This window comes from Lolium perenne, chromosome 6, assembly GCF_019359855.2.
Source record: "Lolium perenne isolate Kyuss_39 chromosome 6, Kyuss_2.0, whole genome shotgun sequence".
In the NCBI taxonomy this organism is placed as follows: Eukaryota; Viridiplantae; Streptophyta; class Magnoliopsida; order Poales; family Poaceae; genus Lolium; species Lolium perenne.
The window spans coordinates 239,753,166-239,814,113 of record NC_067249.2 but is presented as its reverse complement, the minus strand read 5'-3'; the positions used below and the strand labels follow the sequence as shown (position 1 = coordinate 239,814,113).

General features: G+C 44.1%; 1 protein-coding gene and 1 pseudogene across 1 annotated transcript; both read left to right on the top strand.

The window, feature by feature from the left end:
* The first annotated feature begins 530 nt into the window (after positions 1-530).
* On the top strand, positions 531-31,204 carry LOC139832664 (subtilisin-like protease SBT1.4; annotated as a pseudogene).
* A 5,404-nt stretch (positions 31,205-36,608) lies between these two features.
* LOC139832663 (uncharacterized) lies at positions 36,609-38,994 on the top strand. The gene is made up of 3 exons (XM_071822475.1): positions 36,609-36,951; positions 37,029-37,338; positions 38,939-38,994. The coding sequence occupies exons 1-3, from the start codon at positions 36,700-36,702 to the stop codon at positions 38,992-38,994; spliced, it is 618 nt and encodes a 205-aa protein (XP_071678576.1). The 5' UTR covers positions 36,609-36,699.
* Positions 38,995-60,948: the final 21,954 nt, after the last annotated feature.

Genomic DNA, 60,948 nt, shown 5'->3' with positions numbered 1-60,948 from the left:
AGATTCAGTACTCTACTATTGGTACAATTAGGCAATCTGGATTTCATGAATTTAAGGTGAAATAGAGGGGATGAGAGAACAAGTTTATACCAGCAACAAACCAGAATAGCACATTTCATGTACAATGGTGAACCATGAGGATGAATGGGGGACAGGCACGTCCAAAATTCTTTTCATCTTAAACCAAACTAAATTCAGTTGATGCCAGTAGCAGAAGTATAATCATCTTCATTGCTAGAGTTAAAATCAGGTGTCAAAGTTAAATGTGTACGATGCGATGGAGTACATATAAAACAGTTGTTATTCGACAAGTATGCTGATTTCCATCATTTATCGGCAATACCTATCTCCTGAACAAGGTATAAAAAGGGGGACAAGTATAGTTCAGTCTCCTTTTCGTTGGAATATATCAATATACTATTCTTTGGAGGGGTGAAAAGAGGGTAAAATATGGATGTTTGATGGATGAGGAGGCATCCCTGGAGCTGTATGAGAACCATTGCTCATTCTTCGCATAATACTAACCTGAAATGAGGAGGTCTGGCGGCGACGGCGAGGCTTGGCGGCGGCGGTTCTCGGCGGAGGTGTGGGCTGGCGCAGCATATGGCGGCGGTTCTCGGCGGAGGTGTGGGAGGGCAGCAACAGAGGAGGCTGCTGGCGGCGCGGCCCGGGTTAGGGCCAGGCGGGCCCTGATCTGGGCTAGGCGGGACGCGTCCAGGGCTAGGCGGGCCGTGGAGGTGGCCAGCACCGGCGGGGCTCCTCCCAGGCTGCACCGCCGCTGGTGCCAGACCTGGGCCAGGTGGGCCTAGATCCGGCGGTCCTCGGCAGTACGGTTGTGCGGTTCATCTTCTGTGTGGAAGGGCCGAGGTGAGGCTCTTGCCCGAGTTCGGTGGTGAGTTCTTCGATGCCGACAAAGTGTCCGGCTTGACCGGTGGCGGGGCGGTGTCGGCAACGGCGCGGCTTTGTCCCCGGGCGTCGTGGCGGGGGTGCTTCTTGGCAGCGGTGCGCGGTCTCGGCCAAGGCCGTTTTGCGAGGAGTGAGGTTGCGGCGACGCTGCTCATGGTGTATGACTAGCACGTGGCGGTTCGATGGTGGCAAGGTTTGGTCTGGCACGGTGCTGCAGGTGGATGGCGACGGTGACCTAGGCGTAGCAGTGTGGCGGCACGGCTAATGGGGCGTGATCGAGGCCTGGCAGGCGGCCGGGCCTGATTTAGGCCACATTGACCATGCTACTGCGTCCGGACGGCGGGCACCTCGGGTGTCGAAGGTCGGATCCCCTCCCTTGGGCTGTCGTGTGCTTTGATGGCTGTTGTCAATGGTGCCTTCCTACCCTGTCCAATTCGAGTTGCGGTGTGCTAGTTAATCCATGGGCTCGAGTTCGTGGGGATGCCGAGGCGGCGGCCCTGGAAGGTGGACTGCGCGGTTGGCTCTTCGGCGAGCAACGCGGCGGTGGTAGTGGTCTCTCTCTTCGGTCATGAGGATGGTGTAGAGGAGACGGTGGGGGATCCTAGTGTTGGCGGCGCTTCGGCCTCGGCAACCCCCAGATCGTGTTTGGGATGCTCAACTTGGGGACAGCGGGCGGCTGAGTTGTCGGGTGTGGTGTGTGGATGCTTCCAGGCGAAAGCTCAGCGCCTCGGCGCAGCGCCTGCGGGTGTCGTAACCCTCTTGGGGGCGTCGTTGTGGGTATCCGCCCCGCGGTACGGCTCCGGGTGAAATCCCTAGACCTCGTGGTCTCGACGGTGGCAGCGCAATGCGTCGTTTTCCCTCTTGGGGGCGTCGTTGTGGAGCCCCGTTTTGACTCGGTCTCGTGTCAATGTCCTCGTGGCAACTTTGGGGTATCTGTGTTTTTTGTTTTTGTTTTTCTTTGATCTGCTTTAAAAGAGGTTCTCCTCTTCACCTTGTATCGGATCGGTGCTGCGGCTTTATTTATAAAGCGGGGCGAAAGGCTATTTCAAGAAAATCAAGCAAACCGTTCAGTATACTTGTGAATATGAAAATTTCTAGAACGAACAAGGTTTGCTTAGGTGCACCAATACCAAGTCAAATTTTTCCGCAAGCCATGTAATAAACATGGGGTCGTGCTTGATGTGCAAACTGCACACCTATCCAATCAGGCTAAATCGTGACAAGAATCATATGTCAACTGTAAGCACAAAATGAACGGCCAAATTCCAGCAGGGCGACACTCACAGTTTTCTGCAATCCATTGGGCTAACAGATCTTTTGTTCAGACCCTGTAGGATGGGAGGTGAGGACATACACATAACGGATTTGATAGGTCTCGGTCAACCGAGAATTCTTTAAGTTTCAGTATCCACAAAAATACACTTGAGCTGCACTTTTCTGTTAAAAAAGTGCTACATTGGGCTAACAGATCTTTTCTTCAGCTGTGGGATGGGAGGTGAGGACATACTCATAATGGATTTGATAGGTCTCGGTCAACTGAGAATTTCTTAAGTCTCAGTCATCCACAAAAATGCACTTGAGTTACACTTTTCTGTTAAAAAAGGTGCAATTTTAGAAATGTACAACTATCTGAGTTGCACATTTTTTTAAACTGCAGTTGCACTTTTCTGAGTTGACTAAGAGTTAAGAAAATCCCAGTCAACTGAGATATAGACACACCCTATAGATAAAATATACCTGCTGTGGAGTGCCACTCTTGGCCGTCGAGGATGTAGTCCAGAGGTTGCCCTGTCTGCTCATCTTATGCACCATCGACACGCCGGCACGTCACAACATCAACCGACTCATCCATATCCTCCTATGCACCCTTGGTTGGTTGATCGACACTACCTCCTTTGCATCGCCGCTCCATCGCTGCGGCCTGCTCCTCCTCCGCATCAGCGCGGTTGCTGCCGCCTGCTCTTCCTGCTCTTCATCCGCGCCACCCATCATCGTTGTTGACATGATCCTGGATAATCAACAAAATAACAGCAGGAATTAGAACCTATGCAATCCAAGGAAACATGGTGAGAAATAAAACAATATATCTGCAAGTAATTAAAAGGGCAAATCTAAGCAGTCGCAAAAGTAGGGGAGAGGAGAGGGCAGGACAAAACGGCATCCACTACCACTGCACGACGGGCCATTACATCGCATGATGAGGCTCTTGTTGCTGCGGTAGACGATCACTTGCCGCTTGCAAAAGCGCGTAGAAGATCTTGATCACGGTGCCACGATCGGGCAGCACCTCCGTACTCGGTCACACGTTCGGTGTTGATGAAGACGACGTCCTTCTCCCCGTTCCAGCGGGCAGCGGAAGTAGTAGCTCCTCCTTGAATCCGGCAGCACGACGGTGTGGTGGCGGTGGTGATGGAGAACTCCGGCGGAGCTTCGCTAAGCGTTGCGGGAGAGGTGGAGGAGAGGGGGCGGCTAGGGTTTGGGAGAGGGGGGCGCTGGCCACTATAGGGTGCGGCCACCTTGTGGTCTTGGGGTGGTCGGCCCCCTCCCCTTGTCCCTCATTATATAGGTGGAACACCCAAGAGTTGGTCTACAAGTCTTCGAATAAGACCCCAAACCAAAACCTTCCATATGACATGAAACCTACCCAAGGTGGGATTCCCACTTGAGGTGGGATTCCCACCTTTCCTTGGGAGGGGGTGGCCGGCCACCTTAGGTGGAGTCCACCGTGGACTCCACCCCCTAGGGTTTGGCCGGCCATGGTGGTGGAGTCCCTCCGGGACTCCGCCTTCCAAACTGATTTCTTCCGGACTTTTCTAGAACCTTCTAGAACCTTCCATAAATGCACTGGATCATTTCCAAACTTGGAATATGACTTCCTATATATGAATCTTATTATCCGGACCATTCCGGAACTCCTCGTGATGTCCGGGATCCCATCCGAGACTTCGAACAATACTTCGAACTCCATTCCATATTCAAGTTCTACTATTACAACATCAAACCTTAAGTGTGTCACCCTACGGTTCGCGAACTATGTAGACATGGTTGAGATCTCTCTCCGACCAATAACCAATAGCGGGATCTGGAGATCCATAATGGCTCCCACATATTCAACGATGACTTAGTGATCGAATGAACCATTCACATACGATACCAATTCCCTTTGTCACGCGATATTTTACTTGTCCGAGGTTTGATCATCGGTATCATTCTATACCTTGTTCAACCTCGTCTCCTGACAAGTACTCTTTACTCGTACTGTGGTATGTGGTCTCTTATGAACTTATTCATATGCTTGCAAGATATTAGACGACATTCCATCGAGAGGGCCCAGAGTATATCTATCCGTCATCGGGATGGACAAATCCCACTGTTGATCCATATGCCTCAACTCATACTTTCCGGATACTTAATCCCACCTTTATAACCACCCATTTACGCAGTGGCGTTTGATGTAATCAAAGTACCTTTCCAGCATAAGTGATTTACATGATCTCATGGTCATAAGGACTAGGTAACTATGTATCGAAAGCTTATAGCAAATAACTTAATGACGTGATCTTATGCTACGCTTAATTGGGTGTGTCCATTACATCATTCATATAATGATATAACCTTGTTATTAACAACATCCAATGTTCATGATTATGAAACTAATCATCTATTAATCAACAAGCTAGTTAAGAGGCTTACTAGGGACTCATTGTTGTTTACATAACACACATGTATCAATGTTTCGGTTAATACAATTATAGCATGGTATATAAACATTTATCATAAACATAAAGATATATAATAACTACTTTTATTATTGCCTCTTGGGCATATTTCCAACAGTCTCCCACTTGCACTAGAGTCAATAATCTAGATTACATTGTAAGGTACCTAACACCCATGGTATTCTGGTGTTGGTCATGCTTTGCCCTAGGGAGAGCTTTAGTCAATGGATCTGCTACATTCAGATCAGTGTGTACTTTGCAAATCTTTACTTATCCATCTTCGATGAACTCGCGAATCGAATGATAACGCAGCTTGATATGCTTCAGCCTCTTGTGTGACCTTGGTTCTTGTGCATTGGCGATGGCACCCATGTTGTCACAGTAGATGACTAGTGGGTCCAATGCACTAGGAACCACACCGAGCTCTACAATGAACCTCTTCATCCATACCGCTTCTGATGAAGCCTCTGAAGCCACTATGTACTCCGATTCTGTTGATGATTTCGCCACCGTGCACTGCTTCGAGCTTGCCCAGCTTACTACAGCACCATTCAATATAAACACGTACCCAGACTGTGACTTAGAGTCATCGGGATCAGTGTTCCAACTTGCATCGGTGTAACTTGTTACAACGAGCTCTTGGTCACCTTCATAACAAAGAAACATATCCTTAGTTCTTTTCAAGTACTTCAGGATATTCTTGACCGCTGTCCAGTGTTCCATTCCTGGATCACTTTGATATCTGCTAGTCAAACTAACAGCATGTGCTATATCCGGTCTAGTACATAGCATGGCATACATGATAGAGCCTACTGCCGAGGCATAGGGGATCTGACTCATCCTTTCTCTTTCTTCTGCCGTAGCCGGACCTTGAGTCTTACTCAAGACCTTGCCTGGTAACATAGGTAAGAATCCTTTCTTACTTTCGTCCATTCTAAATTTCTTTAGAATCTTGTCCAGGTATGTACTCTGTGATAGCCCTATTAGACGTCTTGATCTATCTCTATAAATCATGATGCCTAATATATACGATGCTTCACCAAGGTCTTTCATTGAAAAACTATTATTCAAATAACCCTTTACACTACTTAATAGTTCTATATCATTCCCACTCAATAATATGTCATCTACATATAATATCAGGAATGCTACAGAGCTCCCACTCACTTTCTTGTAAACACAGGCCTCTCCATGACACAGTATAAACCCGAAGTTTTTGATCACCTTATCAAAGCGTCGGTTCCAACTTCTTGATGCTTGCTTCAGTCCATAAGTTGAACGCTGAAGTTTGCATACTTTGTCAGCATTTTTAGGATCGACAAAACCTTTGTGTTGTACCATATACAACTCTTTCTCAATGTCTCCATTAAGGAACGCCGTTTTGACATCCATCTGCCAAATCTCATAATCGAAAAATGCAGCTATTGCTAACAAAATCCTCACAGATTTTAGCTTCACTACAGGTGAGAAAGTCTCATCGTAGTCAACACCTTGAATTTCTCGGAAACCCTTTGCGACAAGTCGAGCTTTATAGACAGTAATATTACCATCAGCATCTGTTTTTCTCTTGAAGATCCATTTATTCTCGACAGCCTTGCGGCTATCAGGTAAGTCTACCAAAGTCCACACTTTGTTATCATACATGGATCCCATTTCGGATTTCATGGCTTCTTGCATTTGTTGGAATCTGGGCTCATCATCTCTTCTTCATACGTCGCAGGGTCTTCATCATTGTTGTCCACAATCATGACATTTAGACAAGGATCATACCAATCAGGAGTGGCACGTTCCCTTGTCGATCTGCGAGGTTCAGTAGCTATCTCGTTTGAAGTTTCATGATCATCATCATTAGCTTCCTCTGTTGACGGTGCAGGCGGCACATGAACATCTTCCGGTACTGCGCTACTCTGATCAATGAGTGAAGATTCATCAATCTCATCGAGTTCTACTTTTCTTCCAGTCACTTCTTTAGTGAGAAATTCTTTCTCAAGAAAGGTTCCGTTCTTAGCAACAAAGATCTTGCCTTCGGATCTGTGATAGAAAGTGTACCCTATAGTTTCCTTAGGGTATCCTATGAAGACGCATTTCTCCGCTTTGGGTTCTAGCTTGTCCGGTTGTAACTTTTTTACATAGGCTTCGCAACCCCAAACTTTTAGGAACGATAGCTTAGGTTTCTTATTAAACCATAATTCATACGGTGTCGTTTTTTGATGGTGCTCTATTTAAAGTGAATGCGGCTGTCTCTAATGCATAACTCCAAAATGATAACGGCAAATCAGTAAGAGACATCATAGAACGAACCATATCTAAGAGAGTTCGATTACGACGTTCGGACACACCGTTTCGTTGAGGTGTTCCCGGCGGTGTCAATTGTGAAAGTATTCCGCATTTCTTTAAATGCATGCCAAACTCATAACTCAGATATTCACCTCCGCGATCAGATCGTAGAAATTTAATCTTCTTGTTACGTTGATTTTCTACTTCACTTTGGAATTCCTTAAACTTCTCGAAAGTTTCGGATTTATGTTTCATTAAATAGATATACCCATATCTACTCAAATCATCTGTGAAGGTTAGAACATAACGATAACCACCGCGCGAGGCTACACTCATTGGTCCGCACACATCGGTATGTATAATTTCCAATAAGTCTGTAGCTCGCTCCATAATACCAGAGAATGGAGTCTTAGTCATTTTTTCCATTAGACATGATTCGCATCTATCAAGTGACTCAAAGTCAAGTGATTCAAGTAATCCATTAGTATGGAGTTTCTTCATGCGTTTCACTCCAATATGACCAAGACGACAGTGCCACATATAAGTAGAATTATCATTCAATTTAATTCGCTTAGCATCAATGTTATGAATATGTGTATCACTACTATCGAGATCTAATAGAAATAAACCATTCTTTTCAGGTGCTCGATCATAAAAGATATTATTCATAAAAATAGAACAACTATTATTCTCAGACTTGAATGAATAACCGTCTTGCATTAAACAAGATCCAGATATAATGTTCATGCTCAACGCGGTACAAAATAACAATTATTGAGGTTTAAAACTAATCCCGAAGGTAGATGTAGAGGAAGTGTGCCGACAGCGATCACATCGACTTCGGATCCATTTCCAACGCGCATCGTCACTTCATCCTTTAGTAGTCTTCGTTTATTCTTTAGTTCCTGTTTCGAGTTACAAATATGAGCAACCGAACCAGTATCAAATACCCAGGTACTAGTACGAGAACCAGTAAGATAAACATCTATAACATGTATATCACATATACCTTCTTTCTTCTTCTTGACAAGGCCGCTCTTCAGATCCGCCAAATACTTGGAGCAATTACGCTTCCAGTGTCCCTTCTCCTTGCAGTAATAGCACTCAGCATCAGGCTTAGGGCCAGTCTTAGGTTTCACAGGAGGCGTGGCAGCTTTCTTGCCACCCTTCTTGTTTCTTCCTTTAGACTTGCCCTGTTTCTTGAAACTGGTGGTCTTGTTGACCATCAACACTTGGTGCTCTTTCTTAATCTCAATCTCAGCAGATTTTAGCATGGCGAAGAGTTCAGGTAACTCTTTGTTCATGTTCTGCATATTGTAATTCATCACAAAATTCTTGTAACTAGGTGGCAGTGATTGAAGGACACGATTAATCCCCAGTCTGTTAGGAATCACTATTCCCAAGTCACTGAGTTTCTTCGCATGCCCGGTCATGGCGAGCATGTGCTCACTAACGGAGCTGCCTTCTTCCATCATGCAACTGAAGAAGTGTTTCGATGCTTCATAGCATTCCACGGCCGCATGAGTTTTAAAGATAGTTTTCAACTCATTGACTAACTCATGTGGATCGTGGTGCTCAAAACGTTTTTGAAGATCGGCTTCCAGACTGCACAGGATGGCACACTGAACTTGAGAGTACCGAGTTTTCCGAGTCGCGTTGATGGCGTGTAACTCACACGTTCGTTGGGAACCCCAAGAGGAAGGTATGATGCGCACAGCAGCAAGTTTTCCCTCAGAAAGAAACCAAGGTTTATCGAACCAGGAGGAGCCAAGAAGCACGTTGAAGGTTGATGGCGGCGGGATGTAGTGCGGCGCAACACCAGAGATTCCGGCGCCAACGTGGAACCTGCACAACACAACCAAAGTACTTTGCCCCAACGAAACAGTGAGGTTGTCAATCTCACCGGCTTGCTGTAACAAAGGATTAACCGTATTGTGTGGAAGATGATTGTTTGCAGAAAACAGTAGAACAGTATTGCAGTAGATTGTATTTCAGTAAAGAGAATTGGACCGGGGTCCACAGTTCACTAGAGGTGTCTCTCCCATAAGACGAACAGCATGTTGGGTGAACAAATTACAGTTGGGCAATTGACAAATAAAGAGAGCATGACCATGCACATACATATCATGATGAGTATAGTGAGATTTAATTGGGCATTACGACAAAGTACATAGACCGTCATCCAACTGCATCTATGCCTAAAAAGTCCACCTTCAGGTTATCATCCGAACCCCCTCCAGTATTAAGTTGCTAACAACAGACAATTGCATTAAGTATTGCGCGTAATGTAACTAGTGACTACATCCTTGAACATAGCACTAATGTTTTATCCCTAGTGGCAACAGCACATCCATAACCTTAGTGGTTCTTGTCACTCCTCCAGATTCACAGAGGCATGAACCCACTATCGAGCATAAATACTCCCTCTTGGAGTTACTAGCATCAACTTGGCCAGAGCATCTACTAATAACGGAGAGCATGCAAGATCATAAACAACACATAAGCATAGCTTTGATAATCAACATAACAAGTATTCTCTATTCATCGGATCCCAACAAACGCAACATATAGAATTACAGATAGATGATCTTGATCATGTTAGGCAGCTCACAAGATCCGACAATTATAGCACAATGGGGAGAAGACAACCATCTAGCTACTGCTATGGACCCATAGTCCAGGGGTAGACTACTCACACATCACACCGGAGGCGACCATGGCGGCGTAGAGTCCTCCGGGAGATGATTCCCCTCTCCGGCAGGGTGCCGGAGGCGATCTCCTGGATCCCCGAGATGGGATCGGCGGCGGCGGCGTCTGGGAAGGTTTTCCGTATCGTGGTTCTCGGTACTGGGGGTTTCGTCACGGAGACTTTTTATAGGCGGAAGGGCAGGTCAAGAGGCGGCACGGGGGCCCCACACCACAGGGCCGCGCGGCCAAGGGGGGGGCCGCGCCGCCCTATAGTGTGGCCCCTCTTCGTCTCTCCTTCGGACTTCTGGAAGCTTCGTGAGAAAATAGGCCCCTGGGCTTTGATTTCGTCCAATTCCGAGAATATTTCCTTACTAGGATTTCTGAAACCAAAAACAGCAGACAACAGCACCGGGCACTTCGGCATCTTGTTAATAGGTTAGTTCCAGAAAATGCACGAATATGACATAAAGTGTGCATAAAACATGTAGATACCATCAATAATGTGGCATGGAACATAAGAAATTATCGATACGTCGGAGACGTATCAGCATCCCCAAGCTTAGTTCTGCTCGTCCCGAGCAGGTAAAACGATAACACCCATAATTTCTGGAGTGACATGCCATCATAATCTTGATCATACTATTTGTAAAGCATATGTAGTGAATGCAGCGATCAAAACAATGTATATGACATGAGTAAACAAGTGAATCATAAAGCAAAGACTTTTCATGAATAGCACTTCAAGACAAGCATCAATAAGTCTTGCATAAGAGTTAACTCATAAAGCAATAATTCAAAGTAAAGGTATTGAAGCAACACAAAAGAAGATTAAGTTTCAGCGGTTGCTTTCAACTTGTAACATGTATATCTCATGGATATTGTCAACATAGAGTAATATAATAAGTGCAATAAGCAAGTATGTAGGAATCAATGCACAGTTCACACAAGTGTTTGCTTCTTGAGGTGGAGAGAAATAGGTGAACTGACTCAACATTGAAAGTAAAAGAATGGTCCTCATAGAGGAAAAGCATCGATTGCTATATTTGTGCTAGAGCTTTGATTTTGAAAACATGAAACAATTTTGTCAACGGTAGTAATAAAGCATATGTATCATGTAAATTATATCTTACAAGTTGCAAGCCTCATGCATAGTATACTAATAGTGCCCGCACCTTGTCCTAATTAGCTTGGACTACCGGATCATCACAATGCATTGTTTTTACCAAGTGTCACAAAGGGGTACCTCTATGCCGCTTTGTACAAAGGTCTAAGGAGAAAGCTCGCATTGGATTTCTCGCTATTGATTATTCTTCAACTTAGACATCCATACCGGGACAACATAGACAACAGATAATGGACTCCTCTTTTATGCATAAGCATATAACAACAATTAATAATTTTCTCATTTGAGATTTGAGGATTGTTGTCCAAAACTGAAACTTCCACCATGGAACATGGCTTTAGTTAGCGGCCCAATGTTCTTCTCTAACATATGCATGCTTAACCATATGGTGGTAGATCTCTCTTACTTCAGACAAGACGAACATGCATAGCAACTCACATGAAATTCAACAAAGAGTAGTTGATGGCGTCCCCAGTAAACATGGTTATCGCACAACAAGCAACTTAATAAGAGATAAAGTGCATAATTACATATTCAATACCACAATAGTTTAAAGCTATTTGTCCCATGAGCTATATATTGCAAAGGTGAATGATGGAATTTTAAAGGTAGCACTCAAGCAATTTACTTTGGAATGGCGGAAAATACCATGTAGTAGGTAGGTATGGTGGACACAAATGGCATAGTGGTTGGCTCAAGTATTTTGGATGCATGAGAAGTATTCCCTCTCGATACAAGGTTTAGGCTAGCAAGGCTTATTTGAAACAAACACAAGAATGAACCGGTGCAGCAAAACTCACATAAAAGACATATTGAAAACATTATAAGACTCTACACCGTCTTCCTTGTTGTTCAAACTCAATACTAGAAATTATCTAGACCTTAGAGAAACCAAATATGCAAACCAAATTTTAGCATGCTCTATGTATTTCTTCATTAATGGGTGCAAAGCATATGATGCAAGAGCTTAATCATGAGCACAACAATTGCCAAGTATCACATTACCCAAGACATTTATAGCAATTACTACATGTATCATTTTCCAATTCCAACCATATAACAATTTAACGAAGGAGAAACTTCGCCATGAATACTATGAGTAGAAACCAAGGACATACTTGTCCATATGCTACAGCGGAGCGTGTCTCTCTCCCATAAAGTGAATGCTAGGATCCATTTTATTCAAACAAAACAAAAACAAAAACAAACCGACGCTCCAAGAAAAAGCACATAAGATGTGATGGAATAAAAATATAGTTTCAGGGGAGGAACCTGATAATGTTGTCGATGAAGAAGGGGATGCCTTGGGCATCCCCAAGCTTAGACGCTTGAGTCTTCTTGATATATGCAGGGGTGAACCACCGGGTGCATCCCCAAGCTTAGAGCTTTCACTCTCCTTGATCATGTTGCATCATACTCCTCTCTTGATCCTTGAAAACTTCCTCCACACCAAACTCGAAACAACTCATTAGAGGGTTAGTGCACATTATAAATTGACATATTCAGAGGTGACACAATCATTCTTAACACTTCTGGACATTGCATAATGCTACTGGACATTAATGGATCAAAGAAATTCATCCAACATAGCGAAAGAGGCAATGCGAAATAAAAGGCAGAATCTGTCAAAACAGAACAGTTCGTATTGACGAATTTTAAAATGGTACCAGACTTGCTCAAATGAAAATGCTCAAATTGAATGAAAGTTGCGTACATATCTGAGGATCATGCACGTAAATTGGCTTAATTTTCTGAGTTACCTACAGGGAGGTGGACCCAGATTCGTGACAGCAAAGAAATCTGGAACTGTGCAGTAATCCAAATCTAGTACTTACTTTTCTATCAACGGCTTAACTTGGCACAACAAAACACAAAACTAAGATAAGGAGAGGTTGCTACAGTAGTAAACAACTTCCAAGACACAAAATAAAAACAAAGTACTGTAGGTAAAAACATGGGTTGTCTCCCATAAGCGCTTTTCTTTAACGCCTTTCAGCTAGGCGCAGAAAGTGTGTATCAAGTATTATCAAGAGATGGTGCATTGTTATCATGAGCTCCCCCATCCATAGTGGTACTAAGGGCTTTGTCAATTTTAGGCCTATAATAATACTTCTTTGGTCTAGGCACTTTAGAGACATACATAAACTTTTGCTCCTTACCCACATAAGCTTTCTCCTTATATTTAAGAGAAGAAAATGTTGAACCCAAGGTTCCCATAGCTTTTTCAAGTTCATCAATCCTATTGATTTGATCATCATGGTCAGCATTAGTTCCTAGGACACTAATTCTTTCATCAATTCCTCCTAAGGATTTATCAAGTTCATCAGTTTTATCAAGTAATATTTCCAATTTAGCTTCAATACTTGGAAAAATTTTCTCTATGGTTTCCAATTTTTTCATAACATCTTCAAGAGAGATTTCAGTTTTAACTTTATCAACAGGGGGTATTCCAAATAAGCTCTCAATAATGCAACTAGCTTCTAATGCAGGAGTACTTAGGAAGTCACCTTTTGCGAGACTATCAAGAACATATCTATTCCAGCTAGATATACCAACATAAAAATTCCTGAGTAAAATAATGGTGGAGTGCTTCTTAGTGCATCTATTATGAGCATCGCTAATTCTATACCAAGCATCTCTCAAACATTCTCCCCCTCGTTGCTTAAACGTGCGAACTTCAACTTCAGGATTACTCATTTTAGTAGCAGTAAATAAAGCAAACTAGATAAAGTAAATGCAAGTAAACTAATTTTTTTGTGTTTTTGATATAGCAAACAAGATAGCAAGTAAAGTAAAACTAGCAACTAATTTTTTTGTATTTTGATTTAGTGCAGCAAACAAAGTAGTAAATAAAACTAAGCAAGACAAAAACAAAGTAAAGAGATTGAGAAGTGGAGACTCCCCTTGCAGCGTGTCTTGATCTCCCCGGCAACGGCGCCAAAAAATATGCTTGATGGCGTGTAACTCACACGTTCGTTGGGAACCCCAAGAGGAAGGTATGATGCGCACAGCAGCAAGTTTTCCCTCAGAAAGAAACCAAGGTTTATCGAACCAGGAGGAGCCAAGAAGCACGTTGAAGGTTGATGGCGGCGGGATGTAGTGCGGCGCAACACCAGAGATTCCGGCGCCAACGTGGAACCTGCACAACACAACCAAAGTACTTTGCCCCAACGAAACAGTGAGGTTGTCAATCTCAACGGCTTGCTGTAACAAAGGATTAACCGTATTGTGTGGAAGATGATTGTTTACAGAAAACAGTAGAACAGTATTGCAGTAGATTGTATTTCAGTAAAGAGAATTGGACCGGGGTCCACAGTTCACTAGAGGTGTCTCTCCCATAAGACGAACAGCATGTTGGGTGAACAAATTACAGTTGGGCAATTGACAAATAAAGAGAGCATGACCATGCACATACATATCATGATGAGTATAGTGAGATTTAATTGGGCATTACGACAAAGTACATAGACCGTCATCCAACTGCATCTATGCCTAAAAAGTCCACCTTCAGGTTATCATCCGAACCCCCTCCGGTATTAAGTTGCTAACAACAGACAATTGCATTAAGTATTGCGCGTAATGTAACTAGTGACTACATCCTTGAACATAGCACTAATGTTTTATCCCTAGTGGCAACAGCACATCCATAACCTTAGTGGTTCTTGTCACTCCTCCAGATTCACAGAGGCATGAACCCACTATCGAGCATAAATACTCCCTCTTGGAGTTACTAGCATCAACTTGGCCAGAGCATCTACTAATAACGGAGAGCATGCAAGATCATAAACAACACATAAGCATAGCTTTGATAATCAACATAACAAGTATTCTCTATTCATCGGATCCCAACAAACGCAACATATAGAATTACAGATAGATGATCTTGATCATGTTAGGCAGCTCACAAGATCCGACAATGATAGCACAATGGGGAGAAGACAACCATCTAGCTACTGCTATGGACCCATAGTCCAGGGGTAGACTACTCACACATCACACCGGAGGCGACCATGGCGGCGTAGAGTCCTCCGGGAGATGATTCCCCTCTCCGGCAGGGTGCCGGAGGCGATCTCCTGGATCCCCCGAGATGGGATCGGCGGCGGCGGCGTCTCTGGAAGGTTTTCCGTATCGTGGTTCTCGGTACTGGGATTTTCGTCACGGAGACTTTTTATAGGCGAAAGGGCAGGTCAAGAGGCGGCACGGGGGCCCCACACCACAGGGCCGCGCGGCCAAGGGGGGGCCGCGCCGCCCTATAGTGTGGCCCCTCCGTGGCCCCTCTTCGTCTCTCCTTCGGACTTCTGGAAGCTTCGTGAGAAAATAGGCCCCTGGGCTTTGATTTCGTCCAATTCCGAGAATATTTCCTTACTAGGATTTCTGAAACCAAAAACAGCAGAAACAAAGAATCGGCACTTCGGCATCTTGTTAATAGGTTAGTTCCAGAAAATGCACGAATATGACATAAAGTGTGCATAAAACATGTAGATACCATCAATAATGTGGCATGGAACATAAGAAATTATCGATACGTCGGAGACGTATCACGCGTAAACATTCTTTACTTCATCGGTTTCAGTTTCTGCAGGAGGGTCACCTAGCGGTGCATCAAGCACATATTGCAGGTTTCCACCATTGAGGAAAATCCTCACATGACGGAACCAGTCGGTGAAGTTGCTACCGTTGCTCTTAAGCTTTTCTTTTTCTAGGAACTGGTTAAAATTGATTGGGGACGCCATATCTACAACATATATTTGCAATAGTTTAGACTTAGTTTATGACAAATTGACTTCAAATTTTAATTCAACATAATTAAAAAACTAGGTGAACTCCCACTCAAAATAATATCCCTCGCATTGTCTGAGTGATCACACGAACGAAATCCACCACACCAAGTCCGATCATCACGAGACGAGATGTAACTTCAATGGCGAACACTCAAAGTGTTCATCATATCAATCATATGATTCATGCTCTACCTTTCGGTATCACGTGTTCCGAGACCATGTCTATACATGCTAGGCTCGTCAAGGCCACCTTAGTATCCGCATGTGCAAAACTGGCTTGCACCCGTTGTATGCACTTGTTGAGTCTATCACACCCGATCATCACGAGATGCTTCGAAACGACAAGTCTTGGCAACAGTGCTACTAAGGATGAACACTTTATTATCTTGATATTTTAGTGAGAGGGATCATCTTATAATGCTACCGTCGCGATCTAAGCAAAATAAGATGCATAAAGGATTAACATCACATGCAGTTCATATGTGATATGATATGACCCTTTTGTCTTTGCGCCTTTGATCTTCATCTCCAAAGCACGGACATGATCTATCAATGGGCATGATCTCCATCATCGTCGGCGTAGCGTCAAGGTCAATGGCGCCGTCTTCATGATTGTCCTCCATGTAGCAACTATTACAACTACTTTGAAATACTACTCAACATGAAATTTAAAGACAACCATAAGGCTCCTGCCGGTTGCCACAATACAATAATGATCATCTCATACATAGTCATCATCACATTATGGCCATATCACATCACCAAACCCTGCAAAAACAAGTTAGACGTTCTCTAATTTGGTTTGCATATTTTACGTGGTTTAGGGTTTTCGAGTGAGATCCAATCTACCTACGAACATGAACCACAACGGTGATACTAGTGTTGTCAATAGAAGAGTAAATTGAATCTTCACTATAGTAGGAGAGACAGACACCCGCAAAGCCACTTATGCAATACAAGTTGCATGTCGAGCGTGGAGCAAATCTCATAAACGCGGTCATGTAAAGTTAGCCCGAGCCGCTTCATCCCACTATGCCACAAAGATGCAAAGTACTCAAACTAAAGACAACATAAGCATCAACGCCCACAAAACCATTGTGTTCTACTCGTGCAACCATCTATGCATAGACACGGCTCTGATACCACTGTAGGGATTCGTTGCATAGAAAACAAAAAATTTCCTACCGCGAGAACGCAATCCAAGCCAAGATGCAATCTAGAAGACGGGAGCAACGAGGAGATGATCGAGACTCACCCTTGAAGATTTCCAAAGCCTACAAGATGAGGCTCTTGTTGCTGCGGTAGACGATAACTTGCCGCTTGCAAAAGCGCGTAGAAGATCTTGATCACGGTGCCACGATCGGGCAGCACCTCCGTACTCGGTCACACGTTCGGTGTTGATGAAGACGACGTCCTTCTCCCCGTTCCAGCGGGCAGCGGAAGTAGTAGCTCCTCCTTGAATCCGGCAGCACGACGGCGTGGTGGCGGTGGTGATGGAGAACTTTGGCGGAGCTTCGCTAAGCGTTGCGGGAGAGGTGGAGGAGAGGGGGCGGCTAGGGTTTGGGAGAGGGGGGCGCCGGCCACTATAGGGTGCGGCCACCTTGTGGTCTTGGGGTGGTCGGCCCCCTCCCCTTGTCCCTCATTATATAGGTGGAACACCCAAGAGTTGGTCTACAAGTCTTCGAATAAGACCCCAAACCAAAACCTTCCATATGACATGAAACCTACCCAAGGTGGGATTCCCACTTGAGGTGGGATTCCCACCTTTCCTTGGGAGGGGGTGGCCGGCCACCTTAGGTGGAGTCCACCTGGGACTCCACCCCCTAGGGTTTGGCCGGCCATGGTGGTGGAGTCCCTCCGGGACTCCGCCTTCCAAAGTGATTTCTTCCGGACTTTTCTAGAACCTTCTAGAACCTTCCATAAATGCACCGGATCATTTCCAAACTTGGAATATGACTTCCTATATATGAATCTTATTCTCCGGACCATTCTGGAACTCCTCGTGATGTCCGGGATCCCATCCGAGACTTCGAACAATACTTCGAACTCCATTCCATATTCAAGTTCTACTATTACAACATCAAACCTTAAGTGTGTCACCCTACGGTTCGCGAACAATGTAGACATGGTTGAGATCTCTCTCCGACCAATAACCAATAGTGGGATCTGGAGATCCATAATGGCTCCCACATATTCAACGATGACTTAGTGATCGAATAAACCATTCACATACGATACCAATTCCCTTTGTCACGCGATATTTTACTTGTCCGAGGTTTGATCATCGGTATCACTCTATACCTTGTTCAACCTCATCTCCTGACAAGTACTCTTTACTCGTACCGTGGTATGTGGTCTCTTATGAACTTATTCATATGCTTGCAAGACATTAGACGACATTCCACCGAGAGGGTCCAGAGTATATCTATCCGTCATCAGGATGGACAAATCCCACTGTTGTTCCATATGCCTCAACTCATACTTTCCGGATATTTAACCCCACCTTTATAACCACCCATTTACGCAGTGGCGTTTGATGTAATCAAAGTACCTTTCCAGCATAAGTGATTTACATGATCTCATGGTCATAAGGACTAGGTAACTATGTATCGAAAGCTTATAGCAAATAACTTAATGACGTGATCTTATGCTACGCTTAATTGGGTGTGTCCATTACATCATTCATATAATGATATAACCTTGTTATTAACAACATCCAATGTTCATGATTATGAAACTAATCATCTATTAATCAACAAGCTAGTTAAGAGGCTTACTAGGGACTCATTGTTGTTTACATAACACACATGTATCAATGTTTCGGTTAATACAATTATAGCATGGTATATAAACATTTATCATAAACATAAAGATATATAATAACTACTTTTATTATTGCCTCTTGGGCATATCTCCAACAGCAACAAAAGAAAACATTACAATTGCTTGCAAGCCACCACTCTAGCGATATGAACATCTTCAACACATACACATTGGTCTCAAAATCATGTCCCAGTGAGGCCAGTAGGCTCTCTTGCGTCAAAGAAACCAAAGCCGAGACCTTACAACATGATGCCAAAAAACCGGAGCCGGCCCTCTGACATTCACACCGACCCCAAGGCTACGCACCAGTCAAGCCGCCTTCTCTGCCACCCAAACAAGCAGATATGATACCCTTACCCTGTGGGACGAAGGCGAAATCCAGAGTTCCAACTCCGACATCCACACCGACTCCAAGGACACATGCACTCGTAGTCGACTACAAAGCTACAAACCGACAGAAGTCAATGTCAACAGACGAAGTGCCAGACTTTCAAGATGATGCTCGAAAAGGGGGAAGCAATAGTTATGTCACCGACGCCAGCTTCGACAAGATGGAAACTTAGGTTCTTACCTACATAATCTGAGGTGCAAACGATGAGGGAGGTGATGGGGCTCCTCAACAATGCGTGCCTCTAGGGATGGGAATGACATCTAAGAACGTCGACATAGACAGAGGTTGGTGCAACGCTTTCACCCGGAACTCACCAAACCTGAAATCTTTGTAGCGTGTCCTCCTAAGTCGTAGAATATCATACATTCATGTAACTCACCACAGCCGATCTCCACCACCTGTAGCAGGCAGCTGCACCACATCAGTTCCCTGCCCCCTGGCCACCTAGAGTGAGGACGACCTGCATAGCCAAATATATTGTCGGATGAAACTTGGTTAAACTTGGTGAAACTTGAAGTAATTGGACTTAAGTCAAACATAGAATATGAATTAATTATTTTAGAATAATGGAGGGAGTATTCACTACCGTGAAATACAATATAGATTTTCTTTTCAGTTTCTATGTCTAGCTATTTATAATTTTCTAGCAAAAATATCATGTGTAGGGTCTAGCTAGCGATGTTATTAAATGGTTACCATACAACGGTCCTCTAACCAACCTAAACCTAACAAGGACAGTCACAATGCCTACTTAAGCTCACATTTTGCACATCTTACATTGCGATCTAATAGAAAATACATGCAAAAAATGTTGGGTGATGCTGTATAGAGGTATCCGCTGTAGAGCCTTCAAAAATACAAATTTTGATACCACGACAACAAGCCATCAAGATCACGCCAACAGAATACGCACAAAAGCAAAGATCGTTAGGATGAGAATATTGGAATGATATGCATCAGAAGTTCAGTCGTGGCATGCGACTTGGAACACATCATGGACTTCTGGAGGCGCTCTTCCATGTTAGGGATTCGCCGCATTTTGTTTAATTCTTAGTGCACCAGCAAATTTCACTCAAGGTCTTTTTTTGTTGGTGGAGCAGAACATTAATACATCTTGTAGTAGTATGAGGCGCTAAGCGGTTGTCTCCCTGCGTCGCTGCCAGGAAAAGCCCCACTAGCTAGAGACATTATTGCTCTGCTTCGGTATTGATACATCTCAAGATCAAAGCTCAGAGAGGCTATACAGTTACGAACAGGTGTCAGATCTGAAATTTTACTCCTACACCAAAGGCCGACAAGTGTATAATTACTACCCCTATTCGATGATTCTCGATCTAGCTGTACGTGTTGCGGTCAACTTGCAAAAAGAAGAGGATCATTGGAGATAAAACAAAAAGTAGCACACTTGTGTATCACCTTCTTGCAATTAATAATGTAGTGGTAAAATATTGTTACTACATTGACCGACACGAAGCCCACGACGAGCTCACACATGATCTATCTGTCGGCAGCTCGGGTTTAGCCGAAACTTTGTAACATGTAGTTAATTCTCTCTCCATCCACACAAAAATGTCACGGATCTAGGCACTATATGAATTAGGATAAATTTGGGATATCCTTTTCGGGACAGAGCGAGTAGTAAAGTACAATAACATAGGCAGTTAGGCACACATTGGAGTAGGAGAAGAAAATTGCAGGTTACGACAGGCTGATTCCTTGTGGTAGATTCTGTTCATTTCACCCACAGTTTATAGTTCCGAACAGCGGTAGCCACTGATTCCTTGATGAAATCGTTTCGTGATAGCAGTTACTCATTGTAGGTCAAAATGAGAGCAGCGGTCAGCGATATGGTTTGATTGCACAAAACCTGAATTCTCCGTGGAGGAAGTTGGCTCGGAACTCTGCGAAGAGGCGAAGCTGGTCGCCGGGAAGATCGTCTTGTGCGAGCTCGGCGAGAGCATGAGTACCGTGTGGCAAAAGGACATGTCGTCAATCTCTCCGTTGGCGGCGGCACAATCCCTCGAGCACGAAAGCATACGGTGACTAGGCCATGACCAGCCCCCATGTCCACCCCGCCACGACCATCTCATTTTCCTCCGCCGAGAAGATCAAGTAGTACATAAGCGCCGAAGCATCCCCTACCACGGCAATCCTGTTCCGTGGAACTGTTATCGGCTCGACCCCACCTTCTCTAGGATGGCATCCTTCACTTGCCGTGGGTCAAATTTGCATGCACCAAAGATCCCCAAGCCTGGCGTGACAGCGGTAGGGAAGGACAGGCGCCAACTTGTCCAGTGAGCTCGATAACAACACGAGTCGAGTTAGTACACAATCATTTCTGGCACGTCCATGGCGTGCTGGCTTGTAAGCAGCATCGTGGCGCTACTTCGTCAAGTAAGGCCAACGTGGAGCCCAACAGCGATCAAGTCCATGCTGGTGATGACCACCGTGTACAACGTGGACAGCGCCAGTGGCATCTTAGGTGACATGTCCACCGGCAATCGTGTCCAGGACGCTCGCGCGTGGTGCCGCCATGTTGACCCCAACCGTGTCTTAAACTCTGGACTGGTCTTTATGGAATTCGAATAAAAACTTGTGCACTTCTGTGCTCTTTATAGAATTGCAGAAATGATATTGTTTAAAAAAAAGGAGGAACACCTTATTTTTTAAGGTTATTCATATGGCTACAAGGATGAATATGGGATTCTTTGGGCCAAAATGAATTAATTCCTTTAATTAACTAATTAGAGGCAACATACCCATAACAATCTTTTGAGTTTGGGGAGGGGGATGCACTGAAGCGGGGCTCGTTGTTAAATGGTAGGCATGTCACCATACAACATTTTTCCAACTAACCTAAACCTAATAAGGACGACTGACACACCAATTGCATAAATGTCAAATTAATCTCACATTTTCATATCATATATTCGCTAACCAATAGGACGCAGATAAGAACCAAGGTCACGTATAAACTCACACATTCCATGGTGAGAGGGAGCCAATGTACAACCTTCAACTATTAAAAAAAATAGAGCTATGGCAACAAGAAGCCATCAAAACCCTGCCAACAGAATACACACAGAAGAGAAGATAGGTAGGATGGTATCAGAAAGTTAGTCGTGGCATGCTAGTTGGAACACATCACTGGCTAGTGGATGTGTTCTTAAATCACAAAAATCAATTGCATTTTGCACAATGCTGAGTGCACCTGAGAGGCCCTCATGGTCATTTTTGGGGCTGAATATTGAATCGTCTGAAGACCTCTCGCAATAGTCCAACGCTCGCCTCCGGAAATGTACAACCTTCAACGCACCTGAGAGGCCCTCATGGTCATTTTGCACAACGCTCGCCTCATGGTCATAAAATACTCTATCCGTTACATAATGTAAGACATAGTGTCAAAACCATTTTAGTGGTCAGCACAAGCCAACGATCTGGATCACAACCTTTCAGTCCCCGCACTTGATATGGATGGACAGCGTGCTCAGACCAAAATGGCCCTACCAAGTACCAACATGACCAAAATGGATCTCAGACCACTTATGGCCCTACCGTATACTTCCACCACCGCGGCGGCATAGACGACTGAGGTCGGCCCAGTGTTCATGCCATCCGGCCTATACACCGCATTCGTGCATGACCACATCCCCATACATGGAGGAGTTATCCAAATCATACAAACTCGTAGGACATCTCATTTTATCATCTTCAAACCGTATATAAAGTTTATTCAACCACACAGTGCATGTTCGCACATGCGTATGAACATGCAATTCGATCGAAACTGCCAGAATTCCTGCTTCCAATCTTGGACTAAGATTCAAGGTTCAAAAAAGTACATCACTCTGGATCATTTAAGTTAGTAAATTATCAATTTAACCTAAGAAAAAAAATTGGGGTATCACATTTCCTCTGAAATCCTACATTATGTGTTTTAGTAGCTCTAGACATATTCACCACAATGACATATGTTCTTCAAGAAAACTACTATGAAATCCTACATTAAGCATTTTAGTAGAACATAGATTGTCTTTTCAGTAGCAAAATAAATAAATAAACCGTGTGAGTCAAGCTAGCTAGCTATGTGTTATCACCAGAATTTGACCAAGTCGGAGGTGGGCCACGATCAAGATAAGCTTGAAGGTTATATATGGAGAGAATACGAAGATCGGCCTTATATGCAAAGTTGGGCTAGATTGCCCATTTATCTGTAATTTATTAGATCGTATCTTAAGTTAGGAGTTAGAGTTTTACCCGTGCACGGTTAGGTGCACGTCCGAATTAGAAAGTCCGCTGGACTATAAATATGTATCTAGGGTTTATGGAAAAACAACAACTCACGTTCAACCCAAAACAAACCAATCTCGGCGCATCGCCAACTCCTTCGTCTCGAGGGTTTCTATCAGGTAAGCGACATGCTGCCTAGATCGCATCTTGCGATCTAGGCAGCACAAGCCCCACGTTGTTCATGCGTTGCTCGTACTGAAGCGTCTTTGATGGCGAGCAACGTAGTTATCATAGATGTGTTAGGGTTAGCATAGTTCTTCGTATAACATGCTTACGTAGTGCAACCCTTGCATGTCTAGCCGCCCTCACACCTATCTTAGGTGTGGGGGCGGCACCCCGCTTGATCTTTATTTAGTAGATCTGGTCCGTTACGATTGCTCCTTGTTCTGCAAGGATTAGTTTAATATCTGCAATAGTTAGGCCTTACAAAGGGGGGGAGGATCCAGCGGCACGTAGGGTGGCGTTCGCAAGTCCTAAACAGGATGTTCCGAGGATCAACTTCATGTTGGTTTTTAGGCCTTGTTTAGGATCGGCTTACGATCACCGTGCGTGGCCGCGAGGCCCAACCTGGAGTAGGATGATCCGATTATGCGGTGAAAACCCTAAATCGTCGTAGATCTAATTAGCTTTATCTTGATCAAGCAGGATCACCATATGTTCGTGCACCCCGTACGAATCATGGGTGGATCGGCTCTTTGAGCCGATTCACAGGATAACCTGAGAGCCGATCGAGGCTCGTATTTAATGTTTACGTGTATGCCATGCAGGAAACTAAGCGAGGCATCCCCATCACCTTCCTGACCAGGTATAGGTCAGGTGGCACGCCCTTGCACTTCGCATCGGACGTGTGACCAGAAGAGCATTGCGGGCCGTCGCTCGGAGGGGTCTCAGCCAGCCGCAGCTCTAGGCTCTTCCCGGCTCTACCGTGTTGACAGTCGCTGCCCGCCGGTGGGTTTTGGCAGTCAACACATTACAGCACGCCGGTGGGACAATCGTCTACATCAACCACATCGCCATCTACATCTGAGATGGCGGACGGCACGCCAGTCACCTACGAGGAGCTGCCTGACGAGCTCAAGAAGAGGTATGACGAGATCAAAGTCACCCTCGAAGCCGACCTCATCGGCTCATATCACAGAACCCGTGCGTATGGCGTCAGGCGGAAGGGGTTCTCACCGGAAGGCGCACTCGATGAAGTGGATCTATCTGTCCCGTCAGAGGAACGTACCAGGGCCGTGCGCCAGGAGATTGGTGGCATGGTGGCTCACTCGTTGCGTCTCCATTCCGAGAGCACGGTGAATACTTTGGAGCATGTCGCCGTTCGGATGGTCAAGGAGGTCATGAAGAATCAGCACTCTCTATTAGAGCCAGCTCTCAGGACCTACCGAGGAAAAGTGCCACTCCAGCCCCGTCTGCCGTTGTCGTGCACATCGGCGGCACCAGGAGTGCCTCATTCACCGTCGCGTGCCGTTGACAGGATCAACGGTACTTACCCTGGGAGGTGCCAACCAGGACACTCGTTCAACATCAACATGATAGAACTGGGACACCCCCTTGATGGAGATAAAGGCGAGGGCAACTGCTCTCGTGGCAAAGATAAGGAAGAGGCTGCTCCATGCGATCGGCCCCGACACCGCCAAAACATCTTGGTGATGATCAAGGTAGAAGCCGATGCTAGTAATCGGCCCGTAGTATCCGCATCACCTGCTCTCCCGGTGTGTGGCGTCGACCTCACAGGTGACGGGAAGCTAGGGTACGGGTTTACATCAGCTGATGAGCTAGAAGAAGTCGACATCGGTCCTGGGGATAAGCCTCGACCTACTTTTATCAGCAAGAAGTTAGATCCACAGCTCAGGGGACGGATGATAGCCCTGTTGAAGGAATACCCGGATTGCTTTGCATGGGATTACACGGAGATGCCTGGGTTGGACAGGAGCATCATTGAGCATCGGCTCCCCCTTAAGAAAGGGTTTCGGCCGTTTCAACAACGAGCACGTCAGATGAGGGCCGAAATCCTGGAAGAAGTCAAGAAGGAGATCGAGAAAATGTTGGCCGCTGGATTCATCAGGCCATGCAGGTATGCTGAGTGGATCTCCAGTATCGTTCCGGTGGAGAAGAAGGACGGCCGATGGCGCGTGGCCATCGATTTCCGAGATCTTAACAGAGCCACCCCAAAGGACGAATACCCAATGCCCGTGGCAGAAACATTGATAAACGCCGCTGCTGGCCACAAGGTGTTGAGCTTCATGGATGGCAACGCCGGTTATAATCAGATTTTCATGGCTCCGGAAGATATACACAAGACCGCATTCAGTGGTACCAGGGGGCAGTAGGCTTGTTCGAGTACGTGGTCATGACCTTTGGGCTGAAGAATGCTGGTGCAACGTACCAACGAGCCATGAATTATATATTTCATGATCTGATCGGCAAGTTGGTGGAGATTTATATCGACGACGTGGTGGTCAAATCGGTCTCCATGGAGGGGCACTTGGACGATCTACGGCGCGTCCTAGACCGAACTCGGAAATTCGGGCTGAGAATGAATCCGAAGAAGTGTGCCTTTGGCGTGACGGCTGGTCAATTCCTAGGTTTTCTGGTTCATGGACGGGGAATTGAGATCGGCCTGAAAAGTCAGGAGGCTGTGCGTACCATGCAGCCGCCAACCACGAAAAAGGAGCTCCAACGCCTCATCGGCAAGATCAATTTCGTCCGGCGGTTCATCTCTAATCTGTCAGGACGAATCGAGCCGTTCATGGCGTTGGTGAAAACTAAATCTGACGACGAGTTTCACTGGGGGGCAGAACGACAACGAGCGTTTGATGAAATTAAGCGATATCGACGACGCCGCTGTACTAGTTCCGCCCCGACAAGACAGGCCATTCTACATCTACTCGTCGTGGCCGACACGTCCATTGCTTCGGTGGTGGTGCAACTCTACGATGGCGTTGAGAGAGTCGTTTTCTACCTCAGCAGAAGGATGCTGGACGCGGAGACAAGATATCCTGAGGTCGAGAAACTTTGCCTCTGCCTGTTCTTTACCTGCACTAAGCTTCATCACTCCTTCTGACGGCAGAGATCATCGTCATCTCAGAATCAGATGTTGTCAAGCACATGTTGTCGGCCCCTGTTTTGAAAGGCCGACTCGGTAAGTGGATGTTGGCGTTGTCGAGAATTTGATCTCCGGTACCAGCCGGCGAAGGCAGTCAAGGGCCAAGCGTTGGCCGATCTCATCGCTGAACGGATCAATACCAATATAGCAGCACTATCTATACGTGCATGGGCTATGTTCTTCGATGGATCGGTTTGTGACGGTGGTTGTGGCATCGGCATTCTGCTTGTGTCGCCTCGGGGGGCAGAATACTCCTTCTCCATCAGATTATCCACCCCTTGCACCAACAACGTAGCAGAATATGAGGCAATACGCAAGGGACTGGAATTGCGAGTAGAAGCTGGAGCGGAAGTCGTGGAGCTATTTGGAGACTCAAAGTTCGTGATTAACCAGCTCACGGATGAATATAATTGCGAAAGTGAATCACTTTTCCCATATTGGGTGGAATGCCGTGAGTTGATGACACAGTTTCGGTACATCAACTTTAATTGGATCCCAAGATCCCAGAATACCGACGCCAATAATCTCGAGCAAATGGCGTCAAAGCTACATAGATACGGTGACGGATCGGAAGTTCGGATACAATTCTGGAACAGGATGATTGGAGAGCCGAGATCTTCAATTATCTGAAAGATTCGGCTCGGGGGGCACCTAAACGGGTAAGATACAGAGCCATGAAGTATGTCCTTATAGGAGACGACATGTTTTACAGGACATTGGAAGGGTTGCTACTCAAGTGCCTAGGACCGACTAAATCTAATCGGCTCTTACATGAGGTGCATGAAGGCGCACGTGGAACGCATCGATCGGCTCATAAGATGAAGTGGTTGATCGGGCGATCAGGGTTTTATTGGCCCACTATGCTTGAAGATTGCTTCAATTATTACAAGGGGTGCCAAGCGTGTCGGATGTTTGGAAAGATTCAGATGGTGCCAAGATCGGCGATGAACCCCATCATCAAGCGTTGGCCGTTTCGGGGGTGGGGCTTGGATATGATCGGCAAAATCCATCCGGCGTCAGGTAAAAAACATGAATGGATTTTGGTTATCACAGATTACTTCACTAAGTGGGTGGAAGCCGTCCCTATGAAAAAGGTGAAATCAGAAGATGTGATCAAGTTTGTGAAAGAACACGTCATTCATAGGTTTGGGATTCCCCAAACTATCACGACCGATGGAGGTTCGGTCTTTACTTCTAAAGAATTCAGAAAGTTCTGTGATGACTTAGGGATTGAACTGATCCGATCATCCCCGTACTATGCTCAAGCTAACGGGCAGGCCGAGGCGTCCAATCAGAGTCTGATCAAGCTGATCAAGAGAAAAATTGACGAGAACCCTCGGGATTGGCATGAGAAGTTATCAGAAGCATTATGGGCCTACCGCATGTCGTGCCATGGAGCTATAAAGACTTCGCCGTACCAGCTTGTCTATGGACAGGAAGCCGTATTGCCTTGGGAAATTACGGCTGGATCAAGACGTGTCACGTTTCGAATGATCGACGTTGAAGAATATGCAGCTTTGATGAGCGACACTATTGAGGACGCAACAGAACTCAGGCTTTGGTCGTTGGAGAAGATTAAGGAGAACAAAGCCAGGGTGGCTCGTGCTTACAACAAAAAGGTTAGGCCAAAGGAGTTCCAAGTTGGTGATCTTGTGTGGGAAGCTGTGTTACCATTGGGAACCAGGGATAAGGCATATGGCAAATGGTCTCCTAATTGGCACGGTCCGTACAAAGTTGTCCAGGCCTTGAAGGGTAATGCATACATGCTGGAGGAGTTGAGCGGCGAAAAGTTCCCAGTGGCTGTTAATGGTCAACACCTCAAGAAATATTTCCCAAGCATGTGGGATGATGGACAGTAAGATGTGGGGGCCGATTTCAGAATCGGCCAGTAAAAAATTAGTAAAAAAAAAAAATCACAGCCGATGCACAGACATCGACTTGAGAGAACGTGTGGAGATTAACAGTATGCAAGTACAGCCGACGCACGGGCATCGACTTCAGAAAACAAAGCCGATACGCTGATATTGACTTTAGCGGAATAAGTTTATACAACAGCTTCCTGACCACGACGTGAGATCTCCTAATGATTGCTGAGGGATTCAGTCTAATGGTTTGGGTGCGACTTAGGCCTGTTTATACAACAACTTGGCCTCAGACAGCAATATGAGCCGATGATCTGCTATCGGCTCCCTGTACGACAACTCCATTCGACAATCGGCAAGGGAGTGAAATTAATTAAGGGATTTTCTTAATTGATAAGGGGATTTCTTACAAAGAAAGAGCCGATTTCTCAGGAAGGAAGAACAAAAGAAGGGTCTATTGACCAATCTACTACTGCTAGGCCTACACTAGTAGATCCTAATCTACGGGCCATCACTTCCTTCGTCGTCATCCTCGGAACTCTCATCGGCACTGCTGCCGATGGGTTCCTCGTCGCTGCTCCCATAGCCTTCTACGGGAGCTTCATCTCCGTCTTCATCGTCGCTGCTGTCGTCGTCCCACCACATGCGGAGGCGTTTCGCTGGCGGGTAGCCCTCGAGGGAGTCGTCGTCGTCGTCGTCGTCTTCCTCTTCCTCTTCTTCGGAGGTGGGGCAGCCGTCCCAGGGGAACTGGTCGTCCTCACTTTCCGACTCCAGTTCCCCGACGGCAAGGAACTGAAGATCTTCGTCCCCGCTGGTCAGGGACTGGTCGTCTTCGGACCAGATGGAGGAGGCGTGGTCCTCCAGGTCCCATGCTTCTGGGGCGCGGATGTCCGGCGGCGTCTCGCGGGAGGAGGAGGACCCGTAGGAAAGCTCGGAGGAGGAGTCGTGGAAGACCGACGAGGAAGAGGAAGAAGAGGAGGACATGGCTGTGGGAGATTGGGGGTTTTTTGGTGCCGATGGCCAGAACAGAGCAGGATGACGAAGTGGCGAACTGCTCAGAGCGGTTAAATAAAAGGGGGCTATGGTGAAAAAATTCAATGCCACAGCAGTTTTCGAGGAGGCAGTGCCCAAAGACAACGGTCAAATCACGTGGAACAGACGAGAAGACAGGGCATCATGACGAAAAATGCTGCAATGGTTCTGCTCTGCCACGACATGACCCGACGAAAAAGCATAATGATTTTGGAAATGTCATTTCCAAAACCAGGGGGGCATGTGTTATCACCAGAATTTGACCAAGTCGGAGGTGGGCCACGATCAAGATAAGCTTGAAGGTTATATATGGAGAGAATACGAAGATCGGCCTTATATGCAAAGTTGGGCTAGATTGCCCATTTATCTGTAATTTATTAGATCGTATCTTAAGTTAGGAGTTAGAGTTTTACCCGTGCACGGTTAGGTGCACGTCCGAATTAGAAAGTCCGCTGGACTATAAATATGTATCTAGGGTTTATGGAAAAACAACAACTCACGTTCAACCCAAAACAAACCAATCTCGGCGCATCGCCAACTCCTTCGTCTCGAGGGTTTCTATCAGGTAAGCGACATGCTGCCTAGATCGCATCTTGCGATCTAGGCAGCACAAGCCCCACGTTGTTCATGCGTTGCTCGTACTGAAGCGTCTTTGATGGCGAGCAACGTAGTTATCATAGATGTGTTAGGGTTAGCATAGTTCTTCGTATAACATGCTTACGTAGTGCAACCCTTGCATGTCTAGCCGCCCTCACACCTATCTCAGGTGTGGGGGCGGCACCCCGCTTGATCTTTATTTAGTAGATCTGGTCCGTTACGATTGCTCCTTGTTCTACAAGGATTAGTTTAATATCTGCAATAGTTAGGCCTTACAAAGGGGGGGAGGATCCAGCGGCACGTAGGGTGGCGTTCGCAAGTCCTAAACAGGATGTTCCGAGGATCAACTTCATGTTGGTTTTTAGGCCTTGTTTAGGATCGGCTTACGATCACCGTGCGTGGCCGCGAGGCCCAACCTGGAGTAGGATGATCCGATTATGCGGTGAAAACCCTAAATCGTCGTAGATCTAATTAGCTTTATCTTGATCAAGCAGGATCACCATATGTTCGTGCACCCCGTACGAATCATGGGTGGATCGGCTCTTTGAGCCGATTCACAGGATAACCTGAGAGCCGATCGAGGCTCGTATTTAATGTTTACGTGTATGCCATGCAGGAAACTAAGCGAGGCATCCCCATCACCTTCCTGACCAGGTATAGGTCAGGTGGCACGCCCTTGCACTTCGCATCGGACGTGTGACCAGAAGAGCATTGCGGGCCGTCGCTCGGAGGGGTCTCAGCCAGCCGCAGCTCTAGGCTCTTCCCGGCTCTACCGTGTTGACAGTCGCTGCCCGCCGGTGGGTTTTGGCAGTCAACACTATGTTGTTAAATAGTAGTCATGTTACCGTACAAAGGTTCTCCAACCAACCTGAACCTAACAAGGACGGACACACCAATTGCACAAATGTCTACTTAACCTAACATTAGCACATCATATATTTGTGAATCAATAGGACACAGATGAGGTCACACGTTGCAGGGTGCCATCATAGAGAGGGGTTGGTGTAGAGCCTTCAGAATACAAATATAGATAACACGCCAAGAAGCCATCAAGATCATGCCAACATAATACCCACACATGGAAACAAAGAGCACTTGGAATTATAATACCATTGGAATGAGATGCATCAGAAGCTTAGTCATGGCATGGGAGTTGGAACACATCACACGGTTGCCCTCTATCCCTCAGGTGGTCTTCCAGCATAAAAATCCATTGAATTCAATGGGTCCGCCCTCATGACCACCGCGTACAACGCGGACAGCTCCAGCTACAGTGACATGACCATCAGCTAAGCGTCCACGCCGTTGGCGCGAGGTGCCGGCCATGTGGACCCCAACTGTGCCTTAAACCCTGGACTGGTGCACGAGGTCGGCACGGAGGAGTACCTCACCTTCCTCTGCGCGCTCTGCTACTCCGCCAAGCAGGTAGCCGTGTTCGGCGGCCCAACGGCCAACTGCTCGACCCGCACGGGCTCCTCCGTTGGGGACCACAACTACCTGGCTAGCCTTCTCGGTGGTCTTCAAACTAAACAAGTCGTCGGTTGTCACGCAGCGCCGCGAGGTGCGCAACGTCGGCACCAATGCCAGGGCCACGTACAAGGCATAGGGCGAGGGTGAACAGCCACTACGGGAGAATTGTCGTACGCCGACGGCCAGACGATGTGCCGACGGCCAAATGTCGGGGCCTTCGGCACAGGAGCCTCCGAAGCGCGGCGATAAGGATGGCCGTCGGTGTTAAATTGGCCGTCGGTACAGGCTAGAGGTGCCGACGGCCACCATCAGCATAGTTCTGGTCATCGGCACAGAACCAGTCTGGCCATCGGAACAACATTTTTCTTTTCTTTTTTTTTACTATAGACCTGGGCCGACGGTATAACCCGGCATAGATTTTTCCTATTTCTCCACGGCAATCTTCAAAAAAGCATAACTAAATCATTATAATTGAGTAAAATAAGTATAATATATCAAATTTTGCAGAAAAACAAGATCTATCATAGAAAAATATAAAAAATGGAATATTTCAAATACCTAAACAAATCTTCTTATAAATGTGCTATAATGTTCAAGGTTCCATGGCTTTCACACATGCCAAAAATGAAAAAATGGTCGTCCGTGGGTCGGATTAGAAATCCGCGTCCGGGGTATTGCTTACCACCCAAGGGCTCACACACGTGCCAAATATGACCTCGTTCCGGCAAACTATGCCATGTCGAGGCTGTTTCCCACCTCATTTCCTCTGAAATTCATAGAACTCCGGGCGTGATAGCCCTTTTCGTGAAGGGTTTTTCAAAATAATTGTCATATCCCAGTTTTGACAAACGGAATAATTACTATGATATATAAAATGACACCACGCGGTTCCGTGGGATTTTTTGACTTCGTTTAAATAGGGGCGTGCGGGTGCACCCATTCGCGAACAAACTAAACGGACAAAAAATAGCATATATAATGATGCGTCGTAGAACTAAAAACATTTTTTCCGGAATTTCTGGAGCGTCGGATAGTTCAGCCATAGTTCAAATCCGGTCAGTTTCTAGCGAATTCGGTGGGACACCGCCGGAAGCCGCATGGTTCTCAAAAACCTAACACGTGCACATGTTATGTGATAGGTGGTGCGTAGGTGGTCTACTATCATCGCACGGAGGTTTCACGTCATACTAAAATGTGTCACATCTAGCTGCTTCACAAATAAAAACTGTTTGGGTACGCTAAAAATGAAAAGATGGTCGCCCGTGGGTCGGATTAGAAATCCGCACCCGGGGTCTTGATTCCCATCCTACGGCCCACACACGTGAATCTGACCTTGTTTCGGCAAATGATGTCATGCCGAGGTCGTTCCCCACCCCATTTTCCCTAAAATCCATAGAACCCCGGACGTGATAGCCCTTTTCGTGAACGGTTTTTTCAAAATAATTGTCGTATCCCAGTTTTGACAAACGAAATAGTTACTATGACATATAAAATGATGTCGTGCGGCTTCGTGGGATATTTTGACTTCTTTCAAATTGCCATCTGGTCAAAACAGGGCCCCCAGGACATGCGGTATCGTCGTACCGGGTGTGCGGGTGCACCCATTTGCGAACAAACTAAACGGAAAAAAGTTATCACATATAATGATGCTTCGTAGAACTAAAAAAAAAATTTCCGGAATTTCTAGAGCGATGGATAGTTGAGCCCTAGCTCAAATCCGGTCAGTTTCCAGCGGATTCGGCATGACACCGCCGGAAGCCGTATGAATTCCAAAAAAGCTAACGCGTGCACATGCCATGTGATAGTTGGTGTGTCGGTGGTCTACTATCATCGCACGGAGGTTTCACGTCATACTAAAATGCGCCCGCTGTAGCTGTTTCACAAATAAAAACAGTTTGGGCACGCTAAAAATGAAAAGATGGTCGTCCGTGGGTCGGATTAGAATTTCGCGTCCGGGATCTTGCTTCTCATTGTAGGGCCCACATACGTGCCAAATATGCCGAGGCTGTTTCCCACCTCATTTCCGATAAAGTCAATCGGATTTAAACTATAGATACTTGATCTAATGCTCATAATTTTTGGGTAAAATAACTTTGTAGGTTCAAAATATGATATGGATGTCATATTTGTATTCCTCTTATTTTTCTAATCAATTTAGACATATTATTTGCCAAATTCGCATTTACTGATATTAATTATTTCATATTAAATAAAAAAGATTATTATTATTATTAATATATATTCATTGTTGTTTACTTAAGTAATAGTTTAGATTTCAAAAATATAGAGGTGTGGCATCACGGTCAAAGGGTTAATATGATTGATATGGTAGTATTAACAACAAGGTGTCATTTCTTTCGTGGAAGCTCGTCCAAAGAGAACCAAGAAGTTAAGCGTACTAGGGTGGAAGTAGTGTGAGGACGGGTGACCAACTGGGAAGTTTGACTACAAGTACAATTTGATCTAAGATTAGGTGTACTAAGTGTGATTGTCAAAGATTAACAAGTAACAAGGAATAATAAGAAAATTGGGAAAAAATAAAAAAATTCAAAAAACATAATTTTAATATTTTTTCAATTCTTTTTTTGAAAATTTTGAAATAATATGCCGACGGCCTGTTTGTGCCGACGGTGATTGAACAGTCCCCAACCAGAACTATGCCGACGACGCTACGCCGACGGTCACCGTCTTTCTTGCTGTGCCGATGGCTGGCGGCCGTCGGCAGACTGCAGCTCTCCGGCAGTGAGCCCCATCGGCGTGCTTGTGAGCTTGAAGCTGGAGAAGCTAGTGTTCAGCGCTAATCAGAACTCAGAAGACGCAGGAGTACGAGGTCTGCTTCCAGCGGCGGATCTCTGGGAGACGATTGTGTGGAGGGCCGGACGACGAGGACACGGTGACGAGCCCGGCCCATCGCCGTCACCTGGCCGGCCAGCCAAGTTGCAGAGATGTGATCGGATCGGTGTAGGTTAGGTACTAGGCTAATGCCAGAACTCATGAGTTTCAGTTCGCGTGAATCAGAAGTCCAATGAACTTAACGACTTTACCCGCAAAAAAAAAGTCCAATGAACTAGCTAGTTTTGGGCAGCTATTTTGTCTTTGCGGTCGGATATACGAATTCACTAAGATCGCACTCGCCGTGCACGTTGACTATTCCGTATTCTTTCCACGGCTGCGGGAGGGACTGAACTTCGCTCCTTGCAGATTAATTCAATGGATGTCTGCCTGATTCGTGAATTGCGTCTTCAAGTTGCCACACCTGCATAAACAAATTGGCAGCAGTCATAACCACGTCACCATGATCCCCGTGCTTCATTTTGTAGTATTAGCTCAGGTCCGATCTAATCCACGCACCCTACCTTCTAGCTCTCGCCTCACATGTACACCTCCGGCGTCAATTAAATCCGAGTAGTGTTTTATGAATATCCTTGGAGTGGAGATTTTTGGCTCCTGCCTCCCGGGAATCAGTGGTCCTTGTTTCTTTTTTTTTTTAAAGTCACATTTACAATTTTTTTAAAAAATAAAAATTGGAGTTAGCCAATTATTATCCCACCACCATGTAAATTTTTTTTTAAATACTTTGTCTTCTGAGCGAAAACTTGGTGTAACCTAAAGTAATTTGACTTTGGTCAAATCTAGAATATCAATTGATTATTTTAGGATGGAGGAAGTATTCAAAAATACCGTATAGATTTTTTTTTTAGTTTCTATGTCTAGCTATTTATCATTTTCTAGCAAAAATATCATGTGTTGGTTCTAGCTAGCGATGTTGTTAAATGGTTATCATACAACGGTTCTCTAACCAACCTAAACCTAACAAGGACGGTCACATCAATTGCACAAATACCTACTTAATCTCACATTTTGCACATCATACACTGCGTTCAATATATAGAACACAAACGAGAACCAATAGGACACACATAAGCGCACACATTGTTGGGTGATGCTACGGAGAGGGATCCGTTGTAGAGCCTTCAAAAGTGCAACTTTCCATACCACAACAATAAGCCATCAAGATCATGCTAACAAAATATACACACAAGCAAAGATTGTTAGGATTAGAATATAGGAATGAGAGGCATCAGAAGTTCAGTCGTGGCATGCGACTTTGAACACATTGTGGACTTCTGGAGGTGCTCTTCCACCATAGAGATCCGCTGCATTTTGTTCAGTTCTATTGAAATAAACCAGCCAGGAACTCAAGAATCGATTGGATTGGATTTAGAGCTATTAGAGAACTAGCAATGGGGAAGCTGGAAGCTTATTCGCTCCCGTCTCCTTTTCTTATTTTTTATTTCTTTCTTCCTTTCTTCTTTACACATTGGTCCTCTTGATATCTACATATTACATATAAGTACATAGATAAGAAAAAGAAAGATAATATATTGCCAACTCAACACTCCCCCTCAAGATGGGCAGAATGCATCATATAGCCCCATCTTGTAAGAGCATCTCCACTCGTCCCCCCGACGAGGCCCCCGAGCGACGTTTTTTCCATCCGGACGGCGAAATTCGGCCCAGTCGCGCCCCCGGTTCCTCGTTTTCGTCCGGATTTGGCCCTTAATCCATCCGGCGAGCCCACGCCACCCCCGGCCCCCCGGGGCGCGCTCGGGGACTCCGGACGAAAGATTTTGGCGCGAAACGGCGTGTGGACCCGCGTAGTCGGCGACTGGAAAACCAAATCCTGTCGATTTTCCCTCCAATTTGCTTGCATATCCCCATTCCCTCCAATTTGCTTGCATATCCCCATTCTCTCCCGCCGAAATCCCCCAATCTCCTCGTCTTCCAGCTCCAGTTCCTGGCGGCGTCTTCTCGTCCACCACCACTCTCCTCCTCGTCTTCTCGTCCACCACAATGCCGCCGAAGGCGCCGGCGAGGAAGATGCGGGCGAAGAAGACGAAGCCGCCGGGCATGTCGAACGCCGAGTGGGCGGCGGACGAGCAACGGCGCGACGTGGAAACAAGCGCCAGGGCGGAGAGGGTGAAAAGAGCCGCCGCCAAGAGGTCGGCGGAGGCGGCCCAGGAGGAACAAGCGAGGCTGATCAGCATGGCCTATAGCGGCGGCATGTTCCCCGGCCAATGGCCGACGCAAGGTACAACAAGTTCCCCGTCTTCCTTCTCGCCTTCGCTGTACTCGCCGTCGCCGACTGCCGTGTTCCAAGAGGGCGCCTACGTCCAACCGTCCAAGCCCACACCGTCGCCGCCCGAGGTTGACGTCGGCGGCGGCGGCCTGTTCGAGGGCACCTCGCCGGCCCTGCGACGAGGGCCGCTCACGTTCGGTGCGATGGCGGCGCCGAACGAAGAGGAGATCCACGAGATGATCACCTCCGGCACCACCGCCGCCGCTGCGAGCCCGGGGTTCTTCATGACCGCCGCCGCTGCTGCGTGCCCGGGTTCTTCACGCAAGAGGAGACGAGGGCGACGGCAGCCGTGGCGGCGCGCAACGAGCATCGGGAGGATGTTGCCGACGGAAGCCAAGCCGTCGAAGAAGAAGGCGAGGAAGAAGAAGAGCCAACTCAATCCGCCGCCAACCTTGTCGAAGGGGAAGAAGAAGAGGAAGAAGGACTCGCCGCCTGCCGAACCGCGTATCAAATGGACGCCGAAGGAAGAGGAGTGCCTCGCCGAAGCTTGGATGACCGTGTCCACGAACGGCATAATCGGGGCCAATCAGTCGTTCGACACATATTGGCTTCGAGTGAAGCAGGCGAACGAGGAGCGCAAACTCGTCGATCCCTACTTCAAGAAGACGAACATGAACGTGTTCCGGGGAGACAAGGCAATGGCCACCCATTGGGGGCTCATGCAGACGGCGTGCAGCAAATGGCACGGCATACAGGAGGAGTGCGAGAAACGGCCGATCAGCGGCCACGACTTGGAGCAAAAGGTATGCTCCGTCGACCCTGCATCACCGAGGTACATCGTCGTTAGCTGACCCGTATCGCCGTGTTCTTTTTTCCCCAGCTGCGCCGAGCTTTGGACATGTACACGGACGACACCGGCCTGCAGTTTAAGTTCCTCAACGTCTACGCCCGCCTCGAGAACTGCGAGAAGTGGAAGGAAGTCCGCACGACCCTCTCGAAGAGCAAGACCGAGCAGTACAACCCCGACGCTCCGGCGGCAAGCGCGGCGGAAGGGCGCCCTGAACTCGGCCAGAAGAAGCTCAAAGAGCTCAAAAAGACGGGCAATCCCGCCGACAGGATGCAGGTGTCGATCGACAAGTGCTGGGCCGACTTGAGGACGCACGCCGACGGGAGGAACGACAAGTTCGACGGCAGGTGGCGGGAGATGCTCGCCAACCAAGGCGTCCGGATCGCCCTGCTGAAGACGACGGCGGCGGCGAAGAAGAGGAACACAGACTTGGCGTTCCTCATGGGCGGCGGCGACATGGAACTGATGGACGAGGAGACGAGGAATTGGTACCAGGGCCACCGCAACGACATCCTCCGAGCCACTCCGGCCAGTCCTTCGTCGTCTCCGCCGGCTCCTACCTCGTCTGCCTCACCATCTACCTCGTCGACTGCGGCTGCTTCGACGTCCACTGCCGCTGGTTCATCATCCGCCGCCGCAGCCGCTTCGGCCACGACGTGTGAGGAAACTGGTCCGTCGGACGAAGCCGTGCCGGCCGGGACTGCCGACGAGCCTGTTTCCGTGTAATTTCCCTCCGATCGCCGATCTGTGGCTGATCCTTTTGCTCCTTTTGCCGATCAACTGGCCGTACTTGTAGCGCGGGACGGCGGTTTGTTTGAATTTAAACTCTATCCGCCGAACTCCGGGTGGACGACTGGAAATACGGTACTCCCCACGCCTTAATTTCGTCCAATCCGGAGGTAGTTTCGTCCGGATTTGGGCGTGGGGAGCGCCAACGAGTGGGGATGCTCTAACATACACTAGAAAAAACCTTTTCCGATAAGCCTTTAGTGAATATATCTGCGAGTTGATTTGAAGAGCTCACATAAGGCATACATATTATCCCTTGATCAAGTTTTTCTTTAATGAAATGTCGATCAATTTCAATATGTTTAGTCCGACCATGTTAAACTGGGTTATGTGCAATATCTAGTGCTGCCTTATTATCACAACTAGATGATACCCCGCGCGTTGCTGCGAAAATGTTTAATTATATCTTTAGATAATTGTCGAAATAAAACTTGTAACAGGTGTAACATAAGATACCAAACGAAGAAACAATATTACAAAGTATATTGTGTATTTCCCAAGTTATTCCCATATATGAATCTGAGTGTTTGATGTACAGAAGCAGTACCATTGTACTGGATTACTAAAAAAATATTAGAGAACCATTTTATTATTTTAGTCATTGAAGATTACCTTATATTCACTTCTCGCCTAGTTTGTTAGCTTAATTAAATCAATTTTTGTAAAGAAACATACTCCAGAAATGTTCTAGAGAAATAATCAAGATGGATGCTCCTGTTAATACTGAAAGAAGAGACAGTCATGTCATCACATTTCATAACTGGTAGGAATTAAGTAACTATTAGCCTGGTCTAAATAAAAAGTAACCATATTTAAACTGGGATCTTTGTAATTAAGATGGAAGTAATCGTTCATATATTTGGTTCATACTATAAAACGTGGGTTGTGCTTAAATCCATATAGAGTGGCCGTGAGAAAAGGTGAACACCAACAGCTCAAGATCTTCTAATTGCCATGAACAATGGAGCAATATCTGGAATAAAAGATAAGCAAGATGAATCACACAAATAATTATATGAGGAGGGGGGGGGGGGGGGGCGTAAATATCTGTAATTGAGCAGTCACTGCCCTATCCATTGGATATTCATGTACCTACAAATAACGATTGGACATGTTGAATAACCTGACAAAGTGCACTTGAACAACCAATACAGGAACTGAGCAAGAAGCTAATAGTGTAAAAACTTACTACAGCAACAACTACCTGTGATTTGATACCGAATTCACCCCTGCTGTATTCATTAGCATGTTGATCAATTGAAACCACGGACATTAAAACATAATGCTCTCAGGCAGATCATAAAAGTTTAAGCATTTCCGTATCTTACTGAATTAGACTATTTCTTACCATATTGAATTAGACTATTTTCTGGATACGCAGAAATCTGTTACTAATTGATAATTGTTATCATGATCTTCTATAGCATGAAAGAGTAAAACAAATAAGAGCTTAGATTAGAACACGGACACATGAACTATTTAATTATAGCCGCTTTACATTTGGAATATAAACATCAAAGATACGTGTAATATAAAAATGCAAGGAAAGATGTCAAGGGAAGACAAAGGGTTGTTCATACTTTTACATCAGATTCACAGTGAATTCGTAGCAGGAAATCTAACAATCAATCCGCTGAGCCTTTTGCTGGATGAATAATTTAGCTTTGTGTATAACGTGGCAATGGAAACGTAAGCTAAAAGTTGTTGAGAAAACAATATAAGGGGTGATAAATTCGTAGAAAATTTCTAATCCAATACTTGCCTGTAAAACTGAAACACACAATGAGAAAGGGTGAGATTGGCTAATATAAATATTTTGACCCAATAAAAAAGCCAATGCTATTCTTCAGCCCCAAGATATTTCATTTGATGGTATATGTAACAAATGCCTACCTACAAAAGAAAAACACACACATTTGTAAGCTAGTTATGCTGAATAAGAAACCTGAAACTTGACTATGGTCAGGCATCGTTAGTACGTTCAATGGAAAGCATGTGAAGTATTCAGGTGCGAACAAAATAGTATAATCAGCTGCAAATAATGGGAATCTGATATATGAACAAATGAAAAAGGAAGATAGCATTTACCTGTGGACAGATTGTGGGCTAATAAACACATCGTAAGGTTAATAAGCTCCCATATGCTAGGACAGTATGCTGATGAATGGTGCGAATTTGCTGATATACCGAACCAAAGGAGGGAAGAGCTAAGCACATTGCAGACAGCGCCATAGGTGCAGAGAGAACATAAATATGGGTATTAGGGTATAAGGTATTCTGCTATTTTTTCTATGATCAATAATTTAGCAGCAAAAATTACATGTTGCTAATAAAAAAATGACTTACCTGTGATCGGATTTTCGCCATGGCTGAACACTTCCCGTAAGAAGGATCAAGATCGGCAAAACCACTGTAAGTATGTAACCAGGCACATAGGGAGTCATGCGCGTCACCAACGTTCCCTGCAGAGCTCGCATCAGATCGAGGATGCATATATAGGGAGTCATGTGCTAGCATCGGACCGCCGAACCAAGTTCAAGTCCAAATATCATGTGTATATCCATGCATGTGGCCTGAGAAGGATGAGAAGGGGGATAAATAGTGATAAGAAATACCATGATGGGAGATGAGGAAGAGAAGCACACGGGACATGTGTATGATGGTGGGGAGACGCACGGGCAGCCATTAAAGAAGTAATTAGGAGATCAGTTGCACTGTACCTGATAATGGGAAATTAATGGCTTTGAGTTTTGGGTTACATTTGAGAGATAAGTACTGTGGGGAAAGACTACTAACAGGGTATACGTGTGATAATCAAAGTAAAAAAGTGTAAACAAAAATCGTGGTACTTGCTGACATGGCAGTTTGACGTGGTGGAGATGATGTGGGAGGTTTAAATGACATGTCAAGTTATGATTGGTCAAAGATGTTTGATGAGGTGGATAGGCTGCATGTGAAGAGAAATGGGATCACCTATTAAGAATAGAAAGATATATCATTAATGGTTTTGCTTGACATAAACCGAGCTCTGTCAATATGATTTTCAGCCACATCACCTCACATATTCCATGAGCCATAGACCTAAATTCTGCCTCGGCTGTAGACCGAGCAACAACGTTTTGCTTCTTACTACGCCAAGTACCTAAATTTCCTCCAATAAATGTAGAATAGCCAGATGTGGACCTTAACCTGCCCAATCCGCATCAGTGTAGCATTCTACTTGTAGATTCCCATTTGATTGGTATTACAATCCACGCCCTGGATTACTGATACGTCTCCGACGTATCGATAATTTCTTATGTTCCATGCTACGTTATTGATGATATCTACATGTTTTATGCACACTTTATGTCATATTCGTGCATTTTCTGGAACTAACCTATTAACAAGATGCCGAAGTGCCAGTTGCTGTTTTCTGCTATTTTTGGTTTCAGAAATCCTAGTAAGGAAATATTCTCGGAATTGGACGAAATCAACGCCCAGGGTCCTATTTTGCCACGAAGCTTCCAGAAGACCGAAGAGTCAACGAAGTGGGGCCACGAGGTGGCCAGACCATAGGGCGGCGCGGCCCAAGCCCTGGCCGCGCCGACCTATGGTGTGGGCCCCTCGTGACGCCCCTTGACCTGCCCTTCCGCCTACAAATAGCCTTCGTCGCGAAACCCCCAGTACCGAGAGCCACGATACGGAAAACCTTCCAGAGACGCCGCCGCCGCCGATCCCATCTCGGGGGATTCAGGAGATCGCCTCCGGCACCCTGCCGGAGAGGGGAATCATCTCCCGGAGGACTCTACGCCGCCATGGTCGCCTCCGGAGTGATGAGTGAGTAGTCTACCCCTAGACTATGGGTCCATAGCAGTAGCTAGATAGTTGTCTTCTCCCCATTGTGCTTAATTGTCGGGTCTTGTGAGCTGCCGAACATGATCAAGATCATCTATCTGTAATTCTATATGTTGTGTTTGTTGGGATCCGATGAATAGAGAATACTTGTTATGTTGATTATCAATTTATATCTATGTGTTGTTTATGATCTTGCATGCTCTCCGTTACTAGTAGATGCTCTGGCCAAGTAGATGCTTGTAACTCCAAGAGGGAGTATTTATGCTCGATAGTGGGTTCATGTCTCCGTGAATCTGGGGAAGTGACAGAAATCTCTAAGATTATGGATGTGCTGTTGCCACTAGGGATAAAACATTGGTGCTATGTTCGAGGATGTAGTTACTGATTACATTACGCGCAATACTTAATGCAATTGTCTGTTGTTAGCAACTTAATACTGGAGAGGGTTCGGATGATAACCTGAAGGTGGACTTTTTAGGCATAGATGCATGCTGGATAGCAGTCTATGTACTTTGTCGTAATGCCCAATTAAATCTCACTATACTCATCATAATATGTATGTGCATGATCATGCCCTCTTTATTTGTCAATTGCCCAACTGTAATTTGTTCACCCAACATGCTGTTTATCTTATGGGAGAGACACCTCTAGTAAACTGTGGACCCCGGTCCAATTCTCTTTACTGAAATACAATCTACTGCAATACTGTTCTACTGTTTTCTGCAAACAATCATCATCCACACTATACATCTAATCCTTTGTTACAGCAAGCCGGTGAGATTGACAACCTCGCTGTTTCGTTGGGGCAAAGTACTTGGTTTGTGTTGTGCAGGTTCCACGTTGGCGCCGGAATCCCTGGTGTTGCGCCGCACTACATCTCGCCGCCATCAACCTTCAACGTGCTTCTTGACTCCTACTGGTTCGATAAACCTTGGTTTCTAACTGAGGGAAACTTACTGCTGTACGCATCACACCTTCCACTTGGGGTTTCCAACGGTCGCGTGTTGTACACGTGTCAAGCTAAATTTCTGGCGCCGTTGCCGGGGAGATCAAGACACGCTGCAAGGGGAGTCTCCACATCCCAATCTCTTTTACTTTGTTTTTGTCTTGCTTAGTTTTATTTACTACTTTGTTTGCTGCACTAAATCAAAATACAAAAAAATTAGTTGCTAGTTTTACTTTATTTGCTATCTTGTTTGCTATATCAAAAACCCAAAAAAATTAGTTACTTGCATTTACTTTATCTAGTTTGCTTTATTTACCACTGCTAAAATGGGTACTCCTGAAAATACTAAGTTGTGTGACTTCACAACCACAAATAATAATGATTTCTTATGCACACCTATTGCTCCACTTGCTACTACAGCAGAATTCTTTGAAATTAAACCTGCTTTACTAAATCTTGTTATGCGAGAGCAATTTTCTGGTGTTAGTTCTGATGATGCTGCTGCCCATCTTAATAATTTTGTTGAATTGTGTGAAATGCAAAAATATAAAGATGTAGATGGTGACATTATAAAATTAAAATTGTTCTCTTTCTCATTAAGAGGAAGAGCTAAAGATTGGTTGCTATCTCTGCCTAAGAATAGTATTGATTCATGGACTAAATGCAAGGATGCTTTTATTGGTAGATATTATCCCCCTGCTAAAATTATATCTTTGAGGAGTAGCATAATGAATTTTAAACAATTAGATACTGAGCATGTTGCACAAGCATGGGAAAGAATGAAATCTTTGGTTAAAAATTGCCCAACCCATGGACTGACTACTTGGATGATCATCCAAACCTTTTATGCAGGACTGAATTTTTCTTCGCGGAACCTATTGGATTCAGCTGCTGGAGGTACCTTTATGTCCATCACTCTTGGTGAAGCAACAAAGCTTCTTGATAATATGATGATCAATTACTCTGAATGGCACACGGAAAGAGCTCCACAAGGTAAGAAGGTAAATTCTGTCGAAGAAACCTCTTCCTTGAGTGATAAGATTGATGCTATTATGTCTATGCTTGTGAATGATAGGACAAATGTTGATCCTAATAATGTTCCGTTAGCTTCATTGGTTGCCCAAGAAGAACATGTTGATGTAAACTTCATTAAAAATAATAATTTCAACAACAATGCTTACCGGAACAATTCTAGTAACAACTATAGGCCATATCCTTATAATAATGGCAACGGCTATGGTAATTCTTATGGGAATTCTTACAACAATAATAGGAACACACCCCCTGGACTTGAAGCCATGCTTAAAGAATTTATTAGTACACAAACTTCTTTTAACAAATCTGTTGAAGAAAAGCTTGGGAAAATTGATATACTTGCTTCTAAAGTCGATAGTCTTGCTGCTGATGTTGATCTTTTGAAATCGAAAGTTATGCCTAACGAAAATCTTAATAATAAAATTACTACTACAGCAAATGCCATCCAAGTTAGAATTAATGAGAATATAAGATTGATGGCCGAATTGCGTGCTAGGTGGGAAAGAGAAGAAAATGAAAAAGAAGAGAATATAGCTAAAGTTTGGACTATTACCACCACTAGTAATGCTAATGCTACCCATGTTGCTGCACCTCCTACTAATAATTATAAAAGAATTGGTGTTAGCAATGTTTCCACTTCTAATGCAAAGCGCGAAAAACTGCCTGAAACTGCTAAAACTGCTGAAACTGCCTGTGATAAAACTGCTGAATTTTTTTCCAACATTGGGGATGATGATCCCATTGCTTTAGATTATAATGGTTTGAATTTGATGATTGCCACATCTCTGAAGTTATAAAGTTCTTGCAAAAACTTGCTAAGAGTCCTAATGCTAGTGCTATAAATTTGGCTTTCACGCAACATATTACAAATGCTCTCATAAAAGCTAGAGAAGAGAAATTAGAGCACGAAGCCTCTATTCCTAGAAAGCTAGAGGATGGTTGGGAACCCATCATTAAGATCAAGGTTAAAGATTTTGATTGTAATGCTTTATGTGATCTTGGTGCAAGTATTTCCGTTATGCCTAAGAAAATCTATAATATGCTTGACTTGCCACCGCTGAAAAATTGTTATTTGGATGTTAATCTTGCTGATCATTCTACAAAGAAACCTTTGGGGAAAGTTGATAATGTTTGCATTACCGTTAACAATAACCTTGTTCCCGTTGATTTTGTTGTCTTGGATATTGAATGCAATGCATCTTGTCCCATTATATTGGGAAGACCTTTTCTTCGAACTGTTGGTGCTATCATTGATATGAAGGAAGGTAATATAAAATATCAATTTCCTCTCAAGAAAGGTATGGAACACTTCCCTAGAAAGAGAATGAAGTTACCTTTTGATTCTATTATTAGAACAAATTATGATGTTGACACTTCGTCTCTTGATAATACTTGATACACACTTTCTGCGCCTAGCTGAAAGTCGTTAAAGAAAAAACGCTTATGGGAGACAACCCATGTTTTTACTACAGTACTTTGTTTTTATTTTGTGTCTTAGAAGTTGTTTACTACTGTAGCAACCTCTCCTTATCTTAGTTTAGTGTTTTGTTGTGCCAAGTAAAGTCGTTGATAGTAAAGTTCATACTAGATTTGGATTACTGCGCAGAAACAGATTTCTTTGCTGTCACGAATCTGGGCAAAATTCTCTGTAGGTAACTCAGAAAATTATGCCAATTTACGTGAGTGATCCTCAGATATGTACGCAACTTTCATTAAATTTGAGAATTTTCATTTGAGCAAGTCTGGTGCCTCAATAAAATTCGTCAATACGAACTGTTCTGTTTTTGACAGATTCTGCCTTTTATTTCGCATTGCCAGTTTTGTTATGTTCGATGGATATTTTGATTCCATTGACTTTCAGTAGCTTTGTGCAATGTCCAGAAGTGTTAAGAATGATTATGTCACCTCTGAACATGTATATTTTGATTGTGCACTAACCCTCTAATGAGTTGTTCTAAGTTTGGTGTGGAGGAAGTTTTCAAGGATCAAGAGAGGGAGATGATACAACATGATCAAGGAGAGTGAAAGCTCTAAGCTTGGGGATGCCCCGGTGGTTCACCCCTGCATATATCAAGAAGACTCAAGCGTCTAAGCTTGGGTATGCCCAAGGCATCACCTTCTTCATCGACAACATTGTCAGGTTCCTCTCCTGAAACTATATTTTTATTCCATCACAGCTTATGTGCTTTGCTTGGAGCGTCGGTTTGTTTTTGTTTTTTGTTTTGTTTGAATAAAATGGATCCTAGCATTCGTTGTGTGGGAGAGAGACACGCTCCGCTGTTGCATATGGACAAGTATGTCCTTAGGTTTTACTCATAATATTCATGGCGAAGTTTCTTCTTCGTTAAATTGTTATATGGTTGGAATTGGAAAATGATACATGTAGTAATTGCTATAATGTCTTGGGTAATGTGATACTTGGCAATTGTTGTGCTCATGTTTAAGCTCTTGCATCATATACTTTGCACCCATTAATGAAGAAATACATAGAGCATGCTAAAATTTGGTTTGCATATTTGGTCTCTCTAAGGTCTAGATAATTTCTAGTATTGAGTTTGAACAACAAGGAAGACGGTGTAGAGTCTTATAATGTTTTCAATATGTCTTTTATGTGAGTTTTGCTGCACCGCTTCATCCTTGTGCTTGTTTCAAATAGCCTTGCTAGCCTAAACCTTGTATCGAGAGGGAATACTTCTCATGCATCCAAAATTATTGAGCCAACCACTATGCCATTTGTGTCCACCATACCTACCTACTACATGGTATTTCTCCGCCATTCCAAAGTAAATTGCTTGAGTGCTACCTTTAAATTTCCATTCTTCACCTTTACAATATATAGCTCATGGGACAAATAGCTTAAAAACTATTGTGGTATTGAATATGTACTTATGCACTTTATCTCTTATTAAGTTGCTCGTTGTGCGATAACCATATTCACTGGGGACGCCATCAACTACTCTTTGTTGAATATCATGTGAGTTGCTATGCATGTTCGTCTTGTCTGAAGTAAGGGCGATCTACCACCTTATGGTTAGAGCATGCATATTGTTAGAGAAGAACATTGGGCCGCTAACTAAAGCCATGATCCATGGTGGAAGTTTCAGTTTTGGACATATATCCTCAATCTCAAATGAGAAAATTAATTGTTGCTACATGCTTATGCATAAAAGAGGAGTCCATTATCCGTTGTCTATGTTGTCCCGGTATGGATGTCTAAGTTGAGAATAATCAATAGCGAGAAATCCGATGCGAGCTTTCTCCTTAGACCTTTGTACAGACGGCATAGAGGTACCCCTTTGTGACACTTGGTTAAAACATGTGCATTGCAATGATCCCGGTAGTCCAAGCTAATTAGGACAAGGTGCGGGCACTATTAGTATACTATGCATGAGGCTTGCAACTTGTAAGATATAATTTACATGATACATATGCTTTATTACTACCGTTGACAAAATTGTTTCTTGTTTTCAAAATCAAAGCTCTAGCACAAATATAGCAATCGATGCTTTCCTCTTTGAAGGACCATTCTTTTACTTTTATTGTCGAGTAATTTCACCTATTTCTCTCCACCTCAAGAAGCAAACACTTGTGTGAACTGTGCATTGATTCCTACATACTTGCATATTGCACTTGTTATATTACTCTATGTTGACAATATCCATGAGGTATACATGTTACAAGTTGAAAGCAACCGCTGAAACTTCATCTTCCTTTGTGTTGCTTCAATGCTTCTACTATTAATTATTGCTTTATGAGTTAACTCTTATGCAAGACTTATTGATGCTTGTCTTGAAGTACTATTCATGAAAAGTCTTTGCTATATGATTCATTTGTTTACTCATGTCATATACATTGTTTTGATCGCTGCATTCACTACATATGCTTACAAATAGTATGATCAAGATTATGATGGCATGTCACTCCAGAAATTATCTTTGTTTATCGTTTACCTGCTCGGGACGAGCAGAAACTAAGCTTGGGGATGCTGATACGTCTCCGACGTATCGATAATTTCTTATGTTCCATGCTACATTATTGATGATATCTACATGTTTTATGCACACTTTATGTCATATTCGTGCATTTTCTGGAACTAACCTATTAACAAGATGCCGAAGTGCCGATTCTTTGTTTCTGCTGTTTTTGGTTTCAGAAATCCTAGTAAGGAAATATTCTCGGAATTGGACGAAATCAACGCCCAGGGTCCTATTTTGCCACGAAGCTTCCAGAAGACCGAAGAGTCAACGAAGTGGGGCCACGAGGTGGCCAGACCACAGGGCGGCGCGGCCCAAGCCCAGGCCGCGCCGACCTATGGTGTGGGCCCCTCGTGATGCCCCTTGACCTGCCCTTCCGCCTACAAATAGCCTTCGTCGCGAAACCCCCAGTACCGAGAGCCACGATACGGAAAACCTTCCAGAGACGCCGCCGCCGCCAATCCCATCTCGGGGGATTCAGGAGATCGCCTCCGGCACCCTGCCGGAGAGGGGAATCATCTCCCGGAGGACTCTACGCCGCCATGGTCGCCTCCGGAGTGATAAGTGAGTAGTCTACCCCTGGACTATGGGTCCATAGCAGTAGCTAGATGGTTGTCTTCTCCCCATTGTGCTTAATTGTTGGGTCTTGTGAGCTGCCAAACATGATCAAGATCATCTATCTGTAATTCTATATGTTGTGTTTGTTGGGATCCGATGAATAGAGAATACTTGTTATGTTGATTATCAATTTATATCTATGTGTTGTTTATGATCTTGCATGCTCTCCGTTACTAGTATATGCTCTGGCCAAGTAGATGCTTGTAACTCCAAGAGGGAGTATTTATGCTCGATAGTGGGTTCATGTCTCCGTGAACTGGGAAGTGACAAATCTCTAAGATTATGGATGTGCTGTTGCCACTAGGGATAAAACATTGGTGCTATGTTCGAGGATGTAGTTACTGATTACATTACGCGCAATACTTAATGCAATTGTCTGTTGTTAGCAACTTAATACTGGAGGGGGTTCGGATGATAACCTGAAGGTGGACTTTTTAGGCATAGATGCATGCTGGATAGCGGTCTATGTACTTTGTCGTAATGCCCAATTAAATCTCACTATACTCATCATAATATGTATGTGCATGGTCATGCCCTCTTTATTTGTCAATTGCCCAACTGTAATTTGTTCACCCAACATGTTGTTTATCTTATGGGAGAGACACCTCTAGTGAACTGTGGACCCCGATCCAATTCTCTTTACTGAAATACAATCTACTGCAATACTGTTCTACTATTTTCTGCAAACAATCATCATCCACACTATACATCTAATCCTTTGTTACAGCAAGCCGGTGAGATTGACAACCTCGCTGTTTCGTTGGGGCAAAGTACTTGGTTTGTGTTGTGCAGGTTCCACGTTGGCCCCGGAATCCCTGGTGTTGCGCCGCACTACATCTCGCCGCCATCAACCTTCAACGTGCTTCTTGACTCCTACTGGTTCGATAAACCTTGGTTTCTAACTGAGGGAAACTTACTGCTGTACGCATCACACCTTCCACTTGGGATTCCCAACGGTCGCGTGCTGTACGCGTGTCAATTACCCTGATATCCAAGTATTCTAAGTGTTGCATCCATGTGGTGAGTTTTAGGATCATGCATGAATTGACTAACCACACTCACTGCAAAAGCAATATCTGAACGAGTATGAGACAAGTAAATCAGTTGTCCAACTAGTCATTGATATTGCGCCCAGTCTACAGGTTGCCCTGATTCACTAGTAAGTCTATGGTTTTGCTCTATTGGTGTTAAGGCAGGTCGGCAAGCCAACATACATGTTTCTGACAATATATCTAATATGTATTTTCTCTGAGACAAGTAAATACCTTTTGAGCTTCGAGAAACTTCAATCCCAAGGAAATACCTTAGCTGGCCCAAATCTTGAACCTCAAATTCTCTTATTAATGGTAGCTTCAGTTCTTTGATTCCTGCATCATCATCTCCTGTGATAACAATGGCATCCACATAGACTATCAATATTGTTAGTTTGCTCATATTTCTCTTATAGAACATAGTATGATCAGCATTACTCCGTTTGTAGCCATGTTTCAATACATCCCTCCTAAAACGATCAAACCATGCTCGTGGTGATTGTTTTAGACCATATAAGGAGCGATACAGTCTCAACACTTTTCCTTCAGTTTGTGCAGTATTGAATCCTGGATGTATTTGCATATAAATTTCCTCTTGGAGATCTCCATGAAGGAAAGCATTTTTTACATCAAGTTGTTGTAAATCCCATCCAAGATTAGCTGCACAAGATATTAAAATTCTTATAGTATTCATTTTAGCCACCGGTGCAAATGTTTCCTCATAATCCACTCCATAAGTTTGTGTGTACCCTTTTGCAACTAAGTGTGTTTTGTACCTTTCCACTTTGCCTTCAAGATTATGCTTCATGGTATACACCCACTTACATCCAACTGGTTCTTTATCTTTTGGTAGTGTCACCAGTTCCCAGGTCTTGTTCTTCTTTAAAGCCTCCATTTCTTCAAGCATAGCAGCACTCCATCTTGGATCTTTGATGGCATCTTCCCAATCTGTGGGTACATAGGTCGAGTCTAAAGATGCAATAAAAAAATTAAATGAACAACTACATCTCTCGTAAGATAGATATTTTGTGAGATTGTGTTTGTATCCCACATAGTCCTTTAGGCGTGCTGGAACATCAGCATGTCTAGAAGGTTTTCGTAGTGCAATTGGTTAATCAACTATTGGAGTAATAGGTACTGGTACAGAATTTTCATTACCATCACCTTCAACAACATCATGTATAATCTCCTGATGTGATGGAGACTCTCGAATAATAGAAGTAGGTTCAATATCTTCAATTGCTTCATGATGTACAGGTTCGCTTGTCGATGCTCCTGGTGCCACAGATGCTGATGGTGTAGTTGTTTCCATCACTTGTTGATCAGACGGAATGTTGCTTGCCTCATGATTTGTTGAATTGCCATCTCCTTCATCAATACTTTCACTTCTCTCCCCATGCGTTCCATTCTCTGGTTGACAAATATCCATCAGCGGAGCCAATACGGAACCACCTGAAGCATTATCTTTGTTTGAATCCTCCCCTTACTATCAATACCATAATTAGGAACATTAAGAGAATAGAATGGTTCATTTTCATGAAAAGTAAATGAGCCATTCTATTCTAATGGGGCTCCAACAAAGAATCTCACAAAGAATCTCCATTTAATGGGGCTCCAACAACGATACCCCTTCTGACTTGGTGAATACCCCACAAATATGCATTTGATGGCACGTGGATCAAGCTTTCCAACGGAACCCTGCAATCATGAACAAAACATGTACAACCAAACACCTTGGGAGGTACAATGAAATCGTTAGTGCCATTTAAACATCCCATTGGGGTTTTATAGCCCAACACTCGTGATGGCATCCGGTTTATTATATAAGCAGCTGTTTTAACATCCTCACCCCAAAGAAACTTTGGCACATTCATCGTGAACATAAGAGACCGAGCTACCTCCAATAGATGCCTATTTTCTCTCTCTGCCACCACATTCTGTTCAGGTATGTTCACACATGTAGTCTGATGAAGAATGCCATGTGATGACAAGAAATTATTAAAAGCTTTGTTAACATACTAAGTCCCATTATCTGAGCGAAGTATTTTCACAGTGACCTTATATTGATTGTGCACCATATTGTAGAAGTCTATAAATGCGGATAATACTTCTGATTTGTGCTTTAGCAGATACAACCAAGTACATCTACTAAAACCGTCAATAAAGGTCACATACCATCTTTCTCCTAAAAGAGAAGTCACAACTAAAGGGCCCCATACATCAGAATGAACTACTTCAAAAGGGATATTAGTCTTCTCACTAGTACTAGGATAACTTGTTCTTGTGTGCTTAGTGATACGTCTCCGACGTATCGATAATTTCTTATGTTCCATGCCACATTATTGATGTTATCTACATGTTTTATGCACACTTTATGTCATATTCATGCATTTTCTGGAACTAACCTATTAACAAGATGCCGAAGTGCCAGTTCCTGTTTTCTACTGTTTTTGGTTTCAGAAATCCTAGTAACGAAATATTCTCGGAATCGGACGAAATCAACGCCCAGGTTCCTATTTTTCCCGGAACCATCCAGAACACCCGAGAGCCGCCAGAGGGGAGCCCTGGGGGCCCCACACCACACCCTGGCGCGGCCAGAGGGGGGGCCGCGCCGCCCTATGGTGTGGGCCCCCCAGAAGCCCTCCTGCGCCGCCTCTTCGCCTATATAAAGCCCCTGGATCGAAAACCCTGATACGCTCGACGAAAACCACAGAAACCTTCCAGAGCCGCCGCCATCGCGAGGCCAAGATCTGGGGGACAGGAGTCTCTGTTCCGGCACCCTGCCGGAGCGGGGAAGTGCCCCCGGAAGGCTTCTCCATCGACACCGCTGCCATCTCCACCGCCATCTTCATCACCGCTGCTGCTTCCATGAGGAGGGAGTAGTTCTCCATCGAGGCTCGGGGCTGTACCGGTAGCTATGTGGTTAATCTCTCTCCATGTACTTCAATACAATAATCTCATGAGCTGCTTTACATGATTGAGATTCATATGAGTTTTGTATCACTATTCATCTATGTGCTACTCTAGCAATGTTATTAAAGTAGTTCTATTCCTCCTGCATGTGTGTAAAGGTGACAGTGTGTGCACCATGTTAGTACTTGGTTTATGCTATGATCATGATCTCTTGTAGATTGCGAAGTTAACTATTGCTATGATAATATTGATGTGATCTATTCCTCCTACATATGCATGAAGGTGACAGTGTGCATGCTATGTTAGTACTTGGTTTAGTCTGTTGATCTATCTTACACTATAAGGTTACTAAAACATGAGCATTATTGTGGAGCTTGTTAACTCCGGCATTGAGGGTTCGTGTAATCCTACGCAATGTGTTCATCATCCAACAAAAGTGTAGAGTATGCATTTATCTGTTCTGTTATGTGATCAATGTTGAGAGTGTCCACTAGTGAAAGTCTAATCCCTAGGCCTTGTTCCTAAAATACTGCTGCGTTACTACTGCTTGTTTACTGTTTTACTGTGTTACTACTGCTGCAATACTACCACCATCAACTACACGCCAGCAAGCTATTTTCTGGCACCGTTGCTACTGCTCATATATATTCATACCACATGTATTTCACTATCTCTTCGCCGAACTAGTGCACCTATTAGGTGTGTTGGGGACACAAGAGACTTCTTGCTTTGTGGTTGCAGGGTTGCATGAGAGGGATATCTTTGACCTCTTCCTCCCTGAGTTCGATAAACCTTGGGTGATCCACTTAAGGGAAAACTTGCTGCTGTTCTACAAACCTCTGCTCTTGGAGGCCCAACACTGTCTCTGAGAAAGGAGGGGGAACGTAGACATCAAGCACTTTTCTGGCGCCGTTGCCGGGGAGGAAAGGTAAAAGGCACTCATACTTCGGTTCCAGGTAAAGTACTTTTCTGGCGCCATTGTGTTTGTGCTCGAAGCTATTTCCTTTAGATCCTGCAATTGCATCTTTTTGTTTCTTGTTTACACTAGTTAGGCATAATGGAAAACATCTGTGAGCTCTTTGTACTATTTCCTGAGTCAAGACATGAATGGTTTAATGCGAAAATTAAAAAACCCATGGAACATGTTAGCATGAATACTTTGAACACCATTGTTGCTAATGATATGGAAAATTCTAAGCTTGGGGAAGCTGGTTTTGATGAGCATGATCTTTTTAGTCCACCAAGAATTGAGGAGGAAATTTACTTTGATGATACTTTGCCTCCTATTTATGATGATTATAATGATAGTAGTCTTTTGTTACCACCTGTTATGGAGGATGAATTTGATTATGATTACAATATGCCTCCTATATTTGATGATGAGAATAATAATGATAGCTACTTTGTTGAATTTGCTCCCGCTATTACTAATAAAATTGATTATGCTTATGTGGAGAGTAATAATTTTATGCATGAGACTCATGATAAGAATCCTTTATGTGATAGTTATATTGTTGAGTTTGCTCATGTTGCTACTGAAAGTTATTATGAGAGAGGAAAATATGGTTGTAGAAATTTTCATGTTACTAAAACACCTCTCTATGTGCTGAAATTTTTTAAGCTACACTTGTTTTATCTTCCTATGCTTGTTACTTTGCTCTTCATGAACTTGTTTATTTACAAGATTCCTATGCATAGGAAGCATGTTAGACTTAAATGTGTTTTGAATTTGCCTCTTGATGCTCTCTTTTGCTTCAAATACTATTTCTTGCGAGTGCATCATTAAAACTGCTGAGCCCATCTTAATGGCTATAAAGAAAGAACTTCTTGGGAGATAACCCATGTGTTATTTTGCTACAGTACTTTGTTTTTATTTTGTGTCTTGGAAGTTGTTTACTACTGTAGCAACCTCTCCTTATCTTAGTTTTGTGTTTTGTTGTGCCAAGTAAAGCCGTTGATAGAAAAGTAAGTACTAGATTTGGATTACTGCACAGTTCCAGATTTCTTTGCTGTCACGAATCTGGGTCCACCTCCCTGTAGGTAGCTCAGAAAATTAAGCCAATTTACGTGCATGATCCTCAGATATGTACGCAACTTTCATTCAATTTGAGCATTTTCATTTGAGCAAGTCTGGTGCCATTTTAAAATTCGTCAATACGAACTGTTCTGTTTTGACAGATTCTGTCTTTTATTTCGCATTGCCTCTTTTGCTATGTTGGATGAATTTCTTTGATCCATTAATGTCCAGTAGCATTATGCAATGTCCAGAAGTGTTAAGAATGATTGTGTCACCTCTGAATATGTTAATTTTTATTGTGCACTAACCCTCTAATGAGTTGTTTCGAGTTTGGTGTGGAGGAAGTTTTCAAGGGTCAAGAGAGGAGGATGATATACTATGATCAAGAAGAGTGAAAGCTCTAAGCTTGGGGATGCCCCGGTGGTTCACCCCTGCATATATCAAGAAGACTCAAGCGTCTAAGCTTGGGGATGCCCAAGGCATCCCCTTCTTCATCGACAACATTATCAGGTTCCTCCCCTGAAACTATATTTTTATTCCGTCACATCTTATGTGCTTTGCTTGGAGCGTCGGTTTGCTTTTGTTTTTGTTTGTGTTTGAATAAATTGGATTACATTATGCTTTTGTGGGAGAGAGACACGCTCCGCTGGTTCATATGAACACATGTGTTCTTAGCTTTTAATTTTCATGGCGAAGTTTCTTCTTCGTTAAATTGTTATATGGTTGGAATTGGAAAATGATACATGTAGTAATTGCTATTAATGTCTTGGGTAATGTGATACTTGGCAATTGTTGTGCTCATGATTAAGCTCTTGCATCATATGCTTTGCACCCATTAATGAAGAAATACATAGAGCATGCTAAAATTTGGTTTGCATATTTGGTCTCTCTAAGGTCTAGATAATTTCTAGTATTGAGTTTGAACAACAAGGAAGACGGTGTAGAGTCTTATAATGTTTTCAATATGTCTTTTATGTGAGTTTTGTTGCACCGGTTCATCCTTGTGTTTGTTTCAAATAAGCCTTGCTAGCCTAAACCTTGTATCGAGAGGGAATACTTCTCATGCATCCAAAATACTTGAGCCAACCACTATGCCATTTGTGTCCACCATACCTACCTACTACATGGTATTTTCCGCCATTCCAAAGTAAATTGCTTGAGTGCTACCTTTAAAATTCCATCATTCACCTTTGCAATATATAGCTCATGGGACAAATAGCTTAAAAACTATTGTGGTATTGAATATGTAATTATGCACTTTATCTCTTATTAAGTTGCTTGTTGTGCGATAACCATGTTCACTGGGGACGCCATCAACTATTCATTGTTGAATTTCATGTGAGTTGCTATGCATGTCCGTCTTGTCTGAAGTAAGAGAGATCTACCACCTTATGGTTAAGCATGCATATTGTTAGAGAAGAACATTGGGCCGCTAACTAAAGCCATGATCCATGGTGGAAGTTTCAGTTTTGGACATATATCCTCAATCTCAAATGAGAAAATTATTAATTGTTGTTACATGCTTATGCATAAAAGAGGAGTCCATTATCTGTTGTCTATGTTGTCCCGGTATGGATGTCTAAGTTGAAGAATAATCAATAGCGAGAAATCCAATGCGAGCTTTCTCCTTAGACCTTTGTACAGGCGGCATAGAGGTACCCCTTTGTGACACTTGGTTAAAACATGTGCATTGTGATGATCCGGTAGTCCAAGCTAATTAGGACAAGGTGCGGGCACTATTAGTACACTATGCATGAGGCTTGCAACTTATAAGATATAATTTACATGATGCATATGCTTTATTACTACCGTTGACAAAATTGTTTCATGTTTTCAAAATCAAAGCTCTAGCACAAATATAGCAATCGATGCTTTTCCTCTATGGAGGACCATTCTTTTATTTTCAATGTTGAGTCAGTTCACCTATTTCTCTCCACCTCAAGAAGCAAACACTTGTGTGAACTGTGCATTGATTCCTACATACTTGCATATTGCACTTATTATATTACTCTATGTTGACAATATCCATGAGATATACATGTTATAAGTTGAAAGCAACCGCTGAAACTTAATCTTCCTTTATGTGGCTTCAATACCTTTACTTTGAATTATTGCTTTATGAGTTAACTCTTATGCAAGACTTATTGATGCTTGTCTTGAAGTGCTATTCATGAAAAGTCTTTGCTTTATGATTCAGTTGTTTACTCATGTCATTACCATTGTTTTGATCATTGCATTCATTACATATGCTTTACAAATAGTTTGATCAAGGTTATGATGGCATGTCACTCCAGAAATTATACGTATTTATCGTTTTACCTGCTCGGGACGAGCAGAACTAAGCTTGGGGATGCTGATACGTCTCCGACGTATCGATAATTTCTTATGTTCCATGCCACATTATTGATGTTATCTACATGTTTTATGCACACTTTATGTCATATTCGTGCATTTTCTGGAACTAACCTATTAACAAGATGCCGAAGTGCCAGTTCCTGTTTTCTGCTGTTTTTGGTTTCAGAAATCCTAGTAACGAAATATTCTCGGAATCGGACGAAATCAACGCCCAGGTTCCTATTTTTCCCGGAACCATCCAGAACACCCGAGAGCCGCCAGAGGGGAGCCCTGGGGGCCCCACACCACACCCTGGCGCGGCCAGAGGGGGGGCCGCGCCGCCCTATGGTGTAGGCCCCCCAGAAGCCCTCCTGCGCCGCCTCTTCGCCTATATAAAGCCCCTGGATCAAAAACCCTGATACGCTCGACGAAAACCCGCCGCCATCGCGAGGCCAAGATCTGGGGGACAGGAGTCTCTGTTCCGGCACCCTGCCGGAGCGGGGAAGTGCCCCCGGAAGGCTTCTCCATCGACACCGCTGCCATCTCCACCGCCATCTTCATCACCGCTGCTGCTTCCATGAGGAGGGAGTAGTTCTCCATCGAGGCTCGGGGCTGTACCGGTAGCTATGTGGTTAATCTCTCTCCATGTACTTCAATACAATAATCTCATGAGCTACTTTACATGATTGAGATTCATATGAGTTTTGTATCACTATTCATCTATGTGCTACTCTAGCAATGTTATTAAAGTAGTTCTATTCCTCCTGCACGTGTGTAAAGGTGACAGTGTGTGCACCGTGTTAGTACTTGGTTTATGCTATGATCATGATCTCTTGTAGATTGCGAAGTTAACTATTGCTATGATAATATTGATGTGATCTATTCCTCCTACATATGCATGAAGGTGACAGTGTATATGCTATGTTAGTACTTGGTTTAGTCTGTTGATCTATCTTACACTATAAGGTTACTAAAACATGAGCATTATTGTGGAGCTTGTTAACTCCGGCATTGAGGGTTCGTGTAATCCTACGCAATGTGTTCATCATCCAACAAAAGTGTAGAGTATGCATTTATCTGTTCTGTTATGTGATCAATGTTGAGAGTGTCCACTAGTGAAAGTCTAATCCCTAGGCCTTGTTCCTAAAATACTGCTGCGTTACTACTGCTTGTTTACTGTTTTACTGTGTTACTACTGCTGCAATACTACCACCATCAACTACACGCCAGCAAGCTATTTTCTGGCACCGTTGCTACTGCTCATATATATTCATACCACCTGTATTTCACTATCTCTTCGCCGAACTAGTGCACCTATTAGGTGTGTTGGGGACACAAGAGACTTCTTGCTTTGTGGTTGCAGGGTTGCATGAGAGGGATATCTTTGACCTCTTCCTCCCTGAGTTCGATAAACCTTGGGTGATCCACTTAAGGGAAAACTTGCTGCTGTTCTACAAACCTCTGCTCTTGGAGGCCCAACACTGTCTACAGGAAAGGAGGGGGAACGTAGACATCACTTAGCTAGTTCACACACATCACAAACCAAACCTTCCTTACAAGAGATATTAAATTTTGACGGGAACAAATGACTTAGGGACTAAAAGGACACATGTCCAAGTCTATAATGCAACAAAGTTAACTCATCTTTGGCAGGGCTGCATCTTGTACTAAGCGCCAATGGTGCTGGAGCATTGTCGAGGTAGTACAAGCCATCTCGTTCAGTCCCAGTCCCAAGTATTCATGCCGACTTCAGCTCCTGAAATATATAAAAATAAGGTTGAAACCATGCTCCACAATTCAGTTCCTTTGTAATTGAGCTAACCCACAATAAATCCATCAGAAAGTTGGGAACATGTAAAACATGACTCAGTGACATAGAAGGAGTACAACTAATGGCCCCACTACCCATTAGTGGAGCAGAGGATCCATCAGCAATATGAACTCATTCTTTGCTAGAACGTGGTGTGTAAGATGAGAAACTTTTTGATGAACCAGTCATATGATTTGTTGCCCCTGAATCAATGATCCAAGGGTTGGATGAACAATTCACACCTTGACTCGCGTGAGAGGTGGATGTAGATTCAGGGACATCTGTAGTAGCTGCTGTCATCATGGATTTAAATTCCTCCACTGCAGCAACATCAGGTGATTCCTTTACAGTAGAAGTAAGATGGCTTCATTCAAGCTTCTTCTTGAATATTGTCCCATTATTGGGACGGTATGATGGCCTCTTCTGCCAACCAGGGGGTAACCAATCAGCTCAAAACAATCTTTCTTCACATGACCAGGCCTTCCACAATGATCACACATCACTATGGGTTTCATCTGGTAACCAAATTTCATGGCGTATGCTTGATCATTCTTTGAACCAACATACAGTTTATCATGGGTGAGTGGGGATAGTGTTTCTCTATTGTCGACACATGTATTTATCTTGTTCGATAGGCGAGTTTCCTCTCCCAGAATGCTAGCAATTGCCTCGTCTAAAGTGGGCCAGTCAGGTGTGGCTAATATTAACTGAGCTCGAAAATTAAATTTCGAATTCAGGCCTTCGAGAAAGGTTTGCACAAGAAGTAGTTCAAACCATTCCCGAAGGATAGGTACATCTCTCGGATCATGTGCCTTAAATGGTCTTAAGAACTCCAGGTCCCTGTAGAGCTTCTTAATCTCTCCTGCATACTCGGTCAAAGTTTTTTGGTCTTGCCCAACATGCCTCATCTCATGGAGAATCCTGCTGACTTGCATTTTGTTTGATTTTCATGAAAACTGTTTTTCTATATATACCCAAACTTCGGCTGCAGTTGTAAAGACTTCTACCTGTTCCCGAACTGTTTTCTCCATTGAGCTTAGAAGCCATACCATTACCTTCTTTTGGTCCTGCTCCCACTGTTCATGCGCAACACCTTCAGGTTTCTTCTTATCTTTCTCAAGAAAATTTTGCAATCCATGCGCTCCGAGGATCAACTCTGCATTTCATGCCCAACTAAAATAGTCACATGGGCAGTAAGCTTGACTGGATTCGACTCCAAAGCAATAGACACACCACCAGATGCATTAGCAGATTTTGCCTGAGCTTGTTCCATGAGCTGAGCTAGCATTCTCTGCATGCTCTCACACAATTGTTCTACACTCGAGTCCCCCATCTTTCTTGACATCAATCAATCCCAGCAGCCAAACCACAAAAGAACCAAAAAAGGATTTCTCACAACTCCACGCTCAAAAATCACACAAGATTTCCTCTAATTCAAAATAACACAGAGGTGTATGGCTCCCGCGGGCACCAGTGGTCCTTGTTTTTTTAATAAAATATGAAAGTAACATTTACACGTTTTCAAAAAAATCGAGATAGCCAATTATTTATCCCACTAACATGTAAAAAATAAGTTTTAAATACTTTGTATTCTGAGCGAAAACTTGGTGTAACCTAAAGTAATTTGACTTTGGTCAAACCTAGAATATCAATTGATTATTTTAGGATGGAGGAAGTATTCAGAAATACCGTATAGATTTTCTTTTTAGTTTCTATGTCTAGCTATTTATCATTTTCTAGCAAAATATCATGTGTTGGTTCTAGCTAGCGATGTTGTTAAATGGTTATCATACAACGGTTCTCTAACCAACCTAAACCTAACAAGGACGGTCACATCAATTGCACAAATGCCTACTTAATCTCACATTTTGCACATCATACATTGCGCTCAGTATATAGAACACAAACGAGAACCAATAGGACACACATAAGCTCACACATTGTTGGGTGATGCTACGGAGAGGGATCCGTTGTAGATCCTTCAAAAGTACAACTTTCGATACCACAGCAATAAGCCATCAAGATCATGCTAACAAAATATACACACAAGCAAAGATTGTTAGGATTAGAATATTGGAATGAGAGGCATCAGAAGTTCAGTCGTGGCATGCCACTTTGAACACATTGTGGACTTCCTGAGGTGCTCTTCCACCATAGAGATCCGCTGCATTTTGTTCAGCTCTTAGTGCACCCGCAAAGGTCGTTCTAGGTCTTCTTTTTTGTATGTTGCTGGACCAGAATATTAATACACTATAAGTGAAAGGATCCCACATTGACACCCAAGATGCATCCTCTCTGTGTGACCTGGTCCATCTTATGTTTCGGTGATTTGACAGTAACTCATTTTGATCTGCTCCCTCGAAGTGATACAGTTCAAGCGGAAGCTCTAACAGCACAGTTAGGTACAGCTGACAAATCTGACGCTTTTACTCCTACACCAAAGGCCGGCAAGTGTATGCTGCGCCCCGGAGGCAACGTGTTCGACCTAATTGTACTGCAAATCTGCGATCAGCTTGCTATTAGGTCTACGGAGAAGTGGGCTCGGAACTCTGCAAAGAGGGAAAGCTAGTTGAAGGGAAGATCGTCTCGGTCTTGTGTGTGCGAGCCTGGTGAGAACATGAGTGCCCGAGAGGCGAAAGGGCATTGCCG

Coding starts and splice junctions, on each gene's coding strand:
- LOC139832663 (XM_071822475.1), top strand. CDS start 36,700: ATGACCGTGTCCACGAACGGCATAATCGGGGCCAATCAGTCGTTCGAC. Junction 36,952..37,028: donor GCCACGACTTGGAGCAAAAG/GTATGCTCCGTC, acceptor TTTTTTCCCCAG/CTGCGCCGAGCTTTGGACAT. Junction 37,339..38,938: donor GAGGAACGACAAGTTCGACG/GCAGGTGGCGGG, acceptor CAACCAATACAG/GAACTGAGCAAGAAGCTAAT.